This window comes from Python bivittatus, unplaced genomic scaffold (genome assembly GCF_059951505.1).
Source record: "Python bivittatus isolate LINGU-HERP-01145 unplaced genomic scaffold, Pbiv_v1 ctg000080_np1212, whole genome shotgun sequence".
In the NCBI taxonomy this organism is placed as follows: Eukaryota; Metazoa; Chordata; class Lepidosauria; order Squamata; family Pythonidae; genus Python; species Python bivittatus.
The window spans coordinates 4,716,756-4,787,862 of record NW_028277035.1 but is presented as its reverse complement, the minus strand read 5'-3'; the positions used below and the strand labels follow the sequence as shown (position 1 = coordinate 4,787,862).

The following is a 71,107-nucleotide window of genomic DNA, read 5'->3' as shown; positions in this document are numbered from 1 at the left end:
AATCAACCCAGAGTTCTCACTAGAGGCACAAATGACCAGGCTCAATTTATCCTACTTCAGACACATTATGCGAAGACCTAGCTCTCTGGAGAAGGCTCTAATGCTGGGAAAGGTGGAAGGAAAGACTGGAAGAGGACAACCAGCAGCAAGGTGGATGGGCTCAGTTAAAGTGGCGATGGGTGCACTGCTGGAAGGCCCGAAGGTCCAGGTTAGGGACAGATTGTCATGCAGAAAATCTACCTAGAGTATGTGGTTGCTAAGAGTGACACTGACTTGATGGCACCTAATCAATCAATCAAATACAGAAGCAGGAATGAATAACTGCTTTGTGAATATGCAGAAATAAACCACCCACAACTGCAGTTACAGCAAAGTACATACATAAAGAGAGCTAGTTTGGTCCAGTGGTGAAGGCACCAGGCTAGAAACTGGAAGACAGTGACTTCTGGTCCCACCTGAAAAGCCATGAAAGCCAGCTGGGTGACTTTGGGCCAGTCACTCCCTCTCAGCCCAGCCCACCTCACAGGGTTGTTGTTGTTGTGGGAAAAATAGGAGGAGGAAGGTGTATTAGGTATGTTTGCTTCCTTGAGTTATTTATAAAAATAATAAAGGCGGGATTAAAAAAAATCTAAAAAAAAAAGTATGAGAACTAATTCTTAGCTCTTTCTTCTCAGGCTTTCTGCAGATCTTCCCCATATGATTATGTAAGTCTGGGATAATCATAGGATCCAGACAACCATTTTTCTTCCTACATATTTATATAAGAAACAACATGAATTCCCCTTATGCTGCTTTACTATACCTTTAACTGCTTATATCACATTGCCCAACTCTTGGAACATAATAGAGATTCAAGAGAAAAAGATAGCAGAAACACAATTCTGTCTTTTTACATTCTCAGATTAGGGTGATTTGGCACATTTTGTATGAGGTTCATTGTCTCCCTAACTACAGCAGGTTTCACCCCTCCGATTAATTTTACACCTTGGAATACTGAGGTTTAATAACGCTCATGCTAAGTGGTCAAGGCGTTTAACATGTTATTTTGATCATCCTTACCAAGAGCCCTATAAGGCGGGTCAGTATTATCCCAAATTGTAAATACTGGTGATACGGGGGGGGGGGGGAGAGAGATTGAAGCTCTGGTTCATAACCCAGATTTATGCAATTCATTTCTATATATGTTCATTTGGAATTTAATGTTACTAGTTCAGTGGGATTTTATCCCATGAACCCAACATAATGCTACGCATGTTTACTAGGAAGCAGTTATTTGAAACTATTACACTTAGTGGGTTGTTTTGCTTTAAGTAAGCTATGCATACACAAGTGTTACAAAGCTGCATTAAGATGCTGCAAACTTACTAACTCCTGTGTTTGTATATGAAGCTGAAACTTGAGAATATCATTCATATAAATTACTTGCTGGTATCACCTACATAAATCACTTATTTACTAGCACTTTACTGCTACTTTGGAGATGACATCTTGAACAAATAGCGAGGACAGCCACCCCCAGGTTTTTCCTTTCCCTACTTTCGCTAGCATAATAAACATATATTTGACTGCTGATAAGAGTCATCTCGTGGGTCTGTAAGTTCCATACTTCACAAACGGTAGAGGAGGGGTTGCAGCTCTGTTTGGGCTATTGCTGTGGAAATTTTCATGGTTGACTATTCTTCCATGCAAAATTTCCCAAAGTAGGGTTATAAATTATGACGGCATATATTTCTGCTCAGGCCACATGGAAGGAGGAGCTAACTACAACGCCCTTACCAAATGTGCTCTCTCTGGTCTCTCTTGGCCCCCATAGAGGTGGCATCGGAATGTGAAGATAGCAGAAAATCTTTTGCAGGATACTTTAGAGATGGTATCAAACTTTCTTAAAAGGTTTCTGAGAATATATAAGCATTTACCATGATCTTAATCTCTGAGTTTCATGATGTGGTTAAAATGCATTATGCCATTAAAATAGACATTACGTATGTTTAAGCTTCAGAGAAGAGTTGGAAAAATCTTCCCCTTATTTCCTCCCTGATATATTATGTCTGATCAATCATTTCATTGGGTAATATTATTCTAGGTCCATTCGGAGGAGGAGGAGGAGGAGGAGGGATTTTGTTAGTTTATTGATCACTGTGCACCTCCTTTGATCATGCTGCTTCTCTGTCATTCTGCTCTCTCCAGATAGGTCTTCTGAAATAATTAAATCAAAATGTTAAATTGTAGACCAAAACTGTGCTACACACTCTGAATCCTATAGGTTTCTTTTCAAAAGCAATCATCTTAATATTTTAACTTTAAACAGGCTCTTTTAGAGCTATGCTTTCTAAGGGATTGCTAGTATCTGTTTCATCTTTCACAGAACAGGGAATTCAATAATGCTTTTGTAACAAGGTGTTATTAAAATCTGAATTCATGGAATAAAATGGGAAAGAAAGAGTTGGGGGACAGGAGGGCATAATAAAAGCACGAGGCCTCTCTGAAAGCTAATAATTGACATCCAATTTACACATGGCCTCCCAGGTCAAATACTTTAGCAGCCTTTATCTCATGTCCTACTAGATACAAGAGGAAATGGGGGAAAGCCTTGTTTTTGTACTCCTTTCCTTTTGTAATTTATCTTGTTTAAATATTGCCTTTCTCTTGCTTTCCCTGGAAACCACAAAAGCTCTAAAATACCACCTCACGTGATGGTGCTTGGTTCTACGCTTGACCAGTTTTGGTTCCTACATAATGGACTTGAATGAGTGGAGTGAGCCCAGCTTCCAGGGCAGATAGGTCCATCTGTTGCTATCTTGTTGCTTCCTCTTTCCCCCAACTGCCACAGACATGGATTGGCACTTTCCTAGGCTGCACATTTTATTCATGTTTTAAATGGAACTGCTTTTGTTTGATTGCAGTTGGCACTCCCAAAATATTTGCTGCAGTATGCTCTTGCTGTTATGAAATAATACTGTCTGGGAGTCGTCCCCTTATTGCTATTAAGCAGCTTCCAGAATTGGCTTTGGAGGGATTAAATCAAAGCCACCTAGAAGGTAATCCTAATACCAGTTTTGAAAACATTTCTACCAAAAGTTAAAGATTGGAATTTTACAAATAAAAGATAGATACTCCCATTGTAAAACAATCCAGTTCTGAGAACTTTTCTACTATATCTCTATTCCTTCGCTTTCTTTTTATATAGTTTTATATAGTGCTGTCCAATGTCAAAGCATGGTACTTTACAGATTTAATTACAATCTTATCAGCATTTAGGGTGCAAGCAAAATGAACATTTCAACTGTGGGGTAGAACAAATGCGAACTCTTACTCTTCATAACTAAATCATGTAACAGTGACCTACTTTTTCTGTGGGACTTACATCCAGGTACCCAGGACCAAACCCATAGGTTGCAGTCCCTTGAAGGGCATCTCAGGGGACATGAGATTTTTCATATTTCATTGTTTGACAGCAGAGGTAATTCCAACGGGGGGAGGGGGGGATCTGAGGGAAAAACTCTTCCTGGCCCAATAGAAGTCATCAAGGCCATTCCCCCCCACCTTCCCCACATTACATTCTAAGATCAGAAGGAGCTAGAAGGAAACATACTGAAGCTGAACCAAGGGATGTGCTTGGAAAGGGCATAGATCTACACCAGAAAGTGCTGCCAATTTGGCATCTAATCTTCTTTCAATCCTTTAAATTAAAAAGAAGTCCAGAGACGAGTTGTAAATATACTTCTACCAACCTTTCTATAAAAGTCCAGTGGAGTGCTGGATATCTTGGGGGCTGCAATGACTGAGATTTCTGTACTAGCAGCTAGCTAGGATTGCCTTGTAACTTTTGTAAATGCAAATTAAAAAAAAAAACCAGAGTAGGATAAGAACAGCCCAAAATGTATTCTATTATGGTATGTGACACTATGAACTTCGGTCCAAATTTCTACCTTCATTATCAACTTCTTTTGCTGTGGGATAACATGTTCTATTACACTGGCTGCCTTACAGGACAGACTTTTATAACTCACAATTAGCCAGCTCTCAATATATAAAATTCAGATCAAGGGAAAGTATTTAATTATCATTAAAAATAATCTCAGAGGCAGTTGGAGTCTTTATACCTTCCTGGTTTTGGCAATCAATGGCTCTCTGGAAGAAATGGATTTTGGTAACCATTTCTATTGCCTCTAATGACGATCTTCTAGAAGTCATGCTACTAATAACATTTTGCTGCCTGCCTTCTTTCCCTCCAGTCATGGAACCAGGGCTCTAGGGAACGGACTATAACAATGCTCGAAGTAGAACTGCAGTCTGCTTCAGTTTAGCTGAGCATCCTGCGTTGAAGCAGTTTGGATTTCAGCATTTAGGTAATGCGGATTAGATGAAAAACAGCAGGAACTGGAGCAGAGTGACTATGTAAAACAGCACTGCATAAATCAGATTGTCTTGCATTATTAAAACATTGTTTTGTTTGCAATGGATGTCTGCAGTTCCTAAATAAAACAAAAAACAAAAACCTAAGCCTCCAAGTATTTACTGTAATACTTGGAAGCGGGGAGAGGATAAGGAAGAGAAGCTGCCTTCACTGAACTGAGAAAGGAGCCATCATTTGCTTTGTAAAACAACTGAAAATTATTTATAATACATTTCTATCCAAACAAGTGACTTGTGTTCTGATCAAGCCTTGCAAATTCTTTTGAATAGTTTTTTAAAGCACTTTTCTTAAAGGGCAAAAATGCAACTTTTGGGAAAGAGTTTGCCTATTTACTCTAAAAGGGAGATGATAATTGTATAGAAAATTATAAAAGCCAGACTGAACACTACAAATGCTCAACTTCTTAGCTGTACAATTCCTAGCATTGAGGATTAGATGACATTGGAATTCTTCAGAGAGTTGACAAGTACAGGAGCCATTTGGGGTAGGGTACAGAGGGGCTCTCTTCATATTTCAAATCATGGTAATCTTTCAGGATAATCTGTATCCTTGGCCATTTCTCTTGGTGATTATCGTTGTAAACAATTCACTGGCCTTGTCCTTGTCCATAGGCATAATTTTTGTGGACAATGATTGAGTATGCCACATCCCTTCAGCTTCTCTCAAACTCCTACAGGCTGTTTGTTAATTTCAGCCCCCTTTTCCATCTCAGGAGATTGCAGTGAGGCTTTGGAGAGCCAAAGAGATGTGAATGATACCTCTGCTTGCATTTCGTGAACTCATCCAGAATCCACCAGACTGTCTCCTAATATCCTAGCTGTGTGAGCTTGAATTGCTGAACCAACTGAATGCATCTGTTCATTTCCAGTCAAGATCAACCAAGCATGCTCAGCCAACGTCCATCCCAATGTTCATAGGAGCGTGAAATGGATGCATCTTGAGCCACTCGCTTCTCCTAAGCCTTGTCATCATCATTTATCATAAGGTGTCTCATATCACATAGACATTATCAGGACTTGTTTTAGGTTGAGAAGTAGGATATGGCTGTTAGAACCTTCTCTTCCTTGGTAAAGTTTATAGATTTCAGAATCATTTCATAGGCTTTCTACATATGCTATAAGCATCCGGGGCCTTGATGCACTGTGTATGTGTGGGGAAGATAGTCCTCCCCCAACCTTTTTATCAAGCTTTGTGAATTTTCATTGACAGATATTTTCATTAGATATTTGTGATATCTTTTGACAATAGCAGATTAACTACATGTTGGCTGGGAGGGTGCATCCTGTTGAAAATACCCGGCATAATGCTGGTTTAAAAAGATACAATAGTTGAAAAAAAGATTGAAAAAGAACACTTTCTGTTCCAGAGAAGGTTAAACCAGCCAGTGAGTGTTTCCTTAAGATACAAAGTTGTCTGATACAGAGATGGATCTTTAGTTCATCTAATCTAGTATTGTGAATGAATTGCTGACCAGGAGGAGCTCTCTAAAATTCCAGGGAAGACTCCCTCCACCCTCAACACTCAGGTTGAAATGTTGCAGATTAAACAGTGTCCTGTGTGAAAGATGTGTTTTTCCACTGAATTATAGCTTTCTCCCTATTGCAGTATATTGGTTTCATGCAAGATTCATTTTATATAAAGCATAGTTATAAATTGTACTATACAATCTGCTACAGAATTAACTATTTTTTTTAGTTTAAGAAAACAACCTGATGATGAATGAAATTATTTGCATAGTCTGAAATTTAGTGGGCTGAATTTGAATTCACGCTTTTGAATACTATGTTCTTCAGTTCAGATGAATTCATTACACTTAATTCATATTTAAATTCCATCCTAAGTTCCTAGAAAGTAACTTTGACCAGCTCAGCCATCTTGTGGTTCATACATAGAAACTAGAGTAGTATATTTCCAGGATGGCCTCCCTGTACCACATATGGAAGAACAGGCCATTACTTTCAAAGGCATAATAAACAATTATTTTGAGAAGACTAAAAATTATTCAACATGAACTGTTTTTTAAAAAATGCTTTTATGTTAAGATTAGCACACATACTAACAGGTGCAAGATCTGACTATGAAGAACTAAGATAGCCCCACACCTAACTATGATCAATATTGTGGCGGGTGGGAGGAAAAATGCCTTCAGACTCTCACGGAATATTTATAGGAGCAGCAGTAGAAATTCCAGAGGTTGGGCTCTCAAGTAAATTGTGTATTGCATGCTGATGTATTCCAGTTTATATGGAAATTATCAAATGATAAATGCATATCTCAGAAGTGTGGAAACTGCAATCCCAAGTTAGTATTCACAAATTGTGAAATAGATGCAGGCTGTTCACTCAAGGGTTTACATGCCACCTCTATATCCACAGATCCAGAAAATAGCTAAGAGGTAACATACGATGAATGCAGCATGTGCGTGAACTGATTTTATCCAAACTCTTCTACATGAATTGCTCTTTTAAATTTCCCCATGTGTATGCTTGGTCTGCAAGCGTGAGGGAGTGATGCATTCTGCAAAATTCAGCCATCTCTAGCATGGGGCTCACCATGAGCTATCTGCTAACACTATCAAAGGGTAGTTTTCAGGCAATAGAGATCTGTAGGCTTTTTACTACAAGCTTGAAGCCTACTTCAGTGCAAAACAGAATAGTTCATGGAGCTAATGCATCCGTACAGAACCGAACACGTAGTCAGCCAGCCAGTCAAGGTGAAACTCATTGTCCCCTCTCTCCTCTCCCACCAGGTAGATATTCACCTTGAGGATAGGAGCAGCAGTCAGCTGCTAAGGATTACTTGCATCATCTAGTGGGCATTCCTGACTCTGCACCATTAATATCAAAAAGAATATTGACTCAGGGACAGTTTGGAGAGGTCTCATATGCTTCAGGAGAACTGATTGGAGACCCTGACAACCAATTTGCTTTCCCCAGGGTGATTTTATAGGCAAATCCTCTTATTGTGATCATATCACAAGACTAGATAAGAAATATCTAGAAAAAAGAAAGGGAATGCTTTTTAAAATGGCAAATTTTAGAAGGATTGCCTTCTGTATATTTCCAGGTACTTCTCTGTAAGAGATTGCCCATCTACTTCATCAAAGCAGCACTTTGTTTCTCTGACTGCAGACTCCCCTCCCCAAATGTTTTCATCTGTCTTTCTGATATGTTACATCTCTTGCTTATCAAAACATGCATAGGTAAGTTATTGTTCACAAATACGACGAGGCAAACCAAAGTGCTTGTTAATCCTGCTGTCACATTATAGGGACACAGGGCATTAGGTAGGCCACATCCCTTTAGAAAAGGCAAAATGTAAATATCTAGCCAGTTTGGTGTGGTGGTTAAAGGCACCAAGCTAGAAACCAAGAGACTGAGTTCTGGTCCTGCCTTAGGCACGAAGCCAGCTGGGTGACCTTGGGCCACTTGCACTCTCCTAGCCTTAAGAAGCAGGCGAGGGCAAACCACTTCCAAAATCTTGCCAAGAAAACTGCAGGGATTTGTCCAGGGAGTCACCAGGAATCAACACTGACTTGAAGGCACCAAAAAAAGAAAAAGAAATCTAGCTAGTTCAAACTAGACAACCAGTGACCCATTGGGTCATCGTTTCAGACACATTTTCTTACCTAAACAGAGAAACAGAATGATCAAGGGCAAAAAAGCAGTGGGAGGGTGAGTGACTTACAACTTGCTGCTGGCTTCCCCATTGACTTTGCTTGTGGGAAGCTGGCAGGGAGCATAGAAATCTTCCTTCTTTCCTTCTTTCCTTCCTTCCCACATATATAGGCTTGCATCATTTGCCCTCCCCTCACAACCTTCAGGAGAACCCCAGTGAAGCCTCCTCCTCCTTGACTGACCTGTGGAACTGCCTGTCACCTTGCTGGGGGGAGGTGGAACAAAGGGAGCCATGGACCATGAACTGCACCCCTGCTCCCCATCCTGGCATGTCCCCAAGGGCCCCCTCCCTCAAAGGAGCAAGAGGGCCCACTTGTTGACCAGCAGCACCCCCCAGCCAGCCCAGCCTCACCAGCAGGCATCCAAGTAGCTCCCTCCTCTTTCCCTCAATGCCTACCACTGTTAAGAGATTTCAAATTTCTGCCTCTTTTCCAAAGCAGCCAATCGCCACTCACCCATCAGGTCTTGCCACCAGCCAATTGGGTGCAGGGGACAGAGGGGGTGGTAAAGAGGTTGGGGATATGCCCATGATGATCACGTGACCTGGGCTGACTGCAGTGGCATGGCAGCGCAGCAGTGCTGAAGCAACCACAAATTTTCCAAATTTCAATCCCATGAGAATCATGGGTCCCAGATTTTGGACGCATTCTGTAAGTTAGCCCATTTGAGGTACCTTGGTTCAAAAATTGTTGTCCTATGATGCAGTGTTTCACCCAGTTGAAACAGACACGAGAGTTTTAGTAGTATATAGATGCTCAAAGTTCTTTCACTGACCCTTCCATTCTCCTGCAGGTTATTGAAAGAATGCAAGGGAGATGGATAAGAACATAAAACAGTAGAAGAAACATGTCAGTGGTACTTATACCAAGAGCCTCCGAAGCATCTACACTACCCTGTATGTCCTTAGTGCGACCAGCAAGTGACAATAGTGGAGAACTAGCAAGGAATATGTAGTTGGCCGATATTTCTCTAGAATTGCCACAAACCCATAGAGAATGCATTAAAATTCAAAGCTTAAAAGGAAAAGGCAGCCAGGACTGCAATTCAGGAGACTGTGATGGTATATTTGGTACATGAAACTCTTAAGAGTCTGTACCCATCCATATTGGATCATACTTTCCCCGCCTCACATTATGACTGCATCTCTTGGGTACCCACAAAAGGAATATGGTTGTATGGTCATAGAATAATTAAATTTCCTGATTTCAGTGTATCATAATTTAGGAAGATGAAGATTTGGAAGGTTTATAATCTGCTCCACTACAAGAATAAAAAAGGAAAAACTACAGGAACCTGGTAGAATAACCTGCTTATTCAAAAGTAAATGACAGAATGTGTAAATGGGGTTACTCCTTAAGAATATGAAGACTGGGGTCTAAGTGACCTACGTATGTATTCATTTCTGTGAAGATGTATTTGCCCCCTTTCAGATCTCAATGTTTGCATTTCTTTGGCATCAAATGCTATCAAAGCTTTATGTGGGTTACAAAGGAATTCGGAAAGTACAAACACTATCAAATTTTGGTGCTTATTTCATTAAAAAAAACAGCACACACAATATGCTTGAGTGAGAAAGTAATCATCATCTTAGATTCAGTTAAGTGGTTGTGCTGTCCTTCAGCTACAATAACTGAACCAAATGCTATTGTAATTAGTGACCAGTCTCTCACATCATTGTCCATGGCAAACATCTTCAACTCAGTAATATCATAGGATTTTCTTAGCATGAATGGTTCATTTCAGGTTCTGCTACATCATTTATATGGGGTTTAGATATGAACTTGGCTGTGGAAAACATTGAATCTTGTAGACTTGCTTTCATGTTTGGTATCGTCTTTCTGCATGACCCACCTGAACATCCGCTTCATCCGACAGGAAGATGGACTGATATTTCTGTAGATTTTTGTTACTAAGTAATATTTAAGCTTTCTTCAGTGATGGAAAGTCATTCAGGTCCTGAGGCAACACAGAATTCCCAAACAATGACTGTACTGCCTCCATGTTTGATAGTTGGCATGAGGTTCTTATTATGAGTTTCTGCCAGACCAAATAGCCTGAAAAATTTAATTTTTGACTCTTCTGCCCATAGAACTTTCCTTCAAAAGTCTGGAGGGTCTGAGTGCATTGATGGAACCATTAGAAATGGTTTTGTGATCTTCTCCCGATTGATGGGTATCAATTACATTTTGATGACGTCTTTAGAGGTGTCTTTTGAGTGGGGAAATGGGGTGTCGTAAAATCTATGGTGATACCAGTAATGAGGGGAGCCAATGTAAGATTTATAGAGCGCAAGAATGGACCAAATGAACCCTAATCATTTAATGAAATACCCACAGAACCATCCCTACTTAGCACTCGTTATATCTTGTAGCAATCACCACTTTTGAAGCAAGCTGAGAAGAAATGGATTCAGACTTTTTTCCCATATCACATTTATTACTGATACAAATAAAAAATCTTTAAAAGACTGTTACCTTATTACCAAGATTGAGGTAATATGTTTAGAAAACATTTACAGAAATCAATATGAAGTTCAGGAGCACAGAGAAGGTGGGAGAAAGTTGCTAAATTAAGTTAATAGGAAGGAGGACTATCAGGTTTATGAATTCTGGCAGAACAGAGACAGAACAGGAGTAAGATCACACACTAAGGAGAAGAGCAAAGGGTTAAGTGGGCCATAGTTGGCATGTCATGCTTTTTATGACGGATGACACCCCCCTCCCCTCCAAGTGTTTGTGCTTTGAGTTCTGAAATATACTTTCCTCCCAAAGTAATGTATTCCCTCCAAGGGACATTACTGAGCAAACTTATATCTTCAGACAGGAAAAGTAGCTCCAATTTTTAAAAGTTCTGCAAAATCAGACATGGGCTGATAGCAACCATTAACTCAAACTTTTTCTTTACAGCTGCCAGCAAAATTGCCATGGGGGAAGGAAGCCATCTTTTACACAGCCTCTATTTTGGAGGGGGGGAAATGTACCATTTCGCAACAGGGCACGGGGGACACTAATTACAAGATGCTGAACATGGCACAATGTTTCTGAGGCTGGGAACCATGTTCATGACTACATACCAACAATTAAAACTGCTCCTGAAGCTAATTACCATACTAGCGCTCTTACTAGTTAAGAAGCTATCACAAAAAGCAGCAGCTGGAAGAAATATAGCATGTGTAAGTTTGCGGAACTAATCTATACTCTCAACTCCACTTAACCAATGTTTAGAGTGGTCATCTAGCCTAATTCTTTAAGCACTCACCGGTTTTAGTTTTATAATTCATATGACAAGTGTCTTAACACTTTATGTCCTTTGAATCAGCACATGAAACACTCTCATCTTAAACAAATTCCCTTACCTTGCTCATTAATAAATTTGCAAGTTGCATTCATCATTACTCTCCTTTTCCCAAAGCAGAGAGTGTACAGTAAGTGTTCTACAAGTTATGTAAGCATAGAGCCTTCTCTAAGCAAGGCTGTAATTATATATTGGGGTGGAGGTGTTGTGGTATTTAGAGCTTTGAGTGGGGATGAATGAATTCAACAGATACTACTTCAGCAGTTATTCTCTGCTGCGGGAACAGATTTGCAATCCTTGTAGAATCATACTCAGTTGCATCAGCAAGGCTCGCCTGGCAGCCGGCTGTTTTAGGTCCCAAGGCTTCCAAAAGACAGGACAAGCTTCAGATACTAATGAAGCAAGTGCTGGAGTTTAAGCAACCTTTAGCAAATTTGCTGTTACAGAAACGTGTGGATGTCTGCAATGAACGGCTGCCGCAGCAGGCTGTGCTCTGTATGGCAGCCGTGCATGAGGTTTCTCTTGGCATTCACAGGGCAGATCAGGGAAATGGAGAAGGGCACAGGAAGGAAAGGACAACCACTTCTCCAGGAAGGTCTTGGCAGGAAAGATGCCACTCTTCAAAGGATATTTGTCGAGGGTGAAAAGAAGCAAATGAGGTGCAGTCACATGCACCTCCAGGGGAGACAAACCTGAGGACTCAAAGTAGGGCCAGCCTTTGGGTTGAGTTGAGGAGAGCCTGCTCTGCCCTCTTCCTTCCCCCCTTCAATGCTCCGAAGTGTACGTTCTAGCTTAATGCCTTTCAATGCCCGAAACTGGAGTCTGTCTTGAACCATGTGAGCTAAGCAGAATGCATTTGTGTTAAAAGAGCTGCCTGACAGCACCAGCAGCTCGGCTCCCTCTGTCAGGGCAGCACCTATCGCTGAGAAAAGATAGAGAAAAGGGTTCGGCCAGTTCACCAGCTGGCTCTTCAGAAAATGCCAGGGACCCAGCCACTGCGCTCCTCACGCCTTAACGCTGGGCCGCAACAGAGGAGAGACTTAAGGAGAGCAGGAGCAGAAGAAAAAAAGCATACTTAAACTTTGCGAAAGTCTCACTGGCAAAAGCTTTAGGACAGACTTCTAACGCATTACAAATATATCGACCGAAAGTTAAATAAATTCTCAGCCATACAACCACTGATTACTTCTTCCTTTGCAAAACAGCCCTTACATTTCCAAATGAGGATTTGTGCAAGCATGTGTATAAAAAACTATGGCTATTAAGATTAGACACACTCTTTCAGTTCTAATTCAAAACAAAACCAGGATATTTAAATGTACACAGCTACTTTTACTATCTATAAAATGACCTTCCATTTGTGTGTTTGTTTTTGCAAGTGTCACTGATGATTACGCTGTATTGCGGTTGGCTACCACAGACGAGGGTCCAGCCGTCTCATCAACTGGCTTTTGCTGGCAGCGGCACTACCTGGAAATCATGGAGCTGGACTGAGACTGGCCGGAGGAAGTTGTAGCAGCGCTGAGCTGAGAAAATCCACTGTGACTTGATTCAAGGCTGCTCATGGATCCCCTGCAGAAAGACAGAGTCACAGTAAGGATAAGACACCTTCACAGGCTGAGCTGTACACAAAAATTGTACAGGGAGGGAATCCCTAAGGGAATTGGCAGTGCCTACTGATATCCTTTGCCAGATGATCAATGTGTGGTGCTGATCATGGAGTCTTTTTCATTAGTTTTAGCTCCTATAACGCCCCGGCCAACCTGAGGAACTCTGTGGAATGCACCAGGTGGAGAAGGGCTGGTTTACATAGTCAGTTAGCCAAGGAACCAGAACGAATCATTCACATATATGCCAGCTTTCTACCTTCCCAAAGCAGCTTCCAACTATTACAATAAAAAGTAAGCCTCAAAGATGTCAAAGCTATAATAATCCAAATAAAAAAAGAATAAAAGATGCTTTGAGTCCAAAAAGGTGCTAGGTTCCCATACATCTTTACAGCTAACACCACTTTAACAAGTCAACTATCCCACAATATCTTGTTTAAGGACATACAGTAAGAACATAGGTTTCTCTTTAGGGCTTGACTAAAGGCCTGCAATGATGGAGACTGATGGACCCTACCAGCAGCAAAGGAAGGGGTGCTTCCCAGCTTCCAGATCCAACTACTCATTCAATATATTAAGTAAAATTAGATAGAGGATCTCTCTAACAATGGATAAACATGTACTGTATGGAATCCAGAAAATTCCTTAAATTGATTCAGATTAAAAGTTATTAATCTGAGTCAGTTTAAGGAATCTTCTGGATTCTATGCACTAAAAAATGTTCACATATACAATTGCCACTTACAGTCAAAAACCAAATTGATTTGAAGAAAATGATTTCATTTCAAAGAGATAATACTACTGAAACAGAAGAATGCCAGCACCTACACTGACTAAAGTCCCTCTTATAGTGAATAGCATTAAAAAAAAAATGTCATAAATTCACTGACAAAAGTATTCGGCTTGCTGTTTCCTTCCTCTTCAAATAAATAAGCAAAAGTCACTATTATCTGATGCAACTTCTTAGTATAAGAAATAATTCTGGGACCATGAAGCCAATGCCTGATCTCTTTATCGTTAAAAAGACCAGTAAAGCTAAGCATTCCATGATTACTGTAGTTTTCGAGACCAGCACACGATCAAGTTTTCATGATAACAATTTGCCCCTTAACTCTGGCCTAAAAGACCATCTAACTCTTTTCCTCCCTCTGTTTCTGTTTATCAATCCAATGCTTGTTAATATTAGTCAAGTGTACTTATTGTTTAGACAGCAGTGTATATATTAGTAACCCCTAGAGATGACCATTTTTACTCCAGGACAAAAAGTCAAAATCATTTTCTGAATTCATATTAAGTGTTATTTTTTTGTGAAAACAGTCAAACAAGGCAAGAAAAGATTAAGGCTCTGTGAACTGGACACCAATATAGTATATGTATGTTTTGCTATGGACCCCAGCAAGTAATGTGAAGAACGGAGATAAGAAAACGCAGTAAAACAGGGGAACCATAAATATCAGCTGTAACTGCTTTTAACCAGAGGTGTTGCCTGAAATTCACAGGCATAGTACCTTTAAGCATCATTTTGATGACTCTCAAAATCTTTAGAAAAAGCAAGTCATGGAAATGGCAGAATTGCATGAGCTCTGCCTGCTGTTCCTGTATTGTTCTGGAGAAGTCCTTGACTACCTGTATCTAAGTTTAGCTAGCCATAAGAAATATTCTCATTTTTTTTAAAGAATGGCACTTGCAATATTACAGCTAATCTTACCTGAAATCTTCTGACCCAATTACTTCTGTGTAGTACATCACTTTGCACTTGTGAGATGAGACCTGTAGAGATGCCAGGACATCATCAACACGAGGCAGACTGGTGGTAGCACAGGCAGGCATGCTGTGGAACTTCCACTGGAGAATGTAGAAGCCAGGCCATCTAGTCACGTGGGATCCCTTTGAGCAAGAGCAGAGAAGATTAACAGTCTGAAAAGGCCACCGGTGCTGATAACCATCCATTTGGATGTAATGTAGTGCACTTCATCAACCAGCAGTTGTAGGACTCAACTGGCATAATGCTCCATTTCCTATGTGGCTGAATCTCCCTGTCATGCTCAGCCTACCTGATCAATTCAGAGAGGCTGGCTGGCTAGCAGACAAGAAAGAGTTCCATTAAACACAATTTGGTTTTCCTGAGTATGTGGTTGTGGACCATCATGGTCTTATCATAGCAGTATGGAAAATAAGGGTTAAATTGGCAAGTATAGCATACATAATAACTAGTACCAGATCTTGACTCGATGGTAAGCCTCAGTGTTTAGACCAGTGCATGTAGAATCACAAAGTTGGAATGGACCATGTAGCCCACCACCCTGCAGATGGAGCTATGCACAGTGTTGGACATATTAATTTGTTACTACTGTACCAATTCGTATATTACCCTTTTAAAATGCACAGATGTCATTTACAGAGATTCCCAAACTTGGAGATTTCCCCTTGTTGCAGCTACTTCCTAGAAGAAGGATGCAAAATTTTAAGGAGGGATAGAAACCCAAGAGAGAAGGATTCTTACTTTGATCCCCAAAGTGATCAAAGAAGAGAAAGATTGAATGAAACATTGCCTGGAAGAGCTTCCTCACTGATGTACAATCAATCTGTGAAGTGCATGACTGATTAAAATATCACTCTCCCCTTGCCCTGAAGGAGCAGGTACCTTATTTTAAAGTGGGGTTGGTGATGTTGGTAATGTCAATGTTGAATTGGTGCCCCAGTTTACAGAACCTTGAAATGAATATAGGATCTGTAATTGGCTGAGTGTTATGGTGTGAAGCAGAAGGCAAAACAGGTTTAGTGGGAGAGGCCAAATTCAAACTATCTGAGAAAGATTTAAGATCCCTTCCCCTCCTATAGCCATACTGGCAACCCATTTTGGATGAGAAAACACATGAAGCCTTCACTCTCTAAAGACTTCATGCTGCTACAATGATAACTTGGGAGATCTATTAGTCTAGCTAGTTACAGAAATCACAAAGAGGCAACACAAGAATTCTGTTGTGGTATTCAAAAATGATTGCATTAAAAAGCCCATTCTGGTAATCACATTTTGCTAGGAATCAAGGTACAGCTTGTGTTTAGAGATTTGTTCTCACCTGCACACTTTCCCCTTCCTTGCAGATGAGCGGTGACTCCACCATACTGTAGTCTCGCCCCAGTTGCCAAGCTTTGTCTATCAACTGTACATTATTGCCACCAGGAGAGGTAATACTATGTGCCCCTACTAAAGAGTCTTTTTTCGGAGGCTGAGGAGCTCTCTTGGAGTGATAGATGTTGAAAACAATATCACCTTTACAAACATCAAAATCCCAGGTGATCACAGAGGCAGCTTCCACAATCTGAATGAAAATCTGGAAAGAAAGGCAAGGGACTATATTTAAAACTCGAGTCATGGCAGGTATCTCTAGAGGTCAAGGCTCGACTGTCAGCCTTCCCTCACTAGGAATCCTGCACTGGGTCTCATTTTGGAGCATGCTATTTCTGTCAGTTACAGTACTACCTATCAGAAATCAGATTCAAGAGTTTATTAATTGGGTCTGTATCTAGCTGTAATGTCCATTAATGGTGTCACATGCTTAAAAACAGTACAATCTGTTATTATACAACCTTAATTTTCATTTTAGAAGATTGTTAAGACGTTAAAGTTGCAAATTAAAATCTGATGCCCCAAAGCCAGAAACATAGGGTGTTGTCAGGAAAGACTGATGGTTATTTAAGGAAAAATAATCAAGAATTAGAAACAGAGGCTAGGAAGCCTAGGAAAATACTGTGAGCCAAGCACTAGCAGAACTGTTAACAATGCTCAGATCACAGAAGGGGAGGCCGGAGGAGGATCTTCTCCCCTTTCATAACCTTTTAATTACAGATTTTAGAATGCTGCATCATTCAGCTGAAACTGGGAAAGAAAGTCAAGGACTGGAGTTGTGGACTTCACACACTTCACTCAAGGTCTCTTTTCCTTAGAAATAAAGCATGACCATCACAAATCCATAGATAGGATTTTGAGGCCATTCAGATGACACTCAGGACAGTGTTCTTGCCCAAAATTGTCATGCAAGATTGAAGCACCAAATGGAATGTACAAAAAATTGCAAAAAAAAAAAAAAAAGGAATAGTTTTACGGTACGATTTTTCCTAACTATGGAAGCAGTATTTCAATTTTGAAATCAAAAGAGTGAGATGGTGTAATTTGAACCAGCTCTGAAAGTGAAGCTGGTTCCAAAAATCCTCCCCAAGTACCTGTTTGGTTATCTCTAGTATAGGCTGCCCAGCTAGATGGCAGGTCCTAAGGAAAGTTGAATCTAGTTAGTCCTCAGATAAGAGACTACCAGCAGATATCAAACTACAGGTGGGAAGTAAAAATTAAAAAAAAAAAAAAGACCCAGAAAATACCCATGGTAAACCACTTCCTTATTATTTCTAAGAAAACAACATGGATGTGTTCATGAGGTCACCAGGAGTTGAGCTTGACTTGAAGGAGATTACTTTTAGCAAACACTAGAGGCAAAGGGAAAAAATAAAATGATATACCTCATGGGGAGCTCCTTTGAAGACACTTGCAGACTGATATATAGTTTCTGTCCACAGTTTTATGTCTTCATTTTCCAGTTCTTCTGCTGTCCGGTACAAAGATTTGGGAACCAGCCCACCTTCTGGAACTTCACACTAAATAGATTTAATTAAAGGGTGGAGGGAAAAGAGTCAGCAGCATATCTGCTTCTGCTTCAATAGAAAACGTCTCAGGAAAAATACACTGGAGTCCATTTGAAAAAGTGAGAAGCTGTGAAAAGCTTAATGAGTAAAACGACTTTCTGTGACTGGAAATGACCCCATTTTCTCACTGCAGCTTATGCCTGTCCTCACAACGTACTTCTCAAGCAGATACCGATGGGACACAGACTGAGGGTTAATTGGTTTGAAACACTGGATTCTACTTGACTTCACTGTCAGACAAGCTAAATTCAGACACAAGCTCTTCAAGCAGTAAAAGAACTTCACCATCTGTTGTGTCATATACAAATGAATATATTGGCCTGATTTGAGTATATCATCAATGGGATATATTACAGCAGATTTTCTGAAGATGTTATCCAAATGACATGGCTGTGTCATCAGGCTTTGGGATCCTGTAGACGGGGGAAGCCTGCAAGATGGCTATATTGTCTGTGAGCTGTGGCTGGCACTCTCCTCCACTTTTACAGTTTTGATTTATGGTGTTTATTGTTTTTTAATTTTATTTACGCAAGTTTGGTTTTTGCTGTTTTAGCTAGTGGGCTGCCCAGAGTCGTGTAAGTGAGATGGGTGGCTACATAAATTTAAATAAACAAACAAACAAACAAATAAATGTTGCACAAGCAGAAATCTATTTGGACAACAAGACTTCTAATTTTCCTCCTCACCCCTGCAGATCTTGTACAAACCCCAAATCTTCTCTGGAGGGTCACTGGATCAGATTTTAAGGGACCACAAAGAGTTTTAGTGGGAAGAGAACACTGTCCTTTTCCAATTCTGTTAGCAGAAGCAGATGACTGGATTTCCCCATGTTGTTATTCAGAAAAATGCAGTCCAACCCTAAAACCTGGGATAAATCAACATAATTCTCGTGGAATATTTTTCTTATAATCCATCAAAACTGAAAGGATTAGAGATGAACTGCATTTGTTTCATGCACTGGCAGACAATAAGCAGTTTAAACCACTAACAAAAAGTATTTTCCAAAATCACCAGGAATGGATGGGATCTGTGACCTCATATTCTGGAAATCCCAGGAATAAAACTATGGGCTCTTGTGCTTTGCCTTTCACACACAATTTCAATCTTTTACAACAGTCTTGAAAAGCAGGGGAGCATTATTTTCATATTGTACAAAGAATGAGTATGTTTTATAAACAGCCATTTGCCCAAGATTGAGGGTCAGGTAAATTGGAGATTTCACTGCCATGTTTGTGGCTTCTAGTCATAAAAAGTTGAACCAAGTTAAAATTTAAAAGTAAAAAAAACAACAACTTTTCTTGCAGCACTGACTGTGAGGTTTCCAAAGTTGGGTGGACAACGTCACAGCACACTCTGTAGGTAGCCAGCCTGAAAGGGTCTCCCAGAGTAGCCAGCTCCAGGCTAGCCTGAAGCCTCTTCTAGAATGCAGCTTAGAGAGACAAGTGGCCTGGAAAAGCATCTTTCACACCACTCAACTGTCCCAACTGCTTGCCAACAGATGAGAGAGGCCAGCAGCCCAGAAAAGTTCTTGTTGTGCCACTTGCCCCTTCCTGATTCCTGGCACCTAGCTGAGAGAGGAAAGCATTACAAAAGAATGAATCTTCTCATGCTGCTTTCCTTATCCCAACTTCTGGATTAGTTGGGAGAGACTAGGCATGAAAGGATGAATCCTGCTGGAGGCACAGAAAGGCCAAAAGGCCTTTAAGGGTGGTGCTCTAGAAGAAGGCTGAGAGGAGCCTTCTCCTGCAGCATTGTCTGAAGTGCTCTGGGCTGATCAACTTCAACAAATGCTGTGGGACTGCCTCCAACATGTGCTGAAGGGGCCAAACCAGAGGCATGTATCAAAAGACTTTTAGGCTGGATGGCTTCAACAAAGCCTTTGGGAAAACCCAAAGCTGCGCAGCCTAGAACTACCTGACTTCACTTCAGTCCAAAGGGATTCAAAGCCACCCAAATTGCTTTGCTAAGTTGAACTGGATGGCCACTTCAGAGCAGCAGATTGTGCCATCTACATAACCCAAATGGCTTCTTTGAAATGAATCTAGACCCCTTTGCACAGGCCTAATAGACTGTGCACTGGATTAAACTAGCACAAAGAGGAAATTACTTTAGTTCATTGAGCTTGGTTGTAAAACAAACTGAAAACAATTCTCCTTTTTCTACCTACCATACATTCTCCACCAAGAAAATCAGGAATAATTTCTTTGTCAATGTAATCCAACAGCCCACCAGGACCCTGGTAATCATTGCCAGCATAAATCAGGAATTTCTTTCGAGTGTTGTCATCAATGAAAGGGCTAACCTATAAACAAAATACTAAATTAGTAACATTCCCAAAACATCAGATGAATTCAAAAGAAACACAATATTCCACATGGCCACACAGCTGTCTATGCTCTAGCTGGATTTCTACTTATGGCTCCAGAAGTGAAGCACGCTATAAATATCAAGCTTGTAAATCTTACTTATTTCAAAGTACAGATTGACTCCAATTTACAAAACACAAATTCCCAAACAGAGAACAAACTTAAGAACGTACCAGCGTCCAAAGGACCGGAAACACTCTGGGAGCTCGTAGAATTAGAAGACGTCCAAGTGTTTCTGGATAATTAGCTTCCACCACCTCAATGATTCTCAGCAAGGCCTTGACACCAGGTCTCCATAAGTGGCGCATGTTTAAGCCCTCCAGATCCACCAAGCAAGTCCAAGAGCTGGTTTTCCCAAAAATAAAACATAATCAACATGTTCAGCTTAAATCAATCAAGCAATTCTTTGATTGTGACAGTAAACAAATATACTATATTATATTAAATATATTTTAACTCCTCACCTAGTTAAATTCTAGTAGGTTGAAAAGTTTTAAATCACATCCATAATACCTGAAATATTTGCTAATTAAACACACACACACACACAGAATATAAATTTACCCTCCCCCTTTCAAATCCAGATAATCATAATTCTTCCAATAACCTTCTGACTCTTTCAACTTTTGTGTTAGTGGCATTGCTCACTCATGTAGAGCAAGCACTCACAACTTCATTGATCAACTTTTCTGGCCTTTCCTTGGCCTAGAATATTTTTATTTGTTTATATCCCACTTCGATGCCATCGTGGGTTTAACATACTGTATATGGAATTCCCAAATAGTCTTCTATCTATACAGGCTAAATATAATTAGCTGAGTTACACCAGATGGCAGCACTATCTATTTTCACACTACTACTGGGACTCCCATCACTTCCCAATCCCACCTGGACTTATTCGGATCTCCTCTTACCTCTTACTCTGAGGTATCTGACACTGTTGTTTAGTGACTAAACTTTAGCAGAGTGGGCGGTCTGAATCTTGCTATCAATAAGTCTGCCTGTGAGTGCCATATTACATAAATGACTATGCTAATGTGTTCCATTTCTTAATCTAGGACTTGGTCAAGGCACTGGACGGCAAAGCATTATCTTGATTAGCATAAGCATGTCTAAACTTCAGTGGAACAGACTCATGGAATTTTAAGAATGTTTCTTTACCTTATAGGTCTCCCAAACACTTTTGTATTTTCCTCACACCTCCTCAGTCCTTCTTCATTTATAGACAGAACCTGCACATAATAAAAAAGATGAGAATGTTGCATTATGTTGTTGTAAAATGACCATGGATGAAATTTTGGCCACAGAGATACTTCTGGTTCAACTTTATTTGATTTTTATAAGGAATTTAAAAATAAAATGAAAGGCAATATTAGCTGTATATGTGAACTGTGGAATGAAAAATTGGAATATCCAGTTTTGAAGAATCAATAGGTCCAGATGTTAAAAAATGTGAAATTATACCTCTTATAATTTAAAAATGAAATTAATTCATCAGAATATATTATTTTACATTTATTGGCTCTCTCAAAGAATGCTTAAAAAGGAATTAACATTATTTATGTTGACAATGTAAGAAATGTGAAGGTTCATATGATTTGGTCTTGTCCATCTATAGCCTTGTCTGGATTTCAAATCACTACATATGTTAATACAATTTTGAGAAGAAATAATACAGCCAAAGATCTCAATGTAATGACCTATTTTCCCAAAATGTAGAACGTGTCATCTCATTGAGACTTTGACTGTTTTGAGGCTGGGTCATGGCAAAGAGGGTAATTTTATGAAACTGGAAAGACCCTCACTCTCTTACTTGCACTCAGAGGCAGTAAGGCTGCTCTGATATCTGAGGATTAACACCTCATTCTCCTATTCAAAAGTGAGCAATCTGTGGCCCTCTAGATGTTACTGTACTATGAAAGTTAGCAGCCCCAGTTTAGCTGGCCATTAGTAAGAGATGCAGTCAGTTATAGTTTAGCAATATCTCAAGAGCCAAAAGTTGCCTACGTTTATCCTTACACAAAAGCCAGAAAAAGCACACTGCTATTCTGAAAAAAATATATCAAAATGAACAGATTGTCAGTGACATTCCAGAGTGTTCCTTGCTGTAGTGCAGCCTTTGCCAACTAAGTGCCCTGCAGATATGTTGGACATGGTTACTAAGAGCAACCTAACTGAAGAACATCAAGTTACTCTAGCTGATACAGAATAATGAAGTGGGGATATAACATTCACTATTAAAACCATCTGCTAACTGCATCTGAAGCACTTACATAGCGAAGCAGGGCTTCTTCTCCAAGAGCTCGCACCAAACCTTTGGTATCCATCTGGCCTAGTCTCAACACATACAGTGGACGCCCATCTGGCCCAAAAGAATAATGACAGTGACATTCAAGTTATCTTCTGATGAACCAAGAAATGGTTACAAGGCCTTCTGTATTTTTCTCCAAAGAAAACTGGAATGATCAATACTTGCTTACTAACTAAGGTTTCCAATAAACGTTTTGGCTGCATAAATAAAGAAGATATAGGAACTAGTGGCTTGGAAACACCATTTTTCAATAATAATAATATTTTCCTGCTTGTTTAAAATTTCATTTTCTATGGCTGCCCACTCACATATAACTCGTCAACTTTATTGTATTATTCCAAATATCACAATCAGAAGAACCTACAGGAAAAAGGCTATTATGATAAACAGAAATAATGATTTCCACAAGGTGAACAGGAAGACTGCGAGTTAAGGACATGCTGAGAAGTTATGAATCAAAGTTACAAAGCACTAGTCCAACTCTAGTAACTCTACACAGTCATGTCATGACATCATGCCAAATGGGTATTTATTTTTATTAGAGTTTGACACCACCTGACTCCAAAATGATTTTGGGTGGCTTACCATTTTAAAAGTATACATAATACAAAAGAAAAACATGAATGCCCAGACAAAGCCACACAAATAATAACCTCCAAAATCACCAGGGGCTCCCTAACCCCAAGCCTGAGAACAGAAGGAGGTTTTCAGAGACTTATGGAAGGGTGGGAACCATATGTATCTCCAGGGGGATGATGTTCCAGAGAAGGCATGCTTCTTTGTTCCCAGAAGATGGCAACATTTAACTGAAGGAACCTGGAGCACACCCGCTCTGCCAGATCATAGCAGAAACTATTGGAAACAGGAAGTCCCTCAAATAACCATGGCCTATGCTCTGAAAGGCTTTATAAGTAATGACCAGCACCTTGAATTGCACCCAGAAGCCAACTGGCAACCAATGCAACTTGCAAAGCAGTGATTGCACATAGGCGTAACACGAGATGTCCATTACAGCCTATGCTGCTGCATTTTGGACCAGCTGTAGCTTCCAGATGGTCTTCAATGGCCTTCAAAGATACAACTTGATTGTATCTTTGGCAGGATTGATTGATCCTATGGCAGGATTTTGGCCAGCCACTGCTATATGCTGTGCTCACCAAATTCCCAAATTGTGCATGACTGAAAACCAAGCAGAAATCTGAAGTTGCAGATCGCTAATATTCTTTTAACCTTGTGTTCACCACTTAGAGTTGGCTGCAATTGAAATAGCTTACAAGCCACATAAACAAACAAACAAACAAACAAACAAACCCAAATCTTCTTGCTATTTCTAATGGGGTGTCTTCCACTATATCCAGATACCTATATCTTTATACCTTACCTTTTGCTCCAACAAAGTATCATAAAAACTTTGCAAGCAGTTTTAAGTACTTTAAACCACTCACATTCAGGCTCTCTTTAGCAAACCATACTGACTGACAGCCTTTCAACAGACCTAATACTTCCCCTTGTAAAAGGCCATCTGCATCTCTGCTACTATACCTTTGTCATGATGATGCCAACCACCTGCATAATAATCCTGGAGTACTTGAGGAGGGTTCCAGGTATCCAGGATGTAGTCCACTTGATGCTGTTTGCGCCACGTTAAAGACTGACACAGGATTTCTCTGGCCTTATCAATGTTGAAATCCCTGGCACGCAGGAATCTTAAGATGTGCTCATCTTTGGGAATCTATAAATGTGGTGATCACTGATTAAGAACTGTCAAAAGTATATAATACCCCATAAGTAAATTTCAAGGACTACAGTAGCTCCTTTCTGTGTCCAAACACCATCCCTTCCCCATAAGAAAGGCTGCCATTTCTTTCATTCATTCATTCCACAGAAAAATAGCACAATCAGGCAAGAAGTTTAAAAGAATATTTGGAGAACACTCAAGAGCTTTGATGAGAAATACAGTAAACAGAAGTAAACTGGGGCACTGCAGCTGTATACATCAACTCACCAAGTAAACACCAGAGAAGTAATTAAGGGCATTTTAAATTTATACAGTAATGGGAAGCTGATAGAACAAGTGCTTAGCTCAGGCTTCAGAAAGGAATAAACTCTTGAAATCAACAGAAAAAATGCTTTCTAGTGTTACACAATGTGATACTAAAAGTTCCCTGTCTTTTTTGCTGCTAATTACAACAAAAATTGTAAGCAACATGAATAGAATGAAATAGATAATTAAATATAATTATCAAATCAAAAGATTTATTACTGTCATTGACCGGCACAAAGGAATGTGGAAGTATAAGATTTACAGCTGTACCAAGATAAACAATCTAACATATCAGCTATGGAAAATGTAGCCAAAAATAAAAAATTCTGGCACAAAGTTAAGAACTCACTAAACACTTAAATCTACATAAAACCTATAAAATGGCATATAATTCAAATTAAGACTATGTATAATACAATATCATATAACAGTGATGGTTTAAACAATGCCTATATATTTTAGCAATAATACAGTAAAATTCTATCCTCCACTAAAATGTTTTGATAAAACATAGCAATGAAGACTGAAAAACTAAATAACTGGAGATAATAAATTATAATTTAAATATGGCTATATTTGTTTGGTCTAATTAGCCTTTTCTAGCAGTCAGTTCCTGATGCATTCTATGTCTGACATAAGCTAAAACATCCCCAGTGGCTTTCTTTCCCCATCTACCCTGATCAGGCACCATGCACTGCGGCCTTTGAATTTGCTCCTTCGCCATCCTCCAGCACCTTCCCCTCCCCACTTCCTCTTAGCGTCTGCCAAAAATCTTGTCTTATTCCTGCCCTACCCCCCCACCCCACCCCCAAAACAGAACACACGTTTCAGGTCCATGCCTGAATAAAATGCACATGTTTTGGTCTTGCAAAAAAACACTTGAAACTGATCCATACACAAAACAGTTCATGGACAGAATGTTTTGCGTATCCTTATTTTAGGCAGAAGCCAGAAATCCAAGAACAAAAAGATGACTTTCAGTAGAATGGAGAAGCTAGACAGGAAATATAAAAATGCAGTCCAGAAAATTTTCTACCATAGGAATAGAGGAACATAGAAACATCACGAGGAGGAGGGCTTGGAGGAGGGAGAATCACCCAATACAAGTTCAAACAAATTTAGGAATTTGGATTCTGCACTATGGGAAAGTAAAGATTAGACTTTTCTAATCTAGAAGTAAATAAAGTTCAAGCTAGTTTGTGTTTCTTCCTTTGGACACTGACGTTCTGCCAGACATTCTTGCACATCATGCACTTTTCTGATGGACAGGAAGCCAAAGAGACAGACATCCTCTTACTTTGCCTTTGTGTGTTTCCTGGAGCCACTGCCGAAGCCTGATGAGGCAGCTTTCCTGAAGTGGTGTCAAGTCGCCCAGATACCTCTTGATATAATCCGCATCTAGCTTGTCTGAAAATGTTAAGTATGTTGTTAGAGGTCAATAGAATTGTTTTCTTTGTGCGTACCTCCAGTGGAAGCCCCCATTTGCAGAGCAAACTGAAACGTTCAATTATTTACTATATATATGTCAGCCACTAGTAGTTTTGATAGATATTTTCATCAGTTCTAATCCTTGTAACCTCAACACTGCTAGTTGCCTTCACCCAATTAATACAAATTATGTATCTACTTGATATTCTTGAAAAAGAGATAAAATTGTACAACTGCTAGCCTGCATTTTTTTCTGAATAAATTAATTAACTTGATTCTTTGCTTGTATTCTGAAAGGCCAGCTGAGATTACGATGGATTCACAAAACAGTTATAAAAGAGGACAGGCCAGACAAACTACACACCATCAGGGGTTCCAGCTGCCAGTTCTGATGCATTGTTGCATGTGTTGATTTCCTTGGAGTTCAGTCCCTCTTTAATGGCAGTTTCAGGTATGTTGATTGGAGGGGACAGTGACCGTCTTAAGTGAGCTGTGCCACGTTCAAATGCAAATTTAGCAGGGGGAGTCCAACGAGGAATAAATGTTATACCTTCTTCTTCTAGCTGCTTCAAGTAGTACTCTATTATCTCTTTGCCCTTTCAAAAACAAGACAGTTCTTACATCAATGCATTGTAAGTGCACGTGGCTGGGGTGGGGGAGGGACCACGTAATTAGTTCCTGATTAAAGAAAACTAAGTCTGCTGGAATAGGCAGAAACCTAGTATTATCTCAGATACTTTAGTTCAGTATTACAAATCCTGAAGTAGAGACCTAAGAAGAGAAGAACAAATATATTTCCATGGCTTTCAGCACAAAAGAGAGAGAAGTGAAAAAGAAGCCTTCCGCATCTCTTTGTTCAAGCACAGGCATAACTGCCTTTGAGGCATGAGGGTTATTCCAAGTCATGACATAAGTAACTTCATTCCTTCTAAATATAAACTGTAATGTAGACCATCCTTACTGGCTTAGCACTTAAGGGCCAGCTTCTTCTAAACTGGTATATTCTTCAGCAGAGCATGTATTGCTGTCTTCAGTCATTCCTGCTATTGGACACTTATCTCTGACAAGACCAAAAGACAGGAACTGATGATGACTTCAATATATGCTACTGTGGGATGACCAGAGCTTACCATACTCAGGTGCCCCTACTGCCAATATAATATAGTAGACCGTACCTCTAATAGAAGATGAGAGCAAACACAGAGTATGAAGTCATACAAGGCCAACAAGAACATTCTTAAAAGAACTGAAAACTGTTGAGGACGGAGCAAAATTATTTAGATATAAAACTTAAAAGATCACCTTTTTAATATTGCTGGTGTATTGCTTCATGGCAATCTTTTCTACTGTGCTTTCAAAGCCAAAGAAAGATTTAATATCAAGACTTGCAGATTGCTCAAAACATGTCCAGTCTTCATTGTCTGGGTGCACCTGGAGGATTGAGAAACAAAAGTGGGCACACGGTGTAAGAAAACCCTAATCCAGTATCACAAGGACCTCATTTCTTAAGTATTGGATAATGCATTTTCCTTTTCTTTATTTACAACATTGTGTTCTCACCAACAGAATAGGATGCCCAATATGCAGTAACATTTGTGCAGCTACAAAGTATTGTACTGAACATGAACATGTTGTTTGAAAAAGAATATGCTCTTAAGTCTAAAAGAATTATGGAGTCTAACTTCAAATGTATTCTTTTACAGTCCTTATGCTTTTTAGTGTCATTTAACTCTATGAATAGTAGCTGGTAGTTCCTTGCATTTCTGCAGTTATACCTGAGGACACATAATCTCACCTATTTGCTAATTTTTCAACACTCTCATCAGGATTATAGTCAGTATTACTTTTTCCGGCTTATTCTAAAGAATCTCAACAAAAGGTGCCCAATAACTTCTTACAGGAATTAATCACTGTGTATCATTTAAGTAAAAATGTTTCTAACTTGATTGTATCAGGGTCTACATAAGTTCGTCTAATTCTTCATAAAATAAGTCTGCAAGTTGAAATTTACCACATTTCACTTTTCGGCAATGAAATGTTAGTGCTTTGCTAAACTGTTTGCCTAATAATCACATTTTAAAGCCAATTTTTCTCTATATTTTATGCTCTATTCCTTGAAACCAGCTATAGGAATACTCTACATTTTAGATTACCAGCCAGAATTAAATTGGCTTTTTCCAAGATGCAATTCACTTCTTCATTTCTTCCTTCACAGGGAAAAAGTAAGGTGTTTCCAGCTTGGATCTTAGTTTTTATCATAAGCAAATAGAGTCACAATTACTGCTGAAATGCTGCCATCTCACAGGAAAGGACTGTCTAAAGTCCCTTATCTCCAAAGAGATGGATTTACCAGCACTTAAAGTCTTCAATCCTGATGACTAATCCAGTTTTTTTTTTTTTTAATATCCAAACAATGAGTACAGGCCTAGATTATCTGACTATTTTAGCCTGGTATTTAGATTCTCCTGAATCCATATATTGATGCATTAAATGGGATCCCAGAATTTCAGTCTTAGGATGATCTAAAGCAGTGTTTCTCAACCTTTGGGCTGAAGAAATTGTGTATTACTGTGAACCTCCATAACTATCCTTTCTGCAAAAGTGACTTCCCTTTTAGGTTAAACTAGGATTGTATGAAGAGAGAAATTCAAGTAGAAGTGACAGATTTTTAAACGTAGAATTACTTTGCTCATTAGCAGAGTCTGATCATGAGCCAATAATTTCTCTGAATGGGATAAAATCTAGGAATATCTACAAGGCAAGTGACAAATCTGCATTATTTCAAGTCTTGGGAATTAGATTTTCCTCAGATCAGAATTGCCAATAAAAATGACAACTCCTCAGTATCATAGAGCAATTTATATCACAATTTGTCTTAAAGTGATCCAAGGAAAACCATGGATACTTGAAAGCTAAATGAACATTAATACAGGAATGTGTACTCTATGTAATTTAATTGCCAACTTAAATCAGTATGAGAATTCTGGGTTCTGACTGCTAATACATACCAGTTTTAATGTATTCCATACATTTCTAGCATATGAGCACAGACATTTATGACAAGATTGTTTTATTTTTTTGCACTGTACTTCTGTCCAAAGCAAGAAAATTGTGCCCCATGAGTTAAACTGCTGGAGATTGACAGGAATTCTATTGTGCAACAAATAATTACTTTCTACTATTTTCCATCTGTTCTCTGGACATGATGCCAGACAGTCATGTTAACTTCAAAGACCTATAGCTTTAGGGACTACCTATTTCAGCATGAATCTTTTTGGAGAAAACAGATGCAGGGGAGGGCTTCTTAAAAATGTCTCCAATTTCAGAGGTTTGCCTGTTGGGTACATTCTTCTGCATTGTTCCCAAGCTCCCTTCAAGCGCTGTGCTTAGTTCTCATCACTCTGCTTTTAGAAAAGTAATCAAGAAATTCTCTTTAACCAAGTCTTTAGAGCTGGATCAATAATAATGTTATCTGGGTTAACCATGCTTTTAATTGTTTTATATTTTGTGTCTTTGGCAGCCTAGATAGGAAAAGCAGAACCATAAGTAATTGAAACCATAAAAACTATAACAAAGAATGCCTTAACTAGAAAGGACCAGAGACAAACCTTCTTAGAAAGACCATAATATAAAATTCAAGCCTACCCTTACTCACCGTATAAGAGCATTTTTCATTAATGACAACTCTGTTTGAGAAAGTTTCGTTGTGGGCCTCTATGTGTAAAGTGCGATCTCTTCTATTCAAGGAGTTCTTTTGGATAAAGTAAACATAATCTACCCCTGCAATCTGAGAAGGAGAACAGAGATGAATTTAAGAAGCAGCCTTACAGATGGCTATTTGGACATCTAACTTGACTCAATGTTACCTTTTTCAGGAGCCGTGGGGCATCTACATCCAGTTTACAGCGTCTTTCAATCACGTGAATTGCTCTGTCATCACTCTTGAACTCATTCACAGTATCACTGCCTACAAACATAGGGATGAGAGGGCAAGTGGGAAACCTTCTTTCATATGCCTGTAAGAAAAGAAGAATATACATCAACCTCTGCTACAAGACTCTCTAGGCAGCATTTCACATGCTTGTTAAACTGATCACAGATGTCCTCTTCATTTCAGTAAATGAGTAAATCCTATTAAATAGCTTGCGTATCTTACATATCTATCAAGAGCTGTGTGAGGCACTGGAGGAAAATCTTTGCACAATTATCTAGTTTTCCCAAGTACTTCCTTTGAGACTAATAAAGACATCTAAAGTTTGTTCATTCCATACTGGTTGTCCCCAAGCATAACAATACAAATTCATCTCAGAATTGGAGCATCCATTTTCCAGCTTGTATTCATGCCTAAGTACATACAGGTAGTCCTCAACTTATGACAGCAATTGGGACCAGAATTTCTGCTGCTAAGGGATGCAGTTGTAAAGCTAGTGATAACAATCCCTACTGTGCCAGTTGCTATTGTTAACCAAATCCCACTGTTAGGCAAGGCAACTTCCTACCAGCTTCCCAAAACCAAAGTCAGTGGGAAAGCCAGCAAGTCCCAGGACAGCAGGCAGGTTTAAGGTGCATGAGGGTGCCTGAGGGATGAGGCATGGGGCGGGTTGGGTGCAATGCGGGTCAGAGAGGGTGCGGCAAGGCTCAGGGAGGGTGCACAGGGTCTACAAGTGGAGAGGACTGGGGGAGGGTGTGTGGGTGAGGGAGGCTTACCCCAGTGACTTGCGACCTTCCTTACTGGCTTCCCCACTGACTTTCTGGGGAAGCCGGCAGGGAAGGTTGCAAATGGCTATCACGTGAGTGCATAAGTGCAAACTGGTTGCTAAGTGCCAAGATTGTGTTCACATGACCATGGAGGTGCTGGGATGATCGGAACTCCAAGGACTGGTCATAACCACCATTAGTTCAGTGCCATCGTGACTTCCAATGGTCACTAATGGTGGTTATGACCAGTCCTTGGAGTTCCAGTCATCCCAGCACCTCCATGGTCATGTGAACACAATCTTCAGTTTTTCATTTCATTATGCACTTTCATTAGCTCTAAAATTTTGTTCCTTTTTCTGTTTTGATCTGAGCTTTTAACTGGTTATCTGCATCAATGATTCACTAGTCATTTTCTAGTTTTTGTTAGTTTCACATCTGTAAATTTTCCCCTACTTATTTCATGTCTATAACTTGTTTTACTTCTCTGACAACTTTTGAATCCTGTGCTTGTTCCTACCAATTCTGTTTCTCTTTTTCCTTTCAATGATTTTCACTCTTTTTCTCAGTTTTTCACTAATGGATTATGATTAGAATCTATATTAGGTGCTGTGTATATTTTTGCCCCAATATCACTAAATCTTGTATTAATAAGAATGCAATCTATTTTATTTCTGACTGTATGTTCTTGGCAAATATCCAAGTGTATTATCTCCTACATGGTAATGTATAGAAAGTATTGATAACTACATCTTGTTGTTTTTCACAGAACTTGCCCCAGATGTTCACCACATTCATTTCTAATATCTAATCCAAGTTCTTCTATCAGATCGTCATATTTATCTATTCCCACACTTCTGCATTGAAGTCACCCATTAAGATGATTTGTTTGTGTATGTGTTGTGTGCATTTAACGGTAGCATGCTTTTAACTTCTTAGCATTTCTTTATTATATCCTCATTTTTATTTGCTATAAGGGCATACATCTGGGTGTTAACATTGACATGGTGTGCTGCTAATTGTAACACCATGATACAATCCAATTTCAGTATAAACTTTAAAATACTCCAGCATAATACATATTACTATTTCCAGAAAAAATATTTTTCAATTTATTGTACTAAGTTGCCCAGATACTTCCCAACACATTTCACTTATTCCTAGGATATCAATTTGTAATCTCGCCATCTCTCTGGTGGCATTCATGAGCTTTTCTATTTTGTATAAAATTGTATCATTCCAGGTTGCGGTCTTCTGGCAAAACTTCACATCTCCTGACTACCTAAGGTCTGCCAGGTACTCAAGTTTTTTTATTGCCTTCTGCAGATATTGCTCCACTATATAAAAATTATCAAGCAGAAAGTACCAATGCTCCTCTCTTCTCACAGAAAGCTGGACATTAGTTTTTTTTTTTAAAGTTCCTTCCTCTTTAGCCTCTAAACATGCTAGTTTCAATGTGAAGGAACATATTCCTTTACCTTGGACATAGATTTAACACCTAAGTTATAAACATGAATTCTAAGAATTCATTTAGGCACAATAGTGAATCAAACTGTGGAAACCCACCTCTAATGCTAAAGATTAGAAACATATTTCGAAGCTGGGATATATAAATAGTAATACATTTGTAGTTTTAGAATTCAGAAATACATCTGAAGTAGCCACTTTTGCTAATGGCTTAGAAATCATAGGAGAACTGAGAAGTAAATTCACAAATCATCTGACCTATGAAAGAAGTTCCAGCTCCCTAGCCTTTCTGCTTACTGCCTCTCAGCTATTATCAGAACTAAAAACCTTGAAAATCCCCCCCCCCAAAAAACCCCACACATTGCACACAAATGCAAAAATTCATACCAAATTCAGAATCTGTTTCACACTTAACTGTTGGTAGATGAAAAAGGGTAACCATACATAACAGCTAGAGCCTCTTTGGCTGAAATTATAACAGTTGTCGTATGTAGCACCCATGCTTGAAGGAGGTAGTTTGCTCAATACCAAAGACTGCATGTAGGTCTATTATATGTAGGTCTAACCTGCATTATTATTAAACCTTTAAAAATGGAGTGTGTTAATATGCTGTGCAACTAGCCAATTTTATAATGCTTTCATGAAGATGACTAGGCAGGTACTTCTAATTTAACTTTAAAATGTTCAGCACATGTATGTCTTCAACAGAGCTGTGTGAGGCCAGCTGCGGTGGCATTTCATTTTCCAAGAGCAGTTTTTGGCATGGTGTGTATGACAAAATCTGGCATCAGCTGCAACTGAACAAGGCCTTCAGATATTATTTCCCAGCTTAAAATTTTAACTTGAACCATAAATATACAGTTGCTTAGCAACCACAAGATTTGCAATTAGCTACTTTTTCAACCAGAATGTAACCCTATCAAACTGTTTCCTGCTTGCATCATTTTATGACACATTTGCATTAATTTTAAAGATTTTATATAAGATTCTAGTGATATCACCAAAGTGTGCCTGAATGAATTACCCTAAGTGTGCTAAAAGGGTAAAGCAGGTAGATTGTTTAAATGGCATTCTTGTGTTTCCTTATCTTAAGACAAGAGTGAGCAACCTGTGGCCAAATGCAGCCCCCTTGCTTAATATTGGCAGTAAAATGATTAAATTGAAACCATTATGTTTTTTTGGTGTTTTTTCTACGTTTTTGCCTTCAAAGTTAAAGGCAGGAAAGGGATCAAGAAGCCTCTTGGAGACCTTCCATTTTTATTCCACCCTTTAACTCCCCATCCCTGCCAAACAACCCAAAATGTCCTTTTTATTATTATTATTTTTTGAGCGGGGAGCTGATTTCAATCTGTTTTGGGGGAGGAACTTAAGGGAATGGGATCAGAAGACATCATGGAGGCAAACTGTTCTTGTTGCTTTTCTTAACACTCCCGCCCAACCACCCCCAGGAAAATGATTTTAAAAGAATTAAAAGTACTCTGAGAAAGAGTAATACTAGGCCATTTAGAGGGGAATTTAATCCCATGCCTATTCCACCCTTAACCCACAAACAAATCTTCCTGATCCTTTCCAATGACATCACCACATCAGCAAACCATTTCCTAGGTCCTCAGGAAGGTTGGGGGATTAAATTGTGACCCTCTAAAAATCACCTGCCCCTACCTTAGAATGTCAAATCATCTTGCAAACCCCAGATTTAAGGATGACAACTTTGAACTAAGGAGTCACTACAGGTCTCTGGTGCTAGAACACTGACTCTGAGTTTGAGAGTTCAAAGTTACATACATTTTTATAATCTCTTAATAGTTTTCCCATGCACTACAAAGGTCATTGGGTCAGAGAAAGCTACATGGAGTGATAAATACACTTTGGATGTCACCTGGGACAAGGCAAGTAAATTGACAGTTTGGAGAATGAAGGAAAGTTCATTTGTCCTAAGGGCACAGACAACTGCATACTGTCAACTCTGCCATATTCTATACTGTGTGTTCATTTTATACAATTTGTTGTTGTGATGGAAGGCATGAGCAGGGAGGATTCTGGGAGGAAGCTTCAAGGTTACAGAGGGGGGGAAGTGACATTCCAAGCATCTCCTCAGCCCACAGCTGGACTCTGTGAAAGTCAAGAGAAAGAGTCTGGCCCCTCCCTAAGGGCTTGATGGTTATCGTTGCTCTCGTTGGGGAATTAGAGTTAGTCTGGCAAGATTCTGTCTGTTAGGTGCAAGCTAATAAAGAAGCAGAGCTGATTTCCAGACTGTCTCGTGTGATTCTTGGGCTGAACCTGACAGTTGCCATATTAACATAAAAACAAACAAACAAACAAACAAACAAACAGGAGGACTCCTGTTTTCCTAGACTTAATTAAAAAGCCAACCATTAGCACATCCGCAAACTAGAGAGCAGCTGCTGCAGTATGGCCTATCCCAGTTAAATTCTGATAACCCACTGACTGCAGTATTTCAGAAGAATGTGTGCAACCTGGAGAAATTCAGCTTTCACAATCTGGTATTTGTTTCCACACATCTATGGTTATTTACAAGGCCCTTATCGCTGCTGGAAAAGCTGTGACCTTTTGTTCTTCTGTTATGTATTTCTTGCCTAGCTAGGGGCAACTCACTAAACTGGAATGAGATTATCCATCACACAGCCACAGCATCCCAAACAGTGTGCTAACAACCAAAGCAGGGCTAATGTCAGCATGAGAGGAGTGTTTCAAAGACCCTTTTTATAAGCTTCATGCTATATTGGGAAATTTTAAGGGGATCAGTAAGATGGTGTTAATGGGGCTCTATTCCTTTATGCTGATGCTATAGCTTTCTAAAAATAATACAGGATATGAAAGCCACCTGCTCCCTCCTCTAAAACAAACAAAGGTCTGCCAAGAAACCACATGGGAGCTGAAACCCATATAAATATTGCTAAATGCCACTCACGGGGGAATAGTGACAATTATTTTCATCTGACAGTACAGGTACTCCAAGAGAATTAATGTATCAATAGTGTACCTCTTAGGCACAAAAAGCTACATCCAGTAATTATACATACCAGCTTAAAGTTACCAAGAATTTCCCCTGATAAGTGAATAGCAGAGATGGTATAAAACACCCAGGGATATGGTTGTGCCATTTCTATATCACTAATAGTATAATATTCTATGAATCACATTAATCGTATTAGAAGTGTACAAATATGAGAGGCATACCAGAAAATTGTGTACCTAAGATCAATAGGGGTTGGCAATATAAGTATCAAGCTAATTTTTTTTTAAGTATAGCTTCCTCCTTGTTACCTTTTCTTCCTTCATGCTTTGTTAATTTCCTCTTCTATTTTATAGCTTGACCACCCCACTAAATGCAGAAACCAACTCTTTTGTGCTTTGAAGCATACCAACTATTTCTATGTCTTGCCTAATGTAGATCCCTCCATCGAATTATCTAACTTTGTGCCTCCAAAGTGAATATAGCACCATCCATGCTTCAGCAAGATAAAGATCTCATCTTTACTATAACTACTACTTAGAAAAGACAATCTTAAATAATCCTAGACATCTTTTTCCCCTCAACTTTTCTTCCTCACAATTCAACTTATCAGCTGCTCCACTGTCGTGTCACTACTCCCTTTTGCATTCAATACTGATTACAAATAACTTTGCTACTTTTAAGATAAGGTTTTCATGTCTTGCTCAAGAACATATAAGTATTTGTCATTTATGTGTAACCTGCTGGTTATATATTGTTGGCAACAACTTAAAACTATTAGAAAATCTTGACTGTAGCTCCTAGTAACAAAATGCATATTTATAATAGCAGTTCATACCTTGTATACAATTTTGATTGCAATGTTAGTAAGAACATTAAAAACTAAATGGGACTTCAGTTTTTATAGACCAACACCATCACCCTAAGGAGACTTGTGCAGGTAACTAAGCTATTCCAAAACTGTATAATGGATTACAAAGAGATTTTTTTTTTAGAAAACATTCTTAAATAATTTTGGTGAAGTAGACCTGTTTAAGACATCAAGACATAGAACTTCATGTATGGCATTTCCTGTAAGAGGCTAATAACAAAATTAATTACAGAGATTCATATAAAGGTAAACTGAGGTTGAATACTTCACACATTTCTTTATAAGATGTGAATAAGCATTTCTTCTAACCCCTATTCTTTGAGTAACCCATCCAAAAAGCCTGGAAGTACTGTATTAACAAATGAATCTGAAAGAAGCCATTCACATTCAGTTCTACTCCTTACAACAAAAAGGGACATTTCACAAAACATGAGAAATGATTACAGAAACAAAAATAGTATTCTGAACTAGATAATCTAACTTGAAGCAATGTCAAGCAAAACTGTATGTGTAACAAAATAAAAAAATATTAAATGAACAGATTCAAAATTCATTCTTGGGGCTGAAGGAAGAAGATGTACTAGCAGAGCAAGTTCTTGAACTGAGTCCAACACTGATGTCACTCACATTTCCCATCACATGGAGAAACACAATATGTTTTGGAAAAGTAAGAAATTCCATCAGGAAACTCATTACTTATTCTGCTATTGTGGTTCAAACATGTCCAAATGCCATGACACTTATTCCCACCATCTTGTGGGATTCAGGAAGTTAAGAATATAACAACCACATCCTTTGTAATCATTCAGGGTGTACACATTCTCCAGTATTTATTAAAGCAAGAACATGATAACATCTCTGCCTGTTATTGTGTTGAAATCACAGTTTGCATTAAGAAGGGTCATTATGTTAAGACAGCTTGAAAATGGGTTGCCTTATTAATTCATACAGAATCTACTTACTGTATATTTGAAAGTTCTGAAATTTCTGATTTGGGTTCCCCAAACTCTCAAATGTTTTCCTTTGCAACATTTCTTCTTTTCACATTTGACATGATGATGAATATTTTATAGCACTAGGCAATCAAGCATATTAATCCTGAGAGTTATGCCACACCAATAACACTTTTAAAAATGTTTTACCCACAGTTGCAGATGAAGACATCTTTGTAACACAGCCAACAGCCCATAAATTCATAATCCATAAATATAGTTAATTGCCTCTCCCATTATTCTCCGTGATCTCTTCATCCATTAATCGAAGAATAGAAATGTTATTAAGTTTCCTAATTAATTTAGTTTTCTACATTCAGTTCCTGTAAGATAATATTTCTTTATTGTACTGCTGCTTAGAGATCTTCAAATTATGGGTTAATGGGTATTAATCAGTAACATGACATTTTAGCAAATTAGAAGAAAGAAAAGTGCCCTGAAAGATGGCAAAATAAAGAAGTACTAAAATGCACACATGAACAAATTCAGTGTGATTAGATTCCTAGGTCAATTTCATAATCTGAGCAATAATGCTCTCTCCTTTCAGTCCCATAATTATTCTAGTTGATGTAAAAATCTAATTAGATTAGTACTGGTTAGTACTTGGATGGGGAACCATCCAGAAAGTCCAAGTTAGACTAGGAAATTAAAAAAAAGAAGAAGAAAGCAATGGGAAAATATTTCCACCTCATTGCTAGGAAAGCTGCATTATTGTGCCCATGTAAATCATCATAAATTGAGCACAACTTGAAGATGATATTACTTATATAGTACAGGTAGTCCTTGCTTACTGAAGGTAATTGGGACCAGGAACTCTGTCACTAAGCTAGGTCTAGTGGTTAAGGCACCAGGCTAGAAAGCAGGAGACTGTGAGTTCTAGTCCCGCCTTAGGCATGAAAGTAAGCTAGGCGACTTTGAGCCTCTCTCTCTCTCTCTCAGCCCAACTCACCTCACAGGGTTGTTTTTATAGGGAAAATAGGAGGAGGAAGAAGTATTAGGTATGCTTGCCACTTTGAGTTATTTATAAAAATAATAAAGACAGGATAAAAAAAAATCTAAGTAACGTGGTCATAAGGCACGACATCACATGAACACTCCAACATATGATGGCAGTTCTGGCAGTCCCAGTTGCCATCGTTAGGTGAATCCTACGCAGTTGCAGCATCCCACAGTCATGTGATTGCATTTGCAACCACCTGCCAGCTTCCCCATTGACTTTGTTTGTCAGAAGCAGGTAGTGAAGGTCGCAAATGGTGATCATGTGATACTGTGACATCATAATTGCAAGCTGGTTGCCAAGTGCCCAAATTGTGATCATGTGACTGCGGGGACACTGTAACAGCCGCAACTATGAGGACCCATCATATGTACCTCTCGTTCAGCACCGTCATAACTCTGGTTGCTGAAGGAGTGGACATTAAATGAGGACTACCTGTAATGAATAGGCATCAAAGGGTAGAACAAGAAGATATTGTAGACAAAAGAACATCAGATTTTTGTCTGCCTCTTCTTTCATCTATTATAGCAGATAGATAAAAGACAATGTTTTAACAATAGGTAAAACATTGCAATATTGGAAAGCTACTTATATTTTGCAGAAAAACTCACTGCATGAGGCACTACATTATTCTTAAATGTCACAGGAGAGACATTTAAGACCTGAGGCTATGTTCTGGAGTTGAATAATGACAATATAATTGGCAAGAAGCATAGATGAATATTTCCTCACTAAAAGTATGGTTACTATGGCCTCCCTGTAGTATAGTATGCACGTATGAATTAATTTATATCCTGCCTGTTCCTTTGCTTGTCTGCATACTTAAAACAATTTTGGCAGAGTTATTGATAATGCAGAGATGCACCCACAGACATTTTCAAAAATAAGCTAGTTAAAAGTTACATCACAGTTTAAGCCTTGAGTATGATGCCACAATGCAGTTCACTTGGGCATTTAATGCATACTTAGACCTCCTTTTCATGGCCATATATGTAATGGAGTACATAAACCCAACACTTCTATGTGATAGCCAAACAAAGCACAATATTGTGACATGTTTTCAGGTTCAAAAACAACAAAACACGCATTATATTAAGAACTGTCTTTTCAAGAAGTAAGGCACCTATCTTAAGGTTATATTCAGTGGCAGATTTAATGCTTTGTTAGTCAGAAGTAGAATTCTTACTAACAAAACAATGCTGCTTATCTACAGGATAGGGGTTAGGCAGCCATTATCTCTTTATTTTTCCCATTTCAATTTATCCTTTGAAGTGAGGATAAACCAGAACATTGACAAGTGTTTATATTTGGTGGTATTCCAAAGTATTTCCTTCCCTTAGAAAAAATTAAATTATTCTGAAAACTCCTCAATTCAATACACTTATTATGCCACTTTCCTGATAATCCAGCAGAACTAAACTTCTCTAGTTGTTCCTTTTTTATTATAACAAAGGTGTCATCATACATGAAACTACCAACAACATCTTCAAAGGAATAAAATTCACCAGAGAGGAAGAAAACAATAACACGCTACCCTTCCTGGATATCCTCATCAGCAGAGGAAACAACAACAAATTAGAAACCCAAGTATATCGGAAAACAACCCACACTAACCAAGTACTCCATTACCAAAATAGCAACCCAACCTCCCGCAAGAGGAGCTGTGTAAGAACATTATTCAAGCCAGCACAAACGCACTGCAGCAACCTGGAACAGCAGAAAAAGGAAACAGACTGCCTATACAACACCTTCCAACAAAAAGAATATCCACACAACTTTATCAAAAAGTGCCTGACCACTCAACCTACAACAACACGAGCTATGAAAAGGATCTCACTGCCATACATCAGAAATGTCTCAGAAACTACCAACAGACTATTACAGCCACATGGCATCTCTGTAGCACACAAGCCAACTAAAGCCCTCCAAAACATCTTAAGTAAACCAAAAGACCCAGTAGCCCAAGAAGAAAACACAGGAGTCATCTAAAACATACAGTATAAGGACTGCAACAACCACTATGTAGGACAGACAGGCAGAAGGCTAGCAGAGCGCATCCATGAACACCAACTAGCAGTCAGAAGACACGATGAAAACTCCTTAATCTCACAACACTTGGACAGACTTAACCATAGTTTCAGCTGGGAAACTGTCAGCATCTTAGACCAAGCTAAATCCAAACATGCAAGGGAATTCCTGGAAACTTGGTATTCAGACAAGGCAGCCATCAACAGACCCATAGAGATAAACAGCATCTACGCACTATTCAAAAGAGGCAATATAAGGAAACAAAAGACCAGAATGCCACTGTATATAAACAGAGAGCAAACCCCATTCCATTCTAGCACTGAAAATGTTACCTAGCCGGGCAAGAAAACAACCAAGCTCAGAGAACCCCAAGGACTCCACAATATGCTTACAATTAGTGAATGAGCCCAGAACTTTATCAGACTATAGTTTATTTTGAGCAGAACACCTTCTTTCCAAACAGCAATCCAAGCATCATTACCCAATCTGTCTTCATCCAAGAAGCATTATTTTGCCTTGGGAACAGTCCTTTTAATGTTATTTCTGCTATTAAACAAATTTGAGTCAGATTACCAAGAATTTCTATTATACATACAACTTCTACTAGTCCATCTAAATCAACTTTATACTTGCTCCTTAACCTGGTGGGACTTTTGTTAGCAATTGTATCCTATTATTTTTCTATGTTGTCTCCAACGGCTTTCATGACAAACAGAAAGTTGCCTTGAAATCTAAAATAAAAAGAAATCTGTAGATTTGAAAGCAAGCAGATTTCTACATAACTTCTACTTCCATTCAAAAAAAAAATAATCCTGGGATTTGTATACATGACAAAGTTATAATTAATCTTAGGAAATTCTGCCACGTATGATACTTCAGCTTTTGCGGTGAGGGTGCCAAAGCTGGGTGAAAATTAGAGATGGACCACAGAAGACAGATGATGAAGAATGCTGAAGGTGACTGCAGAGAGCTCAGGAAGGGCTGGAGTGCATTTGGATGCACTCTGAGCCATGGCTGCTGTTGCAGGGCTTCATGGTAGCTGTGGAAGACAATAACATTGAAAGTCTCCAGGGCAGTCTCCCAGGTGGCATGGTAGAAGTGATACTTGGCGGACTGTAGGGGAACAGGAGCTAGCTGGAGGGCCAAAAATGGAGTGGCAGCAGAAGCAGTGCCATTGATCAGCTATTGGAAACTTGGTGATATGGCTGAGCTAGGGCTGACTCTTAGTGGGATCTCAGCAGCAGCAGCGTGTTCATCTGAAATCAATCTCCTAGCAGCAGTGTTCTCAAAATCTGGTTGCAGAAGAGAACAAACTTTCAAACTGTGAACTGAGCCAGTTCTGACAGACGGTGCTGATGGACTGGCAGTGACTGAGATGGAGGTGTCTGCTCTCCTTCCAGATGGGGGAGTATGGTGGGTGCATTTGGGGGTTTGGGGAAATAGCTCAGACAAGGGACCTGGAGAATTAGATCAGCCAATTGGTTAAGGTGGTTGTGTCATCTGAGTGTTAGATGGGACACTTTGACCTGGGAGAGAGATGCCAGAAGTTGGAGGGAGAGGAGGTCTGCCAGGAGCAAAGAGCTGACAATAACATAATGGTAGTGAGAGGCAGTGAGAAATATGATGGGAAACAGAGGAGGAAGCTCTTGGGAAGGCAGCCTTGGTATCTAAACTAGATTCTGTGTTCCAGATCTGAGCTCTGCCCCAATACCCTATCACTGGACCCTCAGTGGCCCAGATTTCTGGGTGGATGGCTATGGAGGAGAGTGTCCCCTTCTGTAAACCTGTCCACTGGGTTTCAAGCACAGCACCAGCCACAACCCCAGTACAGGAGCAGTAGAATGGCCTTAGTTATCTGGGAGGCTCTGGTGGTTTTCACAGGCACTGCTCTGTAGATAACAGAAATGAAATCCTGTTTATGAAAACCACAAAGGCTCTTGGGATCAAATGGGATTGCTGCTGCTATGCCAGCCTCTCTGCAATATAGTGGCTTTCATGGCTGAGCTGTTTAATGTTGCGGCTGGGTTGATGGTGGAGTTCCTAAGATTTATGGTACTGAGGGACTTCAGTCTACCTTCCTTGGGTGCAGAGTCAGTGGCTTGAGAGTTTATAGCCACAATGAAACTGACCCAATTTGTTGAGGACCCAACACAAGATCCAGGGGGCTGCAACCCTGCTGCCCTATATAAGATGTCACATACCTGTTTTTTTCCCTTAGGCATTGGGCCAGGGCATTAGATGAGCCCACTTTAAGGGGTTAACAGGTAGAAATGTAATTGGCTTCATCCACAATATGTTTTTAGTTTCTTGCTCTGATATTTTTGTTCGTTGCTTTTAACCTGATGTTAGCCACTCAGAGTTGCATTTGCTAGCAGGGCAGCCATATAAATTGAATCAATCAATCAATCAATCAATCAATCAATCATTTTTAGAATCACACAGTTGATGATGATTCACAGGCATTCCAGTTTAAGCACTTTCAATTGATGGAAATCAACTTCTTATTCCATCCCAGATCATGCCATCAATGAAACTGCAAGTGAAGGAATACCATATTAAGAGTCTCAAGAGTTTCAGTTATAACAATGTTTCAATCTAAAAAAAGAAGTACAGTGGTACCTCAGGTCACGAACTTAATTCGTTCTGCAACTCTGGTCACAACCCGAATTGGTCGCGACCCGAATCAAATTTTCCCATAAGGTTCAATGTAAATACGGTTAATCCATTCTGACCCCTACGAATTTGGTCGCCAACCGATTCTGGTCGCGTCCCAAATCAAATTTTCCCATAAGGTTCAATGTAATTACGGTTAATCTGTTCTGAACCATACGTATTTTTTTTAAAAAACCACAAAAATATGAAACAAAATACAGTACAGTGCAGTACGAAGAGAGAGAATGCTAACCTTGCTCGAGGCGACTTCTGGCGTGGAGGACAGGAAGGCGGTGGGGAGGTGGTTATTGCTTGGAGGGAGAGTCCCCCTCCCTATAGGAAGCCACGACCACGTGTCACAGTAGGGAAAATGGCGACAGATCCTGTTCGTCACCCGATACGGAGTTCGCGGACGGAAGCAAAATTTTGCGAACGGTGCTGTTCGTGACCCGAATTGGTCGTGAACAGAAACGTTCGTGACCCGAGGTACCACTGTACTATTAAATAGCTATAGCATAAGAAAACAATAGTTATAATCTATATAATTTCAGCTCACAGCAATCAAGCGAAGACTTTTGCCTCTCTAAGAATGGAAGAAAACTTTTGTTTAATCACAGACCAATTAAGCAACCATTGACAAGAAAGTATTGCCTCTATTTTCAGCAGTAAATAAATAATCAGGATCAATCCTGCTCTACTACTTTCTATTCTGGACATATTTCAGAATGCTAGAAATCCAAATCAGTATAATAAATATTGCCAACCTAGTAACTCATCATAATTAAATACATTCTTTGACTTTTCTGACGTTCCATCTCACTGAATAAGTTTGCTTTATTAAGAACAGTGCAAAGAAAATTCATCCTTTACCCTTTCATAAAAAATTATTTCCTACGTTATGTTTGCTTATAGCTTATCCCTGACCAGCTCTGACTATAAATCCTCAAGGTATGGATTAAGATGCTTTAAAGTTTAACATCCAAAATGGTGTTAATACATATTTTTAGGACTGACCTCTGGGAGCCCAGAACTTAATATTTAGGAGCCCTAGATATATTTCATATAATTATTTTTTTATTTGATTTATTTATGCTGGGGACTTTAAATAAAAAAAAACATTTCCCCAAATGTATCTGCTAATCAGAGCTCTGTATGCTTTGAACTATGAATGAAGACATTCTTACGAAGTTTTAAAGCCATCTGTAAACTGCTTTCTTTGTCCATTTCAACATTCAGGAAAGTGAATACATTCATTTGATATAAGGTGCCTTTTTCTGAACCCTATTCAGAAGTCATAGGTGCAGTGGAGATGTAACAAAAATCAGTGATCAGAGCAATCACTGAAAGAGATATATTTGAAAGGTCATTGAACAGTTGCTAGTAATGAAGAACAACATGGCACAATCAATTTGCACGCAGACACAAAACTTACTAGAACGGGACTTTACAAGACAGTCTCTGTAATTTATATAGCATCACAGAATACAGAACCTGGATGGAACTTTACTGTATAGGTCATCTAATCTTAGCCCCTTATTAAGTACAAGAATCCAGTAAACCACCCCCAGCACAGAGCTCCATTTTAAAGCGGAGGTTATAAAGGCTCCACTGGAAGAAAAGCAGCCTTTACTGTCAGGAACTTCCCCTTAATGTTCATTCTGAATCTCCTTTCTTTTACATTAGCCAGTGGTCCTTGTCTTGCTCTTGGTTTCAATAGAGAACAGACACCTCCCCCACATGACATCTTTTCATTATTTGTGGATTGTTATCATATAGCTCCTTAGCTTTCTTTTTCGCAAGCTAAACATGCCCAGCTCTTTTAACTAATCCATATAGGGCTTGGTTTTCATATCCCTTATCATCCTGGTAGTTCTCCTCTGAACATGCTCCATCTTATTCATGTTCCTTTGTTTCGCCCAGAACTGAACACAGTACTTTAAGTATAGTCTTACCAGTCTAGACTACCACAAAACTATCCCCTCCTGTGATCTGAATGGAACACCTCTTTATCTGCATCACACTGCTAGTTCATGTTCAGCTAACAGTCCACCAGTACGCCTAGAAACTTCTCACATGCAATGCTCCCTAAGCCAGGTCTCTCCAATCCTGCATCTGTGTAGCTGACTTTTCCTAGCCAAATGTATGACTTTACACTTGTCAGAGAAATATCATTTCACTGCATTTGACCCAATGTTCAACTTTCTGATGGCCATACACTGAGTATTTCAATGAGGATCTCCTGGAAGGCAAGTTTGGTACCAGCTCTGCAGCTGAGATACATTAAAGTTCTGTTGCTATACCTCATGGTTGAATTGGTAGCCATAGTGGAAGGCAGTGGTACCCAAGTCATTTAGCATGACACTCCCTAGCATCACTACATAGTTCTAGAATGAGGCAAGCAGTTAACAGACATTAAAAAAAAAAAAAAAAGATTCTTGCCATGCAAACACAAATGGACTAGCTCAGGGATGCTATGCTAAAGCAGCAAATGTATATTATTGGTAAGGTCCTGCACTGAGAAAGCAGGTTCAATTTTGTCTTTCAGCACTCAATTTTCTTGAGAAATGGTGCCAGAAGCCCTTTTAACCTTTTTGTTAAATCTTGTGAATTTCTACTATATTCATTTACACGATCAGCTTCCTATGGACAAAAAGCAAATGACAACATTTCACTGTTCTTGGACTCATGCTTTTTTTTACTTAACCAAATCCCAGTTTCTGTATTTTTCAACCCTATTCACAAGCATTATTATACTACCCCTACAAAAGCTATTCAGAAAACAAATGCAGTAGTTTTACTAATCATTCAGTCAGAAAGACTGGCTAGATATAGGGGGAGGAATCTGTGGCCTTCCGGCAGCTGCTGAAAACTCCCAATATGGCCAATGGTGAGGGATGCTTGGAACAACTGTAGGGCCAGCAGTACCTCGCCCTAAAATAATGGATTAATAATACAGTCAGTCCTGAGTGAAGATCCAAGTTAATCTGCATATTTTAATAACTTCTTTAAGTCTTCTTTCTGTTCCTAAAATTTAGTTTTGAAGGCTCTGTAACCAATGATATAATAAAGGTCCTTAAGTTATCATTTTACCAGTATTTCTTAGCACAAAGTAACGGTTTTACATAGCACATTGTGCCTATTTGCTATTGCCCACGCCTTCAGATGTTCTGTGCCTCCTACAACAATTCTGCCAATAATATTGCTGGTTTAGGAGCAAAAGATTTTTATAACAGGAAGGTTTTTTTCTTCCTATTCCACAGGAGAGGAGGAAGTATCTTAAATTATACCAGAAAAAATGTAAGCAACATTACAGTCTCAGAACCAGATGCTCCAGAATAGCTAATTCAGACATCACATAATCATTGTATACCAAGAATCCAAAACTGATGTGCAGAAAATAATCATAGTTTTGGATTCTTAAAAAAAAAAAATACAGCAACATAGTGAAAAAAATTATAATAAAAAGAAAATAATTACTTCCCTAAATAGGGAAAAATACGATTTTACCGCTGACTGGCCTGCTTCTGTTTTCATCATCAGCACAGTGATCTGTCTAAAGCCAAGCAGTCAAACCTAATATAATTCAGATATTATGCCAAACCAAGCCAATTTTCTTACTCGTTTTTGTATAATAACAGAACTTAACCAATGAACTGCCACAATAGTCATGCATATTATTCCTATTGTTTTCTGATATTTGTTTCAAGTCACCTACTTATGTTGAAGAACAGAAATGGATACGCCATCTTGAATATATTTAACTGGAACTGGCTATAAACATCAACTTCTTTAGAGCAACAATGTCCAAAACCAGTTAGATTTCTTAATCTTTTCTTAATTATCCAACCAAGCAATAAACAGAGCCAATACAATTCACAATTATATTACAAAAACAGATACTTACAGCCATAATTAGCTCAAAGGGGTGTTTATACACCCGCACGGGAGACTGGTATTTCTGCACCATGGTTACCAATAATTTGTACTATACAGATCTGAAAATACAAAAACCATAGTTATATGCACATTATAGCTAAACAATAATATTCACTAAGATTTTGTAGGACATATATTTAGCACCTCAGTTTCTTATTTCACTGATATGAGCAAGTAGATCTTAAAAACTGAGAATAAGAAGTCACTATGAGAATTTTTTTTTTCTAGAATAACTTTCCATTTTGTTGAAATGCCTCATGGGTTTAGAGGTGCCATCCATGTTCCCACCATTATTATTTAGCTGGAAGAGATATGGTTGGTCAGAATGTATTCTATTTTAAATGTTTAAAACATGGAAAGGGCTTTCTATCTAAGTGTGCATGTGTGTACATATAAAAACACTAGAAGAAAGAAGTTCAATGCAGTATTTATACCAGACGTGCGCATTTATTTCTGCCATTACATTTTAAGATTATAGTCCTTATGGTTGCACTGATACGCATAAGTACATTTCGTATTTATTTTCAGATACATTTTTACTTGAAGGCAATTGGGATCCCTTTTTACTTGCATATTCAAATATATGTAAATCAAGATACCTTTCAAGCTACCAATATAAAAATATATTTACGTGTAGAAGGCTTAAGGCAGAAATGGATGCCTACTACAATTCTGTAACTTTTGTTTTGAGCTATTGCAAAAGTAACTTATATTCGGACTTCTTAATGCGATGAGCTTCAGATACTTGCACCCAGCCATTTTATCTTTGTTCTGTGCATACTCAAACCAGCCAAGTAGCTACAATTGGCCAAAGTTTCCTTTTGTCTGAACTGGGAATTAGTTAATGGCTTCCAAACAAGCCAAGATATGGAAGCCAGTATTAACTTATGGATTGACATTCCTGTTTGTTTGGATACCATTAGTCATAATTTCTACACTAGAATAGCAGTTTTTATGCTTTTTACCCCTTATGTCCCATTTATTAATTAAACATGATTGTTTTACAGCTTTTCTTTTGATGGCTTTAAGTTATAAGTAACTCTGTAAAGAGATTGCTGGGTAAATTAGAAATAGAAGGAATTAACAGTTTCCCAGTTCAGATAGGAAGGCCTGGCGCAGTGTGGTTCATGGGGTCACGAAGAGTCGGACACGACTTAACGACTAAACAACAGTTCAGATAAATGGGAAGCTATGGTTAATTGCAATTTCTTGGCTTGTTTTGCTGCTTGCAATTAAGAGAGAAGGATAATATTTTGTACAAACAAGGAGAACAGATGTTATAGATAGTAAGAAATCTAGCTCTCAGCATTTAAGACGACTTCCAGACTATGAACTCTTGAGACATCTGTTTAAAAAGGTCTTCTAATTTCTTGTTTTAAAGAAACAGAGGATTACTACCAGCCAGACAACCACTCTATTTCCCTGCTAAAACAAGCAATGCTTTTATACTGTTGCTAATATAGCCATAGACTTAGTTTTAGTGAGAAATATAATGACTAGGTTTATTGACAAGATTGTTACTAAATAAAATGGGGGAAAATATTTAAAAGACTGTTCTTACTCTCTACTGTTTGTCAGACTTTTTTAAAGTGATTCTGACCAATGTGCTTATATAGCTCTTGGAACTTTAAGTCCCAGAGTTTGAAGACATTCCCAAATAAGATATATAAGGTGAGCTATTCTCCAAATTAAATAGCTAATTTTGTCACCTGAACAATATAAGCTAATTATTAAATTTCTAGCTCACTCTCTCCTGAGGCTTAAGGTTGGTAACAATCATTTTAATAAACAATTTTACTTTAAGGTCATTAAAAACATAAAGCGATCTTCATAAGCATAATAAAGAGAATAATGCAACAGCTTCCATCCATACAGTTTGCTGTATGTTTCATGCTATTTTCATGGATCTGCTTCTGTGCTGACACACACACAGAGGATACTAAAAATAACTACAGTATCATGCACCACAACATCCTTAAGGAATGAGTGGAACTGAGTATTACTGCATATTGATATATAGGTTTTTCAGAAGTGATAACGATACTTTGCTTCTTCAAGGAATATATAAATCTATCTTCTTACATGCATTCAAAGGGCAAATAATAAGATCCACTTTCTGCAGCTGCGGGGCGGGGGGGGGAGGGAGCCCTCTTTCAACCAAATGACTGTTTCTTTAAATCCACTGGCAATCTGAAGCTAACAAAGACTTCTATAAACAACTAAAGAGAAGAACACTAGAGAAAAGTGAGCTCCTTTCAAAACAAAACCACAATGGTCTACTTGTCAGCAAGCTATAACAAATTATTTATAGTAAGTCTTTTTCTGAGATACCCACACAGAACTGTCAGACCAAATCATCATAACCCCATACTTGAAAAAACAACTGTTCTTTTTTCTCCCCTACTATTTATGCAGACTACAAAATAGCACAAAACACAATTGTTTACTACTGCTTCTATATTAAGTAAATAAACATCAAATCTATTTACTATGCATCAGCTTGACAAAGAATCCCAAAATATCCTTATGCTGCAGACTGCATGGTTTTAGAAAGCAACAGGAGCCCAAAAGATAAGTCAGATGACAGGTTGGATTCTGAGTTGAACACTGGGACTCACCCCCCTCCCCTGTACATGTGAATATGGAAAAAGTTTAACATGGCAAGGAAGCTGGACATCATGCCAACTTGAGACGCCTGACTGAGAAAAAGGCTAGGAATTTCAGGGACCATGTAGAAAATGAATGACTAAATCCAAAGCAAGGAAAACAAGCATACAGAAGAATGGTGCAGCAGTTTAGAGAGCAAAGTAAAAAGGGCAATAAAATGAGAATTCTGAGATAAAGCAAAGGACCGGAAAGTGCATTGATTGAGTTCATGTTATAAGAAAAAAACAGAGAAGGAAAGAGAGGGGAGGCATTCCAGGGCAAGGGTGAGGAGAGTTCAGTGGGAAAGAAGCCAGGGAAGAAGGGTGCACAGAACTGTGGATGCCAGTCAGATGGAACAGAGGAAGAGTGTTTGAGATTATTTGGCTGGGCAGGAGGGGGAGAAAAGATTCAGAACGGGGGCTTCTTTCAGTTAAGGGTGCAAGAATAATGGAAAAAGAGAGGAAGAGAGTCCGCGAAAGGGCTCCAAAGGATCCAAGAAGTAGATGCAGCGGGGGTAAAAAAAGGCTGAAGACCGAGTGACCCCAGCCTAGCGCTTGGCAAAGTTTAGGGTCAACCTGGAGAGCTCAGCCTTTCGGGGCGAGGCGGGGGCAGCCCTGAGAAAAGAGCGAACCGGGAGCCGCAAGACGGCTGAGCGGGCAAAGGGCCGGGGGTGGGAGGGACACCTTCCCAAGGCAAGGTCAGAGCAGGGAAGGCGAACAAGGGCGACCACAGAGCATCATCCGGTGGGGCGCGGAGGGGAGGCAAGGCCGGGGCAGCAGGCGAGCATCATCCCCCAACTTGGGGCCCGCAAGATTCACCGGAATGCAGCTCCCGCCCCCCAGCCAGCAGGTCCAGAGCGCCAGATGCTCAGCCCCATCAGCCGCAGACAGCGCGGCTGGAGAACCGGGAGGGAGGGAGGGAGGGAGGGAGGGAGCGGGTAGGCGGTGGAAGAGCCGGCGAGGAAGAAGCCGAAGGAAGCCCGCCAGGGTGGGCGAGGCGGAAGCCCACCTTCTATCGCCAAGGCCAGCAGCTCTCCTGCCTCATGTCGGCTTCCCGTCCTTGTGATGCCGCTGGCGATGGAGGGGCCCCTCCTGAGTGTTGCTGCCCCCGCCGGTTTCGGGAAGCGGCGAGGAGGAGAAGGAGGAGGAGGAAGCCGAGCGACAACGGCCCGACGCTGTTACCCAGTGGAAAGCCAGAGGAGGAGGGGCCCCGTCGCCCGGCCGCTCGTGCGCCTGCGCACTCTGAGGAACGGCTACGCTCCCCTCTCCGAAGAGGCTGAGCTCTTTGCGCATGCTCCCTGCAGCCCGCTCTTGCGCACGAGTTTTTTTCCGTGATAGTTTTCTCATATATTTTTTTTCTTCAAACAGGGTCGATTTTCACGCTCGGGTGTCTGGTTTATAGGAAGAGTTTACAGGTTCGTTGTGTTTTTAATAAAGTGAGTTAGTGGCTTGATATGTTAGGAGCCAACACTGTTGAAATACCCCTTTGTTTAGATGAGTGAGTCCTTGAATTTTCAGCCCCAAGCAAGCAAGCAAATACCAGGAAAAAAGAGCGAGTACCCATGCCTGTTTAACAAACCTTAGGCATAAATATAAACATTCCAGGAACCCACTACTCCGTCATTCAGTCATCTGCTTCTGTGATTCTACGGAAAAATGACTCAACAATAGCAAAGAATGATCCCCCTCCCCCAAGTTTTACATCGTTTTTGTGGAGTAGCTCAGTACCTCATATAGAACACTGCTTTCGAACTGCATTTTTGGGATTCCTGGATCTGATCAGATGTCCAGGAGGAGTTGCGTAATTGTAGTTGTTTTTAAGGGAACGACAGCTTGTTCGCTGTGTTGAGTATTTCCTTACAAAGGAAGAAAGAGCAATAATTGGAAGTGTTCTACCTTAGAGATAATAGCTGGGTTTAACAGAGAGACACGCAAGGTAATGTTTACTGAGGAAAGATATCGCTATCCATTCCTCTGAAATAACTTTAGCAGCAGCTTGTGGAGACGTGCTTTCTTATATTTCTCTGTCTGCAGGTACACCAGGGCTGGGCATGAGAGAGATGACCATGTGAATTTATCCCTACTGGGTACAAGTCAAGCAACCCCGACACATACACTCGCTCACACTTTGTCACAGAAATAAACGGGGGTGCAAGATTTGACACCTAGATGGCATTCATTTTCACATCAAGATTTTCTAGACCCGAGGAACAGACAGTGGGGATTGAGATTGGCATGGGTTTTTAAAGGTTGCAGCTCATTGTTGAGTCTACCCACCCTCCAGACTGGCAGTACTGGAAATTAGGCTAAGGAATTGCCTTAGTTTTTTTCTCTTCTGTGCTGGCTTCCTCTCAATTTAAACTCCATTTTAAATTTTCTCAGGCTACTGCCAACAAATCTTGCCCCAAAGAGACCCAGGAGATGAGCTTTTTCTGCTCTCCCTCTGGAACATCATCACCCCTGAGGTGAGGTTGGCCCCAACCCTAATGGCCTTTCAGAAAACCCTCGAAACATGTTTTTTTTCCATCAGGCTTGGGGATCCCCTGGCAACAGAGAGCCCATGCATTGGTTACACCAGTATAATATCTTAATTTAACCCTCTTGCAATCTTGTTTTTACTCATGTAAATTATTTGTTTAACTGGTTTTCTGGTTTTTATATTCTGTTTTAATAGTTGGTTTTATTATACACCACCCAGAGTCACCTTGTGTGAGATGGGTGGCCATATAAATATGATAAATTAATAACTTAATAAAAGTACTTCCTTTTATATCTTATCATAATATAAAGATCTGCTCCAGCATTATGATTTAAAAAAGCAGGCTTAGTATGAGGACTGAAAGAAAAGGAATGCCTCCAATGTTGTATGTCACCAACAAATGGCAATAATGACACACTGGAAGCTCTGATGAAATTGCTGTGAGACAAGATTGTGTTGCTGTTGTTCATGAATGGAAGCCTGCAGCAAGCACTCATCAGTGCACTTTAAACAAAGGACCATGACTGAATTTTTGACTGTCAAAGAAGTCCCTCCAGTTGATATGCACCACCAAATGTAGGCTGTTAATGGTGTTGGCTTTATTGACATAAGTACTGTGCATCTCTGGGCCAAAAAAAGTAAAGATGATAAAACAGGAAGAGTTGATTTGTATGATAAAAATGAAGTGGACAAGCTGTGACAGCAACTGAGGAACTTCACATGAGAAGGTTGATGAACTGATCAAGGACTTTAGGTCAGCTTTCGACACAGTATCTAGAACTAAACTCTGGCATAAATTAAAAAATACCATAACTGACAAACGTCTACTCCTGCTGCTCATTAAAATACATGAGAACACAAGATTGAAGATCAGGTGCAGTAATCAAGGACATGTCACAAAGGAAATATCCGTAAGGAGGGGAGTCAGACAGGGATGTGTATTGGCTCCAGTTTTATTCAACTACTATATAAACTCATTGGTCCTTCATCTAAGTAGCTCTACTTTTCATCCTTCCACATTAGCCCAAAGACATGTCAATTGATTACTGTGTGCAGATGATGCAGTAATTCTGTCATTAACTTCTATTGGCCTCAAAAGAGGTCTGAGATCACTTATGCATTACTGTACTGAGGAGGAACTAATAATAAATTACACCAAGACTAAGATACTTACTTTTTCCAAACAGCCGAAACAGAAAATTTGGAACTTAGGTAGACAGCCCATTGAGCAGGTTAAGAAATTTAGGTATCTAGGGATAGTTTTTCAAGCTTCAGGAAGCAGAAATGCCCACCTGGACTATGTATCTCTTAATGGACAGAGATCTGCATCAACTATCCAACTTATTATTTTTCCAGAAGAGCACAGTTTATCCCTGCTGCAGTTAAGTTGCTTGCAAGCTAAAGCCCAAGCACACTTGCTATACAGGGTTCAACTGGGACCATATAACAGCATGGTTACCTTAGAAAGAATACTAATAAAATATCTAAGAAACATCTTCCAGGGTACTGGCTGTGTTCCAAATGCTGTACTTCAGCCAGAAAGCAGGAGTCAGTAAACTCAGATCTAATCTCTGGATAAATATCTTTACCCACTCATAAAATTACATCACAACCCCAGTGGACTGACCCATCTAATATTGGCAGATAAGTTCAAATCCATTTGGGAAATAGCTGTTCAAAAGAAGCTGAGTCTCTGTGGTTTCTCCAGTAATTCCAGTTTAATGCTAGAGTTAGATCAAGCTAGATCAATGATAAGGCAAAGAATCTTTGATATAGAAGGCCAAACAGAAACTCCTGCACTGTAACATAATATAATTGCTAATAACCAAATCTCAGCACCTAAACCAGCTTCATATTTATATTATATTACAGTCCCCAAATTCAGGACAGCCTTATCTCTAGCCCGACTTAATGTCTTCCCCGCAGCTGTTTTGGAAGGGAAATATAGGAAAACCCCATATGAAACTCGAAACTGCCCCTGTGACACGGGTGCCATAGAAACCACAGTCCATGTTCTTTTGTACTGCCAGTTCTACAGGGACACTCATCACCAGTTCATTACCCCCATTTTATTTAAATTTCCGGGACAGTCTGATAATTTTATTTGTGTTATCTGTTAAACCAAGACAAATGTATTTCTCTAAAAGTAGCAACATTCTGCAACATTATGTGTAAGCTTCGCCCACAAATGGTTGCCAGTAATTATTGATGTTAGGGGATAATTTTGTTTTGTTTGTTTTACAGAATGTATTTTTATTGATCAGTGACTGAAATAAAGTTTCTGTCTATCTGATCAAGGACTATTGGCAGATCACTCAAAGAGAAATTGATGTCAAGCTTGACATTTCACAGGAACTTGTGAATCACATTCTTGATGTTCTTCAGTATCAGAAGGTTTGTGCAACATGAGTTCGTTGTAAATTATAGACTCAGAAAAGTAAGCAGGAAGAAGAAAATCAAGCAGAGTTTCCAGCTGATTTTGATCAAAGATCAAGAAATTTTTCACTTGCTACTACCTGCAGATAAAACTTTGTTAAAGTTTATGAAAAGCTAATGAAAAGTTTAAAAGTTATATTCCTCCTTTTGATGTTGCCATTCAGCACAGATGAACCATGAATGAATTTCTGTCTCAAGTTAGTAACATTTACAACATTTTATGATGTCACCTAGTTCCTAAGATTATTGAAACTTTTTTTTAGAAGGCCAAATAAATTTATGATTTTGTATGCATGACAATATGAATGAGTGTCAGGGCTATTTTATATTGTAAATGCACAAATACATGTTTGCATTCGATTCTCAGCATCTAAATTTTATATAAGTAATCAGTAATTACTAAGCTGAATGTGACATGTTCAAAAGGCCAGTTTCTGAAGACAGATACAGAAAGGGTCAGAAAACAACATATTTCCATATAACATTTCCTAAAAGTTAAAAAATACTGCACTTATTTAGTGTATTCTGTATATGTGTGACTACCACATGTCCACCACCACACTTGATTATCCAAGTAGCTAAAGAAAAAGCATCTGGAATTAACAAGTATTCAAATTTAACATTTCACTTAAGGAAGCTTGCCTGCCTCCCTTAATAATTAATCATTTCGAAACTTCACTATTTTGTGAAAACATGTTTAGATTAGGCAATTGTACTGCGTTACGAAGTCCATGTTGCAAGTCAAGATTCTCATGAAGTTGTCACTTCCTCTAAATAGATCATATTTTCTGAAACAGGATGTTTTTCCTAATCAGCATTTTTGGAATCGGTGTCAGAGCACTACTTTGCATCCTTCAGCAGAGAAGCTTTCCGAAACTTGATGCCCCTCAGATTCATTAGATTCGCATAAACCCCCACCCAGGGAGGAATGTTCCCAGAACCACTACTTTGGCCAAGCAAATCCTCGAACGTTACTGAGACCAGCTGAGGAAAATAACAGAGCGGCACTTGCTCTTTCACTGCCATGCAGAGTCTCCAAACAAATCTTTCCAGTGCCTCACCCCGGCAGGACTAGTGAAGGCTGCAGTGGCAGCCCCACAAGGGTGCCAGCTAATCATTCTGCCTCTTACTTAGTGATACGCAGACTGATACTCTGGGCTCCGTCAGTTTGTACTCTCTTCTAGTGCAGTATCCATAATGGCTTCATGGGTGACTGTAATGGCTGCAAGGGGGCAACAGTGGCCTCCATCTCAGTTCCTCACACACAACCAACATAACCACTGTATGATGATTCTTCTTTTGCCCAGTAACCATCCAGTCCTTCCTCTTTCACTTGGAATCCACCCCAAAGACCAGTCTTTCTTCTTCTCTTCTCTGACACACTCCTTTCCAGCTTTGTCACATCTCACATCCTTTACCCTCTGTCATTCTTCCAACTCTTCTTTTTTACTCCACTCAGTTCCTTCCATCCAACTCCTCCTCTGTCTCCATGTGATTCAACCCAGTGTCTTATTTTTTTCTCTGCATATTGCATCCACTCACTTCCTCATTCTATCCTTCTCATGCCTTCTTCATCATGATCTCAATTTCTTTCTTATCCCTCTTCAACAGCAACTCTGGTCACTGTCTTCCTGATTGGGCAACATGCAAAGAAATGTGATTACTGATATGAGCTTCACTGCCCAGTACAGTAAATTGCTCTCCACACTCCCTATGGTTGCTTGTTTTCCATACAAAAAAGGAAAAGCTACTCCCCCCCCCCCCCGCCCGGAAATGCTACCTAAAAACCTGCAACAATCTCTGTCATGAGGACCAACTTGGTGGATTGACATTAATGGAAAAGAAATTCCCAAATTCCTTTTAGTGGACTAGGTTGTGTTGAGGTAGTGAATGTCGATTACACATTATAGTCAAATAACAAATTCACAAGATAAATACATTGCTTCTCTAGAATATTTGGATTCAGATGAGTCATCAATAAGGGTGTGGGATCCAATATGTGAAAGCACAGAGAGGTTTGGAAAGAAAAGGAAAACAAATTGGGCACCATAAAAGTAACTTAGAGTGCTGACTATGTTCTAAGAAAGATCTGGTGTGAATGTAATGATGACTGGTTCTGTTACATTTTATCCCGTTTGCAATGTTCAACCTCTACATTTGTAAAAAAAAAATAAAAAAAAATACAAATATTAACATTTTATGAATGGCCCTTCCAAAGGAAGTCAATTAAGATAAACACTGGACTTTCATGCTTCTTAAGAAAGTGAAATGAGCCTGCCTTCTGCTGGCCTTTTTGACCTCCCAGCGAATGGGGCACAGGTAGAAACTTGCCACAAAGCTTATGCTGTCATCAATTAGTTTTTATTTTGAGCTGCTGCCAATCTCTTTATTATCAAAAAAACAAAGCCTTGGTTCTTGCTCCTCCCTATCAGGATTCCTTTTTGCTTAGATTCTTGAAAGGTAAAAAGATTTGCATGAGGTTAGGGGATCTGCATGCCACCTTTCCTTACTCCACACTGCATCCTCTCTTCAGGAGAGGTCTAGAAAAGAGAGTTATGAACATTTTCTGATTATTTATAAAATCTGTATTACTGTCTCTACTTTTTCTCCTCCCATCTCAACTAAGATCCCACTAGCACCATCAGAAGCACTTACCCGGTCTCTTGATTGTTTGAGCTGCCATTTTCTTTTTCCTCCTCCAGGGTCTCTTTGAGATTGGATAGCCAGATTCCCCATAACACTCCAAATGTGGGTGGTATCAAAGATGTAAATAGTGCCATGGTGACACTTGTTTATGTTTTTAGTCTTCAGTATCAGTCTATAACACAGAACCTGTTTACCCTCTTTCTCGCAACTTTTACTTGGTCACTATCTTCACTCATGCATTCTTTTTAAAAAAAATCAGGAAGTTCAAAACAGAGTGTTAGCTCAAAAAGTTGACATTCACTGCATCATTACCTAAGATTTATGCAGACTAACAGTGGTCTGGGCCTGCCTGAAAACCAAACATGACTCATGGAAATTTTGGAAGAGAAAGGTCATATGATTGCAATGGGTTTGGTAGGCCACCACTATCCTGCAAAGCATTCCATGTCAAGGCTTCTGTATGGATACAGAACTGAGTGCCATCATCTGTCATCACAAGATCACTGAAGCAAACTGGAAAACACAACATGAAGATTGATCTCCTATAATAAAATGACAGTCATTAAAAGCAGATTACCATGGACTTGTGCATAAATTAGGCAAATCGTCATTACAGCCAAAGACTTTTTTTTTCTTTTTTAGTTTTGAACATTGGTAGATTTAAATTCTGAAATCAAATCTTGATGGATTTTTTTAAGGCAATAAGATTAAGTATCAAACTGGTAATCAAACTGGTTCCATGTATTATATATGCATGCATGCATGTATGCATATACAGTATATATACATACACACACACACATGCGCGCACACGCGCCTCCTCACAACATGGAAAGTCCTATCAGGCATCATAGCCACCACGCTACAGGACCATATGGGCCAATACACAAGCACAGCTCAGAAGGGCATTGGGAACAACACCAGAGGCTCAAAACACCAGTCGTGCATAGATAGAGCAGTCGCCCAAGACTCAAGGTCTAGACAGACCAATCTGAGCACAGCCTGGATTGACTACAGGAAAGCCTATGACTAAATGCCACACATATGGTTCTGTGAATGCCTGGCACAATATGAAGTCAATAGGACACTAAGAACCTTCCTCAAGAACTCAGTGGGACTGTGGAAGACAATGCTGGAAGTCAACTCAAGACAGCTTGCACAAGTGGCCATCAAGTATGGCATATACTAAGGTGATGCACTGTCCCCACTGCTGTTCTGCATAGGCTTGAACCCCTCAGCCAGATAATCACAAGGACTGGATACGGATACAAGTTCAAGAGTGGAACTACCATCAGCCATCTCCTCTACATGGATGACATCAAGCTGTATGCTAGGAGTGAATGAGACATCGACTTGCTGATCCACCTGATACGGATCAACAGTGAGGACATTGGGATGTCATTCGGACTGGAGAAGTGCGGCCGGATGATGGTAAAGAGAGGGAAGGTAGTTAAGACTGATGGGGTGGAACTACCAGTGAGATTGATTGATTGATTGATTGATTGATTGATTGATTGATTGATATCTATCCATCCCTTCTCACCCCTATGGGTGGAACGTGTCTTCCTAAATCTCAGATCCTTTACCAGAGGCCTAGGAGATTGAGGGTTCTGCACAGTATCTTAGCTGTTCCCAGCACTGCACTCTTCTGGACAGAGAGCTCTGATGTTGTTCCTGGGATCTGTTGGAGCCATTCTCCCAGCTTAGGAGTCACGGCCCTGAGTGCTCCTACTACCACTGGGACCACTTTGGCCTTTACTTTCCACATCCTCTCTAGTTCCTCCTTCAGGCCCTGGTACTTCTCCAGTTTCTCATATTCCTTCCTCCTGATGTTGCTGTCACTTGGCACTGTTTCATCTATCACCACTGCTGTCTTTTTGTCCTTGTCTACTACCGTGATGTCTGGTTGATTGGTCAATACCTGCCTCTCCATCTGGATCTGGAAGTCCCACAGGATCTTAGCCCTGTTATCCTCCACAACTTTCTGTGGAATCTCCCATCTGGACTTGGGAGGGTCTAGCCCATACACTGTTCAGATGTTCCTGTACACAATGCTAGCTACTTGGTTGTGCCATTCAGTGTATCCTGTTCCTGCCTGCATCATATACCCCGCCACTATGTGTTGGACTGTCTCTGAGGCCTCTCTGCACAGTCTGCACCTGTGGTGCTTAGTGCCTGTTCTTGTGCTGCTATGATCAGTGCCTCAGTGCCATCTTTTAGCCAAATCTGTTCTCTCCACCTGTAGAATTTCCCAATGTCAGCCTCCTCAGCTATCTGTTGATGGTACATCCTATGTAGGGTCTTGTCTTGCCATGGCATTTCCTCTGCTTGAACTTCCTCTCATGTCTGCTGCTGCCTGAGGCATTCTCTCAGCAGCTCATCTTTGGGTGCCATCTTACTGATATACTCCTGGATACTCCAGGTTTCGTCCAGGACAGTGGCTTTGACACTCATCAGACCCCAACCGCCCTCTTTCTGTCTGGTGTACAGTCCCTGCGTGCTGGACTTGAGATGGAAACCTCCATACATTGTGAGGAGCTTCCAGGTCTTCACATCGGCAGCCTCCATGTCCTCCTTTGGTCAGCTCACTATACTGGCAGGGTATCTAATGATGCAGGGCATACGTGTTGATGGCATGGATCTTGTTCTTCCCATTGAGCTAGCTCTTCAGGACCTGTCTTATCCTTTGGTGGTACTTGGATGTTGCTGTCTTCTTTGCCTCCTCCTCATGGTTCCCATGTGACTGTGGGATACCAAGGTACTTGTATCTGGTCTATATGTCTGCTATATGGCCTGCTGGTAGTTCCACCTCATTAGTCTTAACTACCTTCCCTCTCTTTACTACCATCCTGCCACAGTTCTCCAGTCCGAATGACATCCCAATGTCCTCACTGTGGATCTGTGTCAGGTTGATCAGCGAGTCAATATCTCATTCACTCTTAGGAAACAGCTTGATGTCAGCCATGTAAAGGAGGTAGTGGATGATAGTTCCACACTTGAACTTGTATCGTATCCAGTCCTTGTAATTATCTGGCTGAGGGGGTTCAAGCCTATGCAGAACAGCAGCGGGGATAGTGCATCACCTTGGTATATGCCACACTTGATAGCCACTTGTGTGAGCTATCTTGAGTTGACTTCCAGTGTTGTCTTCCACAGTCCCACTGAGTTCTTGAGGAAGATCCTTAGTGTCCTGTTGACTTTGTATAGTGCCAGGCGTTCACAGATCCATGTGTGTGGCACTGAGTCATAATATACAGTAACAGAGAGAGAGAACAAGAGAGAGAGAGAACAAGAGAGAGAGAGATGCATGCCATCTTTATTGGCACCACAACAATGATGGGGATGAGAAGTGATCTGAAACTGAGTAATTCAGAATACCCTATCTTACATAAGCAAGCATGTTTTTCACCATACAAAGGGCCTTTTGAGCCCAAACCAATATTTTTATGGCATGGTGTTTCTCTGCCCTGTCCCCAATCCATGTAACTGGTAATAGTAGGGGAATTGACAAACTGACCATTGCACATTGTGAGGACCATTGCACATTGCAACCATTGCACATGGTCACTTCTCTAAAATGCTTTGGGTGTGATTCATTAGAAGCTGCAGAATGAGCACTGTCCATTAAATGTGCAGAATCTTTTTAGAACCTTAGGATGGAAGCAGATTTACACCAAAAACCTGGGATTTTCTGCATACTAAGTACGTAATCTATCTCCAAGCCATACTTCCCTCCCCCAATCTCAATACTGTAATGTTTTGTCTGTTCAGTCTGAACAACTGTGTGCACTTTTTAATCAACAAAAGAGAAAAACACACAAGTGGAATGTATGGGAAGAAAAATATGGAAGTGATACATGTAAACATGTGGGCACATAAAGTGTGACAGCTCCAGACAAAGCAAGCATGAAAACAACGGTCATCTACTTCTCTGCCCATCACAATGAAGTTGTCCTCTGAAGCACTGTACAGGACCAGATAACAAGAACTGGTAAAGTTAAGGGGGGGAGGGGGAGAGAGAGGGAGTTGGGGAAGAGAGAGAAAACAGAAACAAAAGAACAACTTTCTAAAACAGATTTTTTTAAAAATGCATGTTTTCAAAAGTAATACATAGGAGGAAATGTGTTAAATTCTCCTATTAAGCATTATCACTATAACCAAAAATATTTTTACTTAGAAGTATATTCCATTTAGTTTAATGAGGCTTACTTCTAAGTAAATCTGTACAGGGAATGAAGTCTTGGTGGTTTATGAAATGAATAAAACGTCACTCTCTAGCTGTCTTTTCTGTACGATGATTAACACTTTAAGGAAGGAAAAAAGCTGGATAGAATTTTGTTCTGATTGCAGTCTGAAAAGCTGAGATGGAAAAATACTGTGAAGGGGGACATAATTTGATTCAAAGGTATAACTACTTGATAACAGCATTTGGACTGAAGAGTTGCCACAATGGATTTCTGTATTCTTTTCTTAATAGCTTTGCTTTCTCAGCTGCTCGCTAAACAAGCTCCTACAATAAAACATCTGTGGCTGTAGGATAAAATCTGTTGTTTTGCTTCTTGCCTCATACGGGTGGCTCCAATGGAACACAATGACCCTGGTAAGGTTTTTCGAGTCTTAGATGTGTCCAAAATTGGGGGAAGGAAGACAAACAAGGCAAGTGCTCAACTGCATATGGGTGCCCAAGTACTTGATCTCAACACTGGGCCTTTCTCCATTTGCAGCTAACCATGGTACCAGTATATCCTGGCATCTGCTTTTTCCACTATAACTCTCTGGTACCACCTTCATCTCTTTCATAGCCTGTGGACAAGTCTGAGCCTTAAGTCATCCTTAGCTGTATTGGTGTTATTTTCCCTCTTACTCTGACACCATCCAAGGGCAGCCTTGAACTGTACAAAGTCCCACTACCTTGGAGGGAACTCGGGGGCCTGTCAGTGTCTGAAAACAAACAGTAGAAGCTGGATAGGGATCAACAATGGGGGCAGGCAATTTCATGCTGATATAATTTCCTGATGACTCCAGGATGGGGAAAGCACTTTGAATTACCATTGGCAAAAGACCTGACAAGCACCAGATCCAACGGTGCATGCACCATGCCTGGACAAAAAGACAGGGCTTGCACCACAACACTGCAACCGCCATCTTGCCTATTTTGAACCCTGTCCCCCCAGATACCGCGGCCTGGATCTGTGATCAGAGGAATACCGTATTAGCATCAAACCCCCCAATACTTCCAGTCCCATAGCTGGAATAATGATTCTTAATTCATTAAATGTATAATTTATATATTTAATCAGGGTTCTGACAACGGGGCTTTAAAAGGAAAATAAATACTGGGATCTTTCTGTAATTGCAAGAATGGAATGAGTTTGTTTCTGCAACATTTATTCTGCTTCTGTAACCAGGGAGAAAGTCCCTCCCTGGAACTTTCCTGGAAAGTACTGTCAGCAACATACCCTGCCCCTCCCTTCACCTCTGAGACCTCGCAGGACTCAAAGTTTCCACAGGATAATTATCCAGCCTACAGTCCCCAAAGTTGATATTCTGAGACACACAGCTGGGAGTCTCACAAAATGTAAATAAATGCCCCACCCAATAGCACATTCCAAAGGTTTTCTATGCTCGGAGGAAAGCTTTCCAGCCCTGACAGTTAACGCATTTCTAGCAAGCTTAGAGCAAACAGAGTAGCAATCACTGACATGGGTGGAGGGTATTAAATAAATCCTTTTATATAAAAAGAAAATCCTAAAATACATACCAACTGCAAGGCAGATTATGAGACATTAAAAGACAAAAGCACTATGTAAATTGCAATTAAAATAATAGCAACAAAACAGTAGGAGTAACAGAGAATATCAGTTAATTTCAACTAAAATGAGAGGAAGGAAGGAAGGAAGGTTTTGTTGTCTGATTAAAAAAAAACAAACCCAAATGCACTTCTCTGGGGTGGGGTGGGGTGGGGTGGGGTGGGGTGGGGTGGGGGTGGAATGGTGGAAATGCATATTTTTGTATTTCCATCTAACACAATCTTTTTAGGGGTGGGGTTGGGATTAGGTTGGGTGTGTGAGAGAAAGGTCTCGAAGATGGAATAATATTCACAGATAACTGAGAAAGCGTCTCAGAGATTTGGAAACACTGGGGATATTTCCAAGATTTTGAGACTCCTAGCCATTCTAAAAACAGAAACGGCTGCATGCAATTTGTCTGAATTTGAACCCTTCCCCTCCACAAATATCTCTCCTGCCTCATCACAATCATTCTTTATTCCCTTCATACAGGAAGAGAGGATCTAAATAAAAAATGTAAGTTGGATGTTAATTCCTAGCCTAGTCTTGTAGCAACAAATGTTGCCAGTCAGATCCTTGGTGGGGGAAGGCCTCGGTCTACAATGTTTCTTTTCCAAGTGTCAGAAAACTTCGGTTATCCAGTAGACAGAAGTTTTTATTGGGCACGTTTGCAAAGGTGGGTCCCTCCCGCAGCAATGGAGGAACCCCGAAGCAAGGTCTGACAGGTTTTTATACCCCCTATCTGTCCTCCCCCTCCTACGAGGGCTTGGCTCACAATCTCACCTTTTTTTACTGCCCTGGAGCGCCGCTAATTAACCGCAAAACCGCAGACATTCCACTTTCCGAATCCAATCAGCGCAATACGCATTCCAATCCCCACTTGACCCGACAGCCGCCCCCTGCCGTTTCTCTTCACTCTGGTGCGAACGTGCCTCTTGCCTGCAGTCTTTCCTCCCTCCTGCCGTCCCTCTCCACTCTGGTGCGAGTGTGCCTTCTGCCCATCCTCCCTCCTGCCGTCCCCCCAAGGCTGCCCCATGGTGCACAGCGCTCTCCCCTAGCAAACATGGTTCGTTTGAGGCCCTCACTTCTACCTGCCTTCTCACAATCCCCACTTTTTCTTTTCACGCCTCTGTTGGGCCTCAAACCTGGCTAACAGGATTGCTCCCTCGTCCCGGACCCGGGGCTTCACACACTGGGACAGGTAATTCCCACAAGCAGGGAGGCATTGCATTAAGCAACATACTAGGACCAGTAAGGCAATGAAGCCAATGGCTAGTACAGAAAGTTGTTTTAACCAAGCAAAGTTAGGTAACCAACTAGTGAGCCACGACCAATTCCATCCCTCTGGATCCTCGGATATGCGAGAGGCTAAGGTCTTCAACTTGGCTAGTTTTGCTTCAATATAATTCTCATTGTTGGTTAGGTTACAGCAACAAAGACCTTGAAAAGATTCACAGCCTTGTCCTGCCCTTAATAGGAGATAGTCTATAGCTATCCGATTTTGAATGACCGCCCTCCTGATCTCAGTGACTTCTTCAGTGAGGGCTGCAATGAGAGAGGATGTAAGGTTGACACTTTTAGCCAGGAGGCAGGCCACCTTCCTTAGGTCCAGGTAAGCCCTTCCACTTAGTGCAGGAACCCCTACTAAGGAGAGGGCCAGAGCCATGGCTTCTGTTTCGGACAAGAGTGTCACATCACTCTCACAATCAGATGGCAGCTCCCTTTTTCTTTTTCTTTTGATGGGTGCGCTTGCATTGGAGGCAGGGCATATAGAGAGGTCAGGCGCCCTATGGCACAAGGGCCCCCTGAACTATAGGCTGGAACATAGGTGTAAGCTTCATGTCCACATAACAAAAAGAAACCTTTAGGTAGGTATAGAGGGGTTGAGGCGTAAGGGATATTATAGACCCCTCCACAAGTGAAAGCAGGACCTTTTGAGGGCAATGGGGGGTACGGTTCTGGGTATTGTTGAAATATACACATTGAGTTGCATTGGTTATCCCCAAGAGATTTAGAGCCATTTGCCTTTGATTAGTCCAGGGTCTTGGTATGGGAGAAGACCCAAAATGATAGAACATCCCCCCCCCCACGGGGATCATCCCCAGTGATCAAAACTGTCTGTGCCAATTCTACGCCTTTATGTTGGTCATCTCCTCCCCTGCCTTAGTTCAGTTCCTTTTAAGTTTTACTTTGAGTCCGTCTCCCGGTTGGGCAGTCCATGGTCGGGGGTCGGGAGCTCGCTTAACCCGATGGTAGTGGGTCCACACCCCCTGTCAGGTCCGAACCGCTGATTCAGTTGTCAGGAGAACTTGGTATGGTCCCTCCCAAGACGGCTTCAGCTTCTCATCCTTCCACGTCTTTATCAGGACCCAATCCTCTGGCTTGTGGAGGTGTTGGTCTTTCAGCAAGGGGGGCCGTTGAGCGAGGAGTCCCTGTTTTCTTAGAGACAAGAGAGATTGTGACAGTACCAAGAGATACTTTCTCAGGAAGGCATCCTTTAGCTCGGGGATAGGCTCTCCCATTGGAGCCAGGAAAGGTCTTCCCATCATCAGCTCGAATGGGGAGACCCCCACATCCTTGCGAGGGGCTGTCCGCATTCGAAGCAGGGCAACCGGAAGTGTCTTTGTCCAAGGTAGCCCTGTTTCCAATCCCAGTTTGGTGAGATGTTGCTTCAACACCCCGTTGGCCCTTCCCACTTTCCCACTGGAGTCAGGATGCCAAGGGGTGTGGAGTTCCCATCGAACCCCCAGGCTCCAGTACCACAGCTTTACAGTGTCTATCAAAGCCTGCACCCCCCAGTGAGACCCTTCGTGCAGTTTCTCCACCATCCCCCTCATGTCAGCACGGCTCACTACTGGGGTCCCCTCAATTGTAACCCAATGACCTGCTTCCTCCCTGCAACCTTCCCTTTCCAGCAGCTGTGAGTAAACCCCGTTCCAGCCAAATTTTCCCGAAAGTGTGCACTACTCCCCAGGCGTATCGCGAGTCTGTGTAGACGGTGAGGGACACTCCCTTTCCCAACTCTAGTGCCCGTTTCAAAGCGTGCACTTCACACAGCTGAGCCGACCAGTCCGCTGGTAGTGCCCCCTTCTCTATTGTCTCTCCCTCCGCCGTCACTATCGCATACCCTGACTTCCTTTGTCCCTGCTCTACTCGGCTAGACCCATCCACAAACCAGACCTCACCCTCCTCCAGCGGGACCTCCTGCAGGTCCTCCCGGGTCTTTGTTTGCAGCTGCAACAGGGTGGAGCACTCGTGCTCCGCCGGCTCCCATTCTTTCCGCTCCCCTGCAAGAAACTCCGCTGGGTTCAAATTCCTGTCTGTTCCTACCACCACATCAGGACTTATCCGGAGAACTGTCTCATATTTCAACATCCTTCCTTCTGTCATCCAAGCAGCCGCCTGCTGACTAAGCACACTTAAGATCTGATGGGGTGAATGGACAATCACGGGGCTCCCAAAAGTGAGTTTTTTCCCTTCTGTCACTAGCACAGCAGCGGCAGCCACTGCCTGCACACAAGTCGGCCATCCCCTCACCACTGGTTCTAGGGCTTTGCTCAGGAAGGCCACTGGTTGATATTTCCCAGCCCGTCTCTGAGTCAGCACTCCAATGGCAGTTCCCTCATGGGCTGTAACGTATAGGTGAAAGGGGAGGGCCAAGTTCGGTAGAGCCAGAGCCGGGGCCGTCACCAGGCTCCTTCGTAATTCCCCCCACTTCTCTGTGTCCCCGTCTGTCCATTCTACCCTGTCAGATGATCCTTTCAACTTCTCATACAGAAACTGAGCCTTGCTCATGTACTCATCTATCCATAGCCGGCAATATCCTACTAGACCCAGAAACCGCCGCACCTCCGTTTTAGTATGAGGGGGCTTCAACTGCATTATCCCCTGTATCCGAGAAGGATCAATCAACTTCTCGCCCTTCCGGAGTACATGTTCTAAATACTTGACCTCCCTTTTCACAAATTGGACCTTCCCTTTTGACACCTTCAATCCTTCCTCAGCCAACCAGTTCAATAAAGCCACTGAGTCTTCTCTCACCTTTACTTCCTTCTCTCCAGACACCAACAAATCATCCACATACTGCAGCACCCGAGAACCCCCAGGGGCCCAGAACCCCTGGAGTTTCTCTTCCAATGCCTGTCCAAACAAGAGGGGGCTCTCGGTGTACCCCTGGGGCAGCACCGTCCATCTCAGTTGTTGCTTCAGCCCGCGCCTCCCATCCCGGGACAGCGGGTATTGGGCTTGCCGCAAACCCGTCACCCCTGGTTTCAAGGGGATGCTAATTGGGGCGATGCGAAACCGACCCGCCCCCCCCTCCCCTGCCCATACCTCAGGGTTCACAACCTCCACGTCCACCTCTCACAACAAACACATCCTTTCTGCCTGTTCCACATTCCACAACTCCATTCCTAGACTACCCATTAGATCCCTTCCCAGCAAGTTCACTCTCGCCTGTGGGATCAGTAACACATCTGCAGTTACCTCCTTCCCATTCCACTCCAGTCTCACTCCCTCCAGTACGTCTGCCTTGACCGGAGAGCCTCCCACCCCCATCACCGATACCGACGTGCCCCGGGATTTTGCAATCCCTGGGATCGGTTGGCACAGCGATGTTCGAGAGGCTCCGGTGTCCACGAGGAACTGCTGTTCCTCGCCAGTGGGACCCACCGTGATGTTTACCAAGGGTTCCCCGTGGGTCCCGGTTGGGGAACCATGACCCCCCTAGTCATACAGGGGGAAACTCCTCTCATGTTCTCCCGATGTTCAGCATTATTGGGATCCCAATTTGGGTCTGCCAAAGGGAATTTAGTATCTGCGGCCGGGGCATTTGGGACATTTGCATTCCTTTGCTCCCAAGCCCCGAGCGCAGCTCGCCGAATCTGGCCCCTCTCTTCTGGCGTATAGAGGTGGGCTAAAATGTAATTCAGTTCCCCCAGGAGTATTCCACCGGGCTGAGAAAAAGTTCCAATTGTTCGGCGGCGGTATGGGCGTTCTCTTGCATACGAGGGAGGGTCTTTTTTTTTTTTTTTCCCTCAACTGGGAACCGTTACGTAACTGGTGACGGTCACCCCCTGTGCGTTCGTTCCGTTCGGGACTTCCCGGACGGGGAAGGCACTGGCCGACCTTAGAATAAAGGGCAAGTTCTGAATGTCTTGGTTCAGCTGGTCCAGCTCTTTCCGCAGCCCGGGATAGGGTGGGGGCGCTGGAGGGGGAGCGGTAGGAAGAGGAGGAGGAGGAGGAGGTGGCGGCCCCCATTGAGGTCCAGTCAGCCAGAGGTCCTCCTCATCTTCCTGTTCTTTTTGGACAAAAATTTTGGCTAACTTGGGTCGAGGCCCCTCCCAATGAACATGGAACCAGACTTCCACATAGGGTTCCTGTGTTAACATTTTATGCTCCACAATGTAGTTTTTTAGTTGGGTCACCCAGTAATTACTGGGGATTCCAAGAGTATCCCAATGGTAGGGGAATTCGGGGTCCACTAGTGGATATTTTGGCCATTCTTTAGTGCACAAAGTTATCATGGTCGGTTTTTCCAGACCCCTGGTGAATGGACACAACCAGGGTGTCTCCCATTGTTGCAACAATTGTCCTAATGGAGAATCCGTGGGGATTCCCCCTACTGCATTTTTCCCACTGGCCCCTGGCCTTACACTCTTACTCTGCGCCTTACCCATCCTTCCTGACTACGTTTCCCACCTTACAGAAGGTCCCGGACTCTTCTGTCCCCTTGCGGCGTCCAACGCCTCGTAACCATGCTAATCTCCCGAGATTATGGGTAGGCTGTACTCACCAGACCTCCCGGAGGTCCCCTCGTCGGCCGACTTCCTCTTTACTTCTGTCTGACTGGCGATTGGAGTCCCGTCCCGGACCCGACTCCGGGGAAAACGGGAGACACCTCAACGGGGTGTTACGGCCGATTACTCACCGGTTCCCCACAGTCCGGTCCACGTCGAGGACTCCTGGCTGGCTCGCCAATTTTGTCAGAAAACGACAGACACGGGTTCGGTTATCCAGTAGACAGAAGTTTTTATTGGGCACGTTTGCAAAGGTGGGTCCCTCCCGCAGCAATGGAGGAACCCCGAAGCAAGGTCTGACAGGTTTTTATACCCCCTATCTGTCCTCCCCCTCCTACGAGGGCTTGGCTCACAATCTCACCTTTTTTTACTGCCCTGGAGCGCCGCTAATTAACCGCAAAACCGCAGACATTCCACTTTCCGAATCCAATCAGCGCAATACACATTCCAATCCCCACTTGACCCGACAGCCGCCCCCTGCCGTTTCTCTTCACTCTGGTGCGAACGTGCCTCTTGCCTGCAGTCTTTCCTCCCTCCTGCCGTCCCTCTCCACTCTGGTGCGAGTGTGCCTTCTGCCCATCCTCCCTCCTGCCGTCCCCCCAAGGCTGCCCCATGGTGCACAGCGCTCTCCCCTAGCAAACATGGTTCGTTTGAGGCCCTCACTTCTCCCTGCCTTCTCACACAAGTTAGCCAAATAGCATTCAAGATTATCTTCCATGAGAATTATCTTGGAAGCAACTACAGGATTTCATACATAATTAGGCCAGTGACAGGAGATTTTCTAAGGTTTTGGACTGAGGCAGTATATGCTAATCACAGCCAGTTAAGAATTTGTCAGTCATCAGACAAATGAATCTGAGTCTGGGGACTGTGATGGATTAAATGAGATTTTAAAACCCTGAAACTGAGTAAGCAAATGGTATGTTAGAGGTTATGGTGTGGTTAATATTGAGCTCTATCAATTGATCATCTACTCTTTAGCTGATTAATCTATTGATCAAACTGTTTAGAGCTTACAGCCCTAAAAATAGCAGTGCTCTATGGGCAGGAAGGTGGGATATAAATTATAAACATAAATAACAAAAGAATTGGATTCATGGAAATGAATGATTGTTCCTAGTAACTTTTTTCTAAGACATGAAAGGAGGCATCAAAACCTGCCTTCAAGGAGAATTCTTTTCTTGTTTTCCTACCCCTGGCCTTTGATTTGCAGCTGGTCTCACAGAGCTGCAGAACCACGGAATCCAAAAACCTCAGTTTGTCACAGATGAAGCTCTCTTTCTGGAAGAAATAAAACTGAGAAAATACCTTCTGTCTCTGAACAATCTAGCACCCTTAGTGGAGAGGTGGCAACTCTAAATTCCTCCCTAATTTTAGCTTGTTTAGAAGATATCAGGCTACATAGAAACAATAAACCTGACTAATATGAATCTGCAATTATTGGTAGTTCAGAGACTCTTGGTGAAAGTTAACTAAGAATTATTGTGATGTGCAAAAGGATGCATTGGAAAACACACAGGCTGCAATGGAGGCGTATGCCACTGAGTTTTAAAATTAGGATTCTCAAGTCCTGGATCAAAGTCTAGGATGCCCAAGGGGGATCTTCATGCAAATATTACTAATTAGGTTGGTATGCCACAGTGAGTGCAAGCAGTAAGTCTTTGGGAAGCTGACACAATGCTCTTGAATCAGGCCTACTGTATGTACAGTAGAAGCTGTATCTAGTGGTACATTCTGTCTATACCCCACGTGCTTACTGTAGACACAGTGATGGCATTATTGGACATTCGTCCTCAAGGGAATGACGAAAGCAAGTGCTTATTCAAAGCAAACTCACTTCCAGTACTGCTGCCTCTATTGTATTCTGCACTGATAAGCACATTTGTACGTTTTTTAAAAAAAAACATCAGGGAAAAAGAAGGAAATAAGCCCAGATGAGGCTTTGGTAATAGAACACTTTATAATTTCTGCTGATAAAGGCACTCTGAAAAGCAGCCGGCAGCAAATTCTTGGCAGGCAAACATATCCAATCTCAGCAAGTACAGTAGAATTTAGGTCACTGTTCAGCTCTGTTGAGTTTATTCTGAACCGTTCTTTAAACATTTAAGACATGGCTGTCTAATAAGTCGGGCCATTAAAAAAAAAAAAAAAAAGAGGCAGCGTGTTCATTCAAAAATATGTTCATGGTTATGCTTTGCTTGCCTTTCAGGTTGCTAACATGGAGATGGCATTAAAAAAATACTGTACAAACCTGCATGCAGCATAAAAGAAGCCATTTAACCACTCCTAGTTAATGAACATTTTCACCTTTGGTCTGCTTTTAACAAAGATGTGTTGATATGTTTCTCCACAGTAGTGTTAATCAGTGTAATGATCAGTGCAGTGATAAAAGAAGTTACCTATTTTGCTTTGATGCACATCTGATTTATGTGGATAATGGCAGTAAGAGCTGAAACCCATGGGAAATTCTGTTCCCCTGGTATTTATCTCTACACTGACTAATCAGTGGCTAAGTTTGCTTAATCACAGTTTGTAGACCGAAGCATAGCAGGCTGGGTTCATGAGCCTGCTAAGTCATCAACCAGTGTTAACAAATCCAGTGGCCAGGTACATACAACACACTGATTCCAAACTAAAGAAACCATACTATTGCAGTGTTCACTTAGCACTGTATGTGAGTCCAGAAAATAAACATACTGTAGTGCTCTATTTATTACAGAATACAACAGAGGCAGCATTTGTATGTCTAAGCAAATGGTCTGTTGGTAAAACAATCACAATGCCTTGCTACTACCATAGTTTTGAATATTAGGGTCATCAGAAGCTTCTTTATACTATTCATCAGCTTAGCTCCCAT

General features: G+C 40.9%; 1 protein-coding gene across 2 annotated transcripts; it reads right to left on the bottom strand.

The window, feature by feature from the left end:
• Nucleotides 1–10,514: 10,514 nt before the first annotated feature.
• Nucleotides 10,515–50,296, bottom strand: SEC14L1 (SEC14 like lipid binding 1). 2 transcript variants are annotated; one of them, XM_007425040.4, is made up of 16 exons: nucleotides 50,112–50,296; nucleotides 46,426–46,516; nucleotides 29,709–29,858; nucleotides 29,498–29,629; nucleotides 27,145–27,273; nucleotides 26,207–26,438; nucleotides 25,712–25,821; nucleotides 23,913–24,102; nucleotides 22,333–22,421; nucleotides 21,221–21,291; nucleotides 20,233–20,404; nucleotides 19,861–19,995; nucleotides 17,511–17,645; nucleotides 16,076–16,330; nucleotides 14,704–14,882; nucleotides 10,515–12,960 (listed from the first exon to the last, which is right to left on the bottom strand). In XM_007425040.4, the coding sequence occupies exons 2-16, from the start codon at nucleotides 46,486–46,488 to the stop codon at nucleotides 12,855–12,857; spliced, it is 2,148 nt and encodes a 715-aa protein (XP_007425102.1). In that variant the 5' UTR covers nucleotides 46,489–46,516; nucleotides 50,112–50,296; the 3' UTR covers nucleotides 10,515–12,854. The 2 variants fall into 2 exon arrangements, with proteins under 2 accessions (XP_007425102.1, XP_087989540.1); XM_088133414.1 differs by lacking the exon at nucleotides 50,112–50,296 and adding an exon at nucleotides 48,947–48,965.
• Nucleotides 50,297–71,107: the final 20,811 nt, after the last annotated feature.

What these genes read in the sequence shown, in the direction of transcription:
- SEC14L1 (XM_007425040.4), bottom strand. Translation starts at nt 46,488, where the DNA reads ATGGTGCAGAAATACCAGTCTCCCGTGCGGGTGTATAAACACCCCTTT. An exon ending in CCCCACGGCTCCTGAAAAAG is followed by an intron (nt 29,630 to 29,708) that starts GTAACATTGAGT and finishes TCTCCTTCTCAG; the next exon opens with ATTGCAGGGGTAGATTATGT. An exon ending in GGCAGCTGGAACCCCTGATG is followed by an intron (nt 25,822 to 26,206) that starts GTGTGTAGTTTG and finishes TAACATTTTCAG; the next exon opens with ACAAGCTAGATGCGGATTAT.